We start from the raw sequence: 72,089 nt of genomic DNA on the forward strand, positions 1-72,089 counted from the left end.
TGAGGTGTTTTAGTAACACAAACTACATATTCGATCATTTTGAAGTAAATTCTTAATCCTCGAGCGATCGCGCTGTTGTATTTTGTACAACACCTTGAAAAAATCTCGCTTTTTGTACTCAGCGTTAGCGTGGTGCTGACGCAGGTAGCCAACCGCGCGAGTTACGGAAGGTTAATTGTTAATCGTGTTTTCAACGTAACGTACAATAATCCATTTATTAGTATCTATTTTCATGAGCCATACACATACAGCACCGTGCATGTCCATATTATACATTTCAGGCCAAACATTTCAATAGGTCCTATCTGCATTTGAGAGGCTCTCTTTGTTCACTTTCTCTTTTAATTATTGCAATGTAATGGTACACTTTTCAACTATTTTTGCAGTACAAATTATAGAGACGAACCAGCCAAGGGCTGAAAGTCTCTTTAATAAAGACAAATCAATCAATGCAGTACAAATTAAAAGACGATTGTTTTGACCATTGTTCAATGCCAGGAGACAATCATAATACAAATAAACAGCTGAGATATTAACGAAAGAGAGGGAAACCAAAGAGCGCCTCTCTTCTGCAGATAGGACCTTTAGACATGTTTGGCCTGATTTATCCTATTTTGGCTACCTGGACTCACAGGTATACTCATTGTGGATCAGAAACTGTGTCGGTAGGTACATTGAATGATTCTACCTATGATCCGTAGGTACGCAAATAACGCCCTCGAAAAGGGGTATAAAAGCTCGAGTAACAGTGTATCAGCTAACAGTGCTGAACTATCATCAACACAGACCGATCAAGAGTTTATCAGATAGAGCTAAAGGATGGAATACGATCAGGATTTTTACATCGAACAACTATGTATGGAACCAATCGATTATCTGCTGGAGTTAAAATATACTGAAGAGTTGGAATTTTGCAACCGCATGAGCGTTATACGCCTGAACCAGTTTCACAGAACGGAGAGGTTAAGCTTGTACGTACAATACATGGCACTGCAGAATGAGATCAAACGGCTAAGATCTCTATTAAATAATGAAGTTTAATAAATTTGTATTGTTATTATAGTAAATATTATATCTTTTTATTCCACACAAAGGGTACATACAGGGTGAATGGTAAACAGTGTTATTTATTTACACCAGAAGGATGGAGGAAGTAGAGGACATTTGCATCCAAAAATGGTATGGGAGAAAATCACCTGCAATTGTTAAATAAATACTCCACAGATCAACGTTTTTAATAATATCACAGCGAAACAAAAATTAACTATTGGTGTTTTCTCAAAGGCAAACTTATGTGTCAGATTTTGGGCCGCTGAATCCGAATCCGGGCTCAGTTTTGATCCAGCACATAACAATTTTGAGCTGTATCTCAATTTATAGGGTAAAATATGCGATTTTAGGCTTTTCTGACAGCAAACCATTTAACAGGGAAATATTTTTTAAGCAATCAATGGCAAATTGGTCAATCAACATCAAATTGTAAAACGAAATTTTTTGCATGAGTCGTTAATTTAGATGTTGATTGATCAATTAACGCATTGATTGCTTAAAAAAATATTTCCATGCTTAATGGCTTGCAATCAAAAAAGCCCAAAATCGCATATTTTGCCGTATAAATTGAGGTATAGCTCAAAATTGTGACGTATTGGAGCAAATCTGAGCCCTGATTCGGATTCAGCAGCCCAAAATCTGTCAGAGACATATAAGTTCGCCTTTGAGTAAAAAAAAAATGTATCGCTGTGTTATCCATTGACGTAGATGTCGTCGACCCAGTAAACTTTTCGTGTTTGCTGCATTATCCTGAACTAGAAGGCCAACCAAGAAGTCGGGAGGTTTCTTCATCCGCTCCATCTGGATGAGGCCCTATTCTAAATATCTCTAACGCGCCAATATTTTTTGTACACTTTCGGCAAAAACAAATGGAAGCGAACAACCCGAATGTTGTTTTTCGGATAACCAACCGAAATGGTATGTTAGACATACGTAATGCCTGAAGTTCGTAGGCACATTATGTGTTGAAAAATGGACAAATTGAGTGGAAAATTTTCAGGAATGCCTCTGGTGATACTTCTAGTGATTTTTCTTAAGACTAGTAGGTCTAACTAGTGAATTCTCTTGTGCAATCGCATAAGCAAAGCTTGGAAGAATGCTAAAAGATGTTCTTTGAATATATACCAGGAGGAATGCCTAGAGAAATCCCTGTAAGAATCTTTAGAAGTATCCTGGAGAAATCCATGAAAGAGTCGCTAGCAATCAATTCCTGGAGGTAGGCCGAAACGAGTTCTTGGAGGAATCACATGAGGAATTTCTCGAGAAATCTCAGGCCAAAATCTCTGAAGGAATTCCTGGAGGAATCGCCGGAGAAACTTCTGGAAGAATCACAGGAAGATTTCTTGAATAAACTCACCAAGAATTCCTGAAAAACAAAACAATATGAATCTTGAGAGAAATTCCTAGAAGAACTGCGGGAAGCACCATAGTAGAAATTTCTAGAATAGTCCTACGAGGGATTGCTGGAGGAATCTCTGCAAAAATGTCTGGCGAAACATCAGGGATGCCTGGAAAATCCCAAGAGAAGTTTATTGAAGAAATATCGGGAGAAATCCAATGCCTAGAGAATTCACTGGAAGAATCGATAGAGGTATTCCTTGAAAAACCCATGGAGAAGTCCTTGAAGAAATACTAGGAGGAAGTATTTTGGATAACACAAAAATAGCTCAGAATGATGTTTCTTGAAAAAACCACGAAATTTGAGGTGTCGCAACGAAACAGCATCGTTCACATTCGAAAAGTGGAACCCAGAACCGCTAGAATCAATTCCCGGTAATCAGTTTATCGGTTTTAAAATGGCCAGAAGTATTCCATGCAACGCAAAAGCAGCACATAATGGTGTACTTGCCTCACAATATACAAATTCATGCAATGGCAGACAAAGAAAACCCTTCAATTAATAACTGTGGGAATGCTCAAAGAACACTAAGTTAAAGAGGCAGGCCAAGTGCCAATATGGGAACGTAGATGAAGAAGAAGAAAAATATCTGCAAAAGCACGCTTAAAGATTTGAAATTGGTCAAGCAGTTGAAAAGTTATCATAGGGTCCGATTGAAAATTTTCAGAAAAAGATGACAAAATTGAAGAAGTCTTGAGAAAACACATATTTGGTGTAATTTTGACATTTAAAGTGAAAGCATCTTTTTAATAAGCGAAAATTAAACTTTGAGGCGTTCTTAATATCAATATTTTTGGCTCAAACTCAGAGGTTTTTCTTGCGACTTGAATCCAGAAGAGCATACGAATTCCAGATTTCAACAACTTTTGAAAAATAAGCCACACCCTAATAAGTAGCCATTTTGTTTTAAAACTACCTGTCACCCGTATACACAATTTACCTCCTGTATTTAATAATGGTTAAGGTTTATTTACCCTATAGGTATATTATAATAGGGGTACTCACTAAACAGATTAAATTGCTGCGTATGCCATGATTTTCTGCTTATTTGAAATGTTTCATGATTTTGCGAATGAAATAATCAAAGATTGCCTTGGTGATCGCGACGTTTAATCACTTTAATCAGTTTACGCAGTTAAGTGAATCCCCCTAATGACAGACTCTACCTATGTTCTCTAGGTACACGAAATATGCCTGCAGTTGGTGATATAAAAACTCGAGTAACAGTGTATCAGCTATCAGTGTTGAATTATCATCATTATAGAAAGGACCAATCAAGGATCAACCAGATAGAGCTCCAAGATGGAACATCAGCAGGATATTTTCAACCAAGAACTGTCTGTGGAACCAATTGATTATCTACTCGAGTTGAAATATTGTGAAGAGTTGAGATATTGCAACCGAATGAGCGCGATACGCTTGTACCAATATCAAAGAACGCAGAATCTACCAATTTACGTGCAGTATGTAGCACTGCAAAATGAGATGAAACGCCTAAGAACTTTACTTAATAGCATGTACTCTCCGAAGAATGGCAGTGAATGACAGAACTGGTTTCTTGATCTTGCTCCGAATTTTTGAACCCTCTTCGATTTAATCAAACGACCTTTGTTATCTTAATGTTTAAATAAAGTACCTATTATTGTAATTTTACTAATTCATCTTTTTATTCCTCACGTTGGGCACAAAAATGTCAAAGAATCCATGCCTTTATGGTATGGTTGCAAGATTTCGGTACCTTTTTTCAAGCCAAAATCTCGTCGGCCTCTGTCTACCCAACCCAACATCTAACAATTAGTTTCGCACCCCATCCCAGTAGAGGTACCCCGCTCACTTTGGTTGAAACTTTTCCGCCCCATAAAGTGGGTAACTGCATTACGCTTTCATCGGCGCTCATTTTTCGCTTTTCCTAACGACCGTCAGTCATTCAGCTGGAAAAGAAGAACATTGAATCGCTTTTGTTGACTGCATTCGTGCTTCAATCCTTTCTACTCCGAACAGCATCAGCTTCAAGCCAAAAGAGGGAAAGTGTGGCAAAATGAGTCCTATGGTGAGAACAAATGGATGGCCACTGTAGGTATCCTTCCTTTGTAATGTAAGGCAGGCTTCTTACATTAACAAAGAAATCAATGGAGTGTCTACAGGGGGAAATTCAGCCGTAGCGAAATTACGTTTAGTAGTTTTGAGTTTTCTCTCGGATATAACCAGCATCCACATACCGCAGTGCGAATATAGATTCGGATCACAACCCAGTCGCTGTATGCATGCGCTCAAAACTTACGACGGTTATTACCATGCGTCGAAGTCGAACGCCTCGGCTCAACTTCGAGCAGCTGCGTAACGCAGAAGTGACTGAAGACTACGCGCAGCAGGTAGCAGTGGCCCTATCGATGGAAAAGAAACTTGGCGCAGCTACGCTTGAAGATGGCTGGAAGGACATTTGAACCGCCATAGGGAGTACCTCGGCTGCAGAACTTAGCTCTGCGACTCCTGAAAAACGATAAGTATATAGCATTGGCGAGAATGTTGCAACATGAGGCGCGGTATAGAAAGGGACGAAACAGGAAGAACTGAGTATTGTGTAGGAAGAAGCGAGATTACAAAGCAATGGAAGAGCTGTACAGCGTTAAGAACACAAGGAAGCTCTTCGAGAAGCTGAGCCGTTTGCGTAGAGACTTCGTGCCACAAACCGGCATGTGCCGAGACAATCACGAGAATCTTCTCACGAGTGAGCGAGAGGTGATCGAGAGGTGGCGACAGCATTACGATGAGCACCTCAATGGTGGCGTTGCAAGTACCAATGCTGGCGTGGTGATTGATCTAGGAGTACGTGCGCAGGACGAAAGATTTCCAGCCCTTCAAGACCTTCAAGAGATTGAGGAGGAGTTTGACCGGTTGAAAAACAAAAAAGCCGCTGGAACAGATCAACTACTAAGCGAGCTCCTAAAATACGGTGGAGAAGCACTGGTGACAGCACTATAGACACTAGGCAGCATTACCGGAGGAATGGATGGAAGGTATCGTGTGTCCGATCTACAAAATGGGCGACAAGTTGGATTGCGGGAACTATCGCGCGATCACACTACTGAGCGCTGCTTTCAAGATACACTCTCAAATTTTATGCCGCCGTCTATCACCGGTTGCAAGAGAGTTCGTGGGGCAATATCAGGCTGGATTCATGGGTGAACGTGCTACAACGAACCAGATGTTCACCAGGTGTTGCAGAAATGCCACGAATACAACGTGCCCACGCATCACTTGTTCATCGATTTCAAATCGGCGTATGATACAATCGATCGAGAACAGCTATGGCAGATCATGCACGAATACGGATTCCCGGATAAACTGATACGATTGATCAAGGCGACGATGAATCGAATGATGTGCGTAGTTTGAGTATTAGGGATACTCTCGAGTCCATTCAAATGTCGCAGATGATTACGACAATGTGATGGTCTTTCGTGCTTGCTGTTCTACATTTCTCTAGAGGGTGTAATAAGGAGAGCGGGGATAAACATCGGATTAGTCATTAATGAGTCGAAGACAAAGTACATGATGGCAAAGGGCTCCAGGGAAGAATCCCCGCACCCGCCACCCCGAAGTTCTATGGACGGTGATGAAATCGAGGCAGTTGAAGAATTCGTGTACTTGGGCTCACTGGTGACCGCCGACAACGACACCAGCAGATAAATTCAGAGGCGCATTGTGGCAGGAAATCGTGCTTACTTTGGACTCTGCAGAATTCTACGATCGAACAAAGTTCACCGTCACACGAAGTTAACTATCTACAAATCGCTAATTAGACCGGTAGTCCTCTATGGGCATGAAGCATGGACCCCACGTGCAGAGGACCAACGCGCCCTTGAAGTTTTCGAACGAAAGGTACTGCGTATTATCTACGGAGGAGTGCAGATGAAAGAAGGAACGTGGAGAAGGAATTTACGAAAAGATCCAATTTTGGCATTATGGCATCAAGTTACTATTGCATAGCAACCCAGTGCTACAACTTCAACACATTTATTTATGTTAGAATACAGAAAGACCACTTTACGCCAACTCCCCCACAGTACATAACACATAACCTAAAATCGCGCCCGATAAAGTGAGAAAAAGACCAACACCAGTCAAAGTTTTATGTTGTGCAATGCATTGTTCTGCAAACTCCGACTTGCTCCGATCGTCCTCCGAAAGGGGTTGTCTTTCTTATTGTGTACATTTTGGGCATGGTAGTTTGGTACAATCAAACACACACTCATCCGAACGCCGTGTCAGTCGTACTTTCCATTGCTTTCATCCTTTCCCAGTTCAGGACTTCTCCCGGTTTTTGAAGAAAGGAAAACGAATCTATAAATTTTCATTATTCTCACAACGCTCTGCTGTTGTGGCGCCCGGGGGTATTGTTGCAGGCAGTTGGTCGCGACGTCGTCGTCGTCAGCGAGCGCTGCGTGGATTTCCGATGAGGTGAAGCACCCCCAGGGCGGGTGACCCAGAGGGGATGACCCCGTACTAGCAAAACTTTCCCACAGTTCCGGGCGTACTTATCGCGGTACATATCTTTGCCCTAGACTTTACTGTGTGTTCAGCCAGACAACTCCTCTGCTAGACTGCCTGGCTGGCTGGCCAGCTGCTTTAATGCCTACAACAGCAGGGACTTCCGACAGTTGTGAACTTGCGGAACTCGTTCAAGGAATTCAATAATGTTTGTGAATCGATACTGTTAGGGAAATAACACATCGTAAACAGTAACGCTGCAGCATGAGACCCGACAGAAAGTGGAACGTTTCGATCTGAAGCTGAAAAAAGTGGAGTCCAAGAATATGGAACAGCTTTACTGTTCTCCAGATCTACCAGCAGCTCATGAGATTCCGCAACTATTCGTGCCACGAGCCGAAATGTGTGGGCGTAAGAACGGGAGCCCCTTGATGGACGCACGTGAGGTGGTTGAAAGGTGGAAGTAGCACTTTAACGATCATGTGCAGACTCAAAGTAACTACCACCAATGGACGGTGGACCAAGTTTGAGACCCACTGCTCTACAAGGAACAAGGAATGGCACTTGCTCTAATGCTCACCAAAGTTCAGAGATGTCGTTTCGTTTTTTGTCACCCTCCTTCAGGGCAACTCATTGCATTATTTTCCATGAGGCCGGGTGGCCCAGCGCGCGGAGGAAACTTGGAGAGCGCAACACATCTCTAAGCTCTATACCAGCCAGCCGGTTTGAATATATTGTGGTTTCCTGTGTCGCTTATCCAGAAGGTTGTTGCCATAAACAAGTGAGTGGATGCGATATACGAATGAGCAGCAGCCCAACCAGGCAGCAGTGTGGTTGGTGAGTCGCTTCCTTCTTGTGGCCCTGCCAATTGCGGAACTATAGTCCATGGCTTTTTCTCCTTTAGTGTACGAATTGTTCCGAAGGAACATTCCGATTGTGTCCGCTCCACCTCTTTCCGTCTCTATCTGTTGGCTGCTGATGCTGGCTGCGAAATTGTGGGAAACGAGTTCATTTTCGACTCTGGTTTATACGTGCGGTGCGTTGTTTTGTGCCCAAGACTAACGACAACGAGAACGACGACAACTACAATGGTTTAATTTTCTTTGCACGGTAAATTAATTTGAATGATAACGTTCTGTCTGTCGTTTTGAAGATTCAATTATTTTTTCGGTTGAAATACTGGGTTTATCTAGCAGTGGATTGTAGACGTACCGAAAGTTCGTTAATGACAGAGGTTGGGCCTGAAGAAACCGAGTACGAAGGGACCTTTTATAAGAAGTAAGAAAGAAGAAGACTAGTAATTGGTAACGTAGGACGATTCTAATATTGCTGTGGAAAGGCTTGGTTACGCGTTTTATGTGTGAAAGCCTCTACTCGATAAATTCCTTCGTGAATTTATCAGAAGGATTGCACATGGATTGATTCAATTCATTTTTCTGAATTTATCTAAGACCGCGACATTAAACTGTAAGAATTCTATACTCTTGAGGAAATCATTTATACATATAATACCTAGAGAAACCGAGAGCACCATCGGATACGTGAAACAGAACGAATGATTCGATGAGGAGTGCTGAATGATTTTGAAGGAGTGAGAGAAGAATGCAGTGCGGGTGGTAATGCTGCAGCAAGGAACTCGGCAGAACGTTTAACGTTACCTACTGAAGCGGGCGCATAGCTTCTTTCAAGAGGAAAAACGTGGTCTGGAAGAAACGGAGTGTAAGGAAATAAGAGAAAATCGTGAGGGAATTCAGAGAAATCCTGAAATCCTAAAGAAATCGTTGAAAGATATTGCAAGAATTCTCCAAAACAATCTCGGGAGAAATTGCCGAATGAATTCTTAATTAAACGAATCTCAGGAGCAATTCCTAGAATAATGCTAGAAGGAATCCTACGAGGCATGCCTGTGTAATCCCGGGGGACTCCTTGAAAGGATCCCTGACAGAACATCAGAATGAATCGCTAAGGGAAATCTGTGAAGAATCATAAAAGGTATTCCGACAGGGCTCAATAAAGGATACCTGGAGAAAAAATTCCTAAAGGAATCCAAAAAGGAAACATGAAAGAAATTCCAGAAGGAATCCCACTTTATGAAGAGATATGGGAAAACCGCCGAAAGAATCCCTTAATTTCTTAGAGTAATCTCTGAAAAATCTTAAGAGGATTCCCTTCAAATATTCTGTACAAATCCTTCAAAAAGCCGAAGAAAAGATCTCTGAAAGAATCCTGGAGGAACCCCAAGAAAAACTACAATAGGATTCACCCGTGAGAAATTCCGGAGGGAATTCGTGGAGAAATCCTAGCAAAAATCTCGCAGGAATCTCGGCAGAAATCTCAAAGGGAATTCCGGGAGCAAATCATGGAAAAATCCTGTAGTGATTCCACAAAGAATCTCAATAGAAGTTCCCGTGAGAATCCTGGGGACATCGCTGGAGAAAGGAATTCCGAGATGAATCCATATAGGGAGCTCAAAAGGATTCCTGAAAAAAATCTCGGGAAAAATTCGTGAAGTAATACTTGAATAAATGTCAGGAGGAATACCTAAAATAATTCCAGAAGGAATCCTAGGAGGCGTGCTATAATCGCTGGGGAGCCCCTGGAAGAATCTCGGGAAGAATCAGTGAAGGTATTCCGAGAAGACTCAATGAAGGATACCTGGGAGGTAATAAAGGAATCTGCGAAACGAATGCACAATTGTGTGAAGTTTCATTAATAAACAAACAAACAGCAGGAAGAAGTCCCTAAAGGGGTTGTATATGTTGAGGTGCGTGAAAAAAAGGAAAATTTTGAACTTTTGTTAAAATATGTCTTGAAGTGTGTAACCTTTTTTTTAATTCTCGCTTTACGTCATACATAGCACAATATTTAATGTGTAAAATCAGCTTGAGAACATGAGAAAATAGTACGAATTATCAACATTTACTGTAAAACGTGTTTTCTTTAAAGAGGTTTTCCGTGACTATGATTTCAATTAAACGGCTCAACTGAAAGCACAAACCCAAGAGGACCTCGTGTTGCCCTTGAACTATCAGAATATAAAAAAAATGTTTTTAGTTTTCGAACGAGGACGATTTTTTCCAAAAAAATCACTTTTTTCATACAAAAAATGTATGAAAAAATTATAACACTGATATGATTTTTCTTTTGAAAATATTGATCGTTCATGGACAGGACACATAAATAGCGAACACTCAAAAAAAAATTGGTTGAAATCGGTTAAGAACTGATTCCACATCGACTTTTTTATGGGAAAACACGATTCCGAGATAATCGCGTTTTAAGTTTCAATATACACTACGCGCTCATAAGGGAGTGAGGGGCAAAACGTTATATCCTTGCTTCTACTGTTTCGATCTCTATGAAAACTTGACTGAGCATTCTTAGGAACCCATACTTTGATATAAAAAAAAAATAAAATCTTTTTTTTCTCGACCTCAAAATATATCTCCTTAAAATCTTGAAGTAATTCCAGAAAAAAATCTCAAGGAATCGAAGAAGAGCTATCTGAAAGAATCCTGGAGGAAGCATAAGAGAAATACCGAAACAAATCATCTAATGAATGCTAAGAGGAGCTAATGCAGGAATTCCGGGAAATATCACTGGAGGAATTCTTGGATAAAAATCGTGAGGAACCCCTGAAGAAATCTGATGAAATTCCAGGAAAACCTAATAAAAAAAAATCCTAGGAAGAATCCCCAAAGGAATCTACAAATTGGTTACACGAATCTCGGGAGGAATACCTGAAAGAATGTCGGAAGGAAACTTAAAAGAAATCGATGTAAGAATCTTTAAACTAGAGGGCATCTCTAGAGAAATTTCTAAAAAAAACTCGAGAATAATTAGGGAAAGAATCTCAGAAGAAATTCCGTGATGAAGCTCCGTAGGTATCTCGGGAGCAAAAATGAAGAAATTCCGGAGAAATCCTTGGTGAAAAACTGGAAAATATTCCTAACAGCAACTCAACAGAAATCCGGGAGCAACTCTTATAGGAATTTTGGTAGATGTTTTTAATGGAATTCCTGAAAATATGCTGCAGTAATCCTTGACAAAAAAATGCTTGATTAAATCCAAGAAGGAATTACAAAAGAAACCCTGGAAAGAAATGCCGAAAGAAATTCTTTAAAGAATCTCGGGAGAAATCTATGAGGCGATTACGGAAGGAAGCTCGGAAATCTGGGAGAAATGCGGTGCCTCTTAGCCGTGCGGCTAGGGCCACCAAGCTGCTAATCGCACCATGCTATGGGGTGAGGGTTCGATTCCCGCTCCGGGCGATGAAACTTTTCGTAAGAATAGTTTCTTCTCCGTATTCGCTGGTGCATGCTCCGTGTGTCTCTTGTCTAGTGTTAAGTTTCATTCAGTCTGTGCAGCCTCTGGCTGAAGACGGTGTCCGCGTCTTTTTTTTTTTTTTTTTAAATTTCAGAAGAAATCGTGGGAGAGATTTTTAAAGAAATCCAGAGACAAATTAATGAAGTAATGTCGTATAGAATGCCGGGAGAAATCTCTGAATGAATTCTAGAAAGAATCATGAAAAAAAAAATCCTGAATGAATCTTGCGAGATATCGCTAATGGAAGCCCGAAAAAAATCAATAAAAAAAATCTGGGAGGTATCAATAAAGAAATTTTGATAAAAAATTCTGAAGGAATCCTGGAAGGAATCACAAACGATATTCCTGATGAAATCCCGGGAGAAACCCTAACAAGGATCCTTGAGAAATTCCTGATGGGACTTCGAGAATAATCCGTGAAAACAAATGGATTCCGATGCCTAAAAACCTATTGTAATCCCGGAGCAATCAATATGGGAATCCTGAGAAAATTCTCTAATGAAATGCCGGAAAATATTCCTGAAAGAAACTCGAGAGAAATCAATAAAAGAATTCCGGGAGCAATTTTTAACCTAATTCCTTGAAAGAATCCTGGAGAAATCCCTGAAGGAATCCCAGTCGAAACCCCTAAAGGAAACCCAAGAAGGATCAATGGAGGAGTGCCGTAAAGAATCTTTCAAAAAAGCCCAAGGGGCATCTCTGGAGGAATCCATGGAAATTCAAGAGTAATCCAAAAAAACATGAGAAATCAATCGATGAATCCGATGAATCGATGAATCCCACGCTATGTCCAAAGGGAAGTATTATGAAAAGTGAATGTACCTCAAAATTTATTCGCTAGAATCATATTTTTGGACCACTAGATTCAGAAAATGTGTGGTTTAAAATAATCCATCTTGGGTTTTTTTTCCCATACATTTTTATATGGGACGAATTTGACCTTAAAATGACTTTTTTGGATATTTGTATGGGGAAATAGGAAAAAAATCAAAAATATAAAAAAAGCCCAAGATGAAATATTTTAAACCGCACAGATTCTGAAACTGGAGGTCCAAAGCTACGATCCTACGGAATAACATTTGAGGTACATTCGATTTTCATAATATTTCCCTTTGGACATAGCGTGGGTGGAATCGTGGAAAGAATCCCTAGAGGAGTTTTTGATTAATCCTAAAAAGGGATCCCAGAAAAAATCACTCAGTCTTATCAATGTGAAGATGTTTAACTATATAAATTGAATCAATGATTGATTTTGGCCAGACCCAAAGAATTGTTTTGCGTCAAGATTTATTTTCCTCTGAACATTAAATTCATTCATAACGCATGAATAATTTTCCGCCGGTCAGCATTTCCAGATTAAGGAACGACAAACTTTCAGATGGCCATCACTCTCGATCAACGTCCGTTGAAAAAAAAAAAACACATCCATTTCGTTTCCCACAATTTAGCACCTCAAGTGGTCCTTATTCATACAGCAGTAAAGTAGGTAGGTAGGAAAGGCTAGGTTGTGGCTATGTGGACCTTCATAGTTCGCACCGAAGGATGATGAGCTAAAGTTCCAATTCTCACCGGACCGAATCCAAAACCGCACAAAAGAACATGCCGGCTGCCTAAAGTTTCTCATATTTGCGTTACTAAACATAGTAGCTTTCCTTTTGGGCAACGCCGACTTTCGGAACCGAGCAGATAGAGTGCAAGAGCCGGAAGTGGATGGGAAGCGGAACGGCGCGGCGTGTCAAACAGAAGTAGATATGAGCGCCTTCAAATTTTGCAACCGGGGCGGTCCAGGGCATTGGCGTTGGGGCCGAAAGTTGGAAAAGAAAACTTTTGGCATACAATTTATTTCACCTGGCCAGCGTGGTTAACCAGCTCTGATTGAAAGTTTTGCGCGCGGTTCTGAGGGGGTTCTTCTTTGCTTTGTGGGGTCCGCTTGAGGCTTTAACTGATGATGATGTTGTTCCGCTCGACTTGCGTATCGGTCTGTTCAGTTTTGTCTGAGGGGATTAAGGGAATTCGGTCGGATGGCGTGAAAACTAAATCATTGCTGAGTAAAAGTTTTGATCCGAGTCTGATGAAGTTCCTTTACCATTTCCTACCAGATACGGCCTGCGGTTTTCGCAGTACAAACGGTTTAGGTTGACTATTGAATTCTAAATTTTGGGAAAGCAAATGTAGATCGTAATTCGTCTTGAAGGTTTAATAATAAATTTCACAACGTCGTGTTCTACTAGCATGTACTTTGTTTTGGGCGCATTCACGATCAGTACGACCTTTGTTGTTTGACGTTCGGGTGGTGTACACTAGACCGTGCCTTATTTTGCAAAAATGGAAATGTTCGTTTTTGGAACAATTTTTGACAACTTTAGACCCCTCTAGGGACCACTAAGCCTTGAGATACGAACTTCAAATTTTGACAGGATCATTTCTGAGCTAAAACGATCATTTTCCAAAAAAAAAACAAACTTATAACATTTCCAATTTGTGCAAAATAAGGGACGGCCTAGTGTACCGCTACCGTTCCAAATATCCTGGCGATAATATCCATGTCGTCCTCAAAGCAGACAATTTGACAGGATTTTGTAAAAATCGTTTTCAAGCGGTTAATCCAAGAAAACTGTTTTTTCAATAATTTTTCATAGATCTGTGCGGTCTAGGTATACTGTCGTATACCGCATTGAAGTCGATGAACAGGTGATGCGTTGGGACTCAATGTCCACGGCATTTCCAAAGAATTTGCCGTACGGTGAAGATATAACCCATTGTTGACTAGCCTTCGTTAAAGCCAGCTTAATAACTTCTCTCGAACTCATTCGTTTTTGGTAACAGACGACGAAAGATGATCTGGAATAATACTTTATAGGCGGCATTCGCAATGGCGATGGCTATGAAGTTCTCACATTCCAAATGGTCGCATTTCTTGTGTATAGAACAGATTACCCATTACTTCCACTCCTCCGCTAGTCTCTGATCCCTCCATCCTGATTACCGGTACAGGCAAGTCACCAATATTTCCGAACCCATCTTGATGAGTTCAGCTTTGATACAAACTTTATCAGCTGCTATGTTGGTTTTGAGCTTATGAATGGAATTCTTAATCTTCTGGAGGATCGACTGAGGATTTTAATCTACGATTTAAACGTCTACGCAGTCTTTTAATTTGGGAAAACGAGGTTTATATTATTTGCCCGACGTTTTGACACAAAACCCCAGTGTCGAAACGTCGGGCAAATAATAAACCTCGTTTTCCCAAATTAAAAGACTGCGTAGCCGTTTAAATCGTAAGAATTCTTATTTTCCCTCAGCGTGAGAGTCGGTTATTTCCGCCCTCTGCTTCCTCCGTTGCTTTGGACACCCGTGCCTACGTTCTCCGCGCCATTCAAGTGCTAATCCAAATGCTGCTTCCACCTTTCAATCACTTCACGTCCGTCCGTCAAAAGTATCTCGTTCTCATTCCTGCATGATTCGACACACAGTACTATTTAAGCTGAGACACGTTGAACTTCTAGTAGAATTTCCATGTTTATTGGGAACGGCAAAGCAGACCCATTTCCTCACAATCCGCTTCTTTTTTATTCTCCCGAAAGAAGCGGCTCTCTTGTTCCGCGTTTGTGACGTCACACGCTTCATCTTCTTCTTCTTATTCTTCTCCTTCTTCTTTTCTTCTTCTTCTTCTTCTTTATGACTCTACGTCCCCACTGGGACTTGGCCTGCCTCGCTTCAACTTCTTTGAGCACTTTTATTATTTGAAGGGCTTCCTTTGCCTGCCATTGCATGAATTTGTGTAATGTGAGGCAAGTACAATGATACTCTATGCCCAGGGAGTCCAGAAAGTTTTCCCGACTGGAACGGGAATCGAACCCGCCGTCTCCGGATTGGCGATCCATAGTCTTAATCACTAGGCTAACTGGAGACCCCACGCTGCAGCAATACCACCCACACTGCGTTTTTCTCCTCCGAAATTGCTCTGAATTCTTTGATGAACAATTCGATCCATCGACTGCGTTCCTATGATAATGCTTTCGGCTATGTCCGTCGTTGCCATTGGCCTCGGTTCGTATTATGCATTCTGTTCCTGATTTCTCATTGAAATTCTTTTACGGTGAATTTTAAGGCCCGGCGGGCCATCAACCCCTTTCCGGATTATTTTACACAGTGTAGCTTATAGTCTTTCAACAGCTCTCAGATGTTCATCAGCCGCCCCTAACATAAGGAACACACGAGGAGCATTTTAGAGTAGTTCAGTAGTGTTCAGTTCAGGGCGCTTAAGGGGCTCACAAGGGGATTCAGGAGGATTCAGGGTGCCTCAGAGAGTTTCATGGGCGTTTCAGAGAGTCTCGGAGGGATTCAAGAAAATTCAGGTGCGACGCTGAATGCTCTAAGATCCACCAAAAACACCCCTGGAAGCCCCTCCATTGAAACTCCGGGAAACTTCCTTGGGCCCATGTCCAGCCGGTCCAGCCCCATGATCTGGCGATGTAAATTCCCCAATTCAAAGAACTGATCTATTATGTACAATTTGAATTTATGGACTACGCATTCGAAACTCACCTTGATACTCGCCGACGCCACGGTAGTGAGGCGTTGCTGATGCGTTTTCAGCAGTTTGACGCCGCACGCTATGTCTGAACTAGCAGATTATAGAAATTGAATGTAGGGTATATGGATCATTCCTTGGCCTAATTTGCAAACCGCCTTGACAATTTTGACCTTAACTCATGAATTAATAGCACTAGAAATAATATGTTGACCCTATTACGCACTCTAGGCAATGCATGTTTCACCAATTGGAAGTATACTAACGTAAATATTCAAGAATTTACTTAACTAAGTTGAAAAGATTCGATGTGATGGTATGCAATGTTGGTCTATGGTACATAAATCGGCCTATTAGTGGATACAACGTTGGCCTATTGCTTTCCATGCACTAGAACCACTTATTATCTCATTTTTTCAATATTTCTGCTGAGGTATTAACTCTGTTTGTTCACCAATCATACTTTCAAATTACATTTTCGGAGCCAAATTTTTAAAAAACTATAAATAAATCACTTAAACTAAAGATCTTTCTTTTTTAGTAACGAAAACAATGCAACCCGATTATTATGTTATATTTTTACAGTCACCGCACACAAAATCTATCTTTCTGTTCGTTCTTTCTGGTTCTTACGCAAGCAATGTTGTTGGCGTCACTTTATCGGTGTTTTTGACGTCACTTTACTGATGGGCCAAGATTTGGGTACATAGTGAAAAAAATGTCCTCAATATTCGGCCCACATGTAATTTGTAAAATTGTTATTATTCGTTAAAAACAAACATACAAATTCAAAATAGCATCTTTGACCGTCGCATCAAATGTTCAGTTATTGAAAAAGCAATTCGAAATATTCCAGAATCATGCCATTTATGATCATGTGTATAGACTACCCACTAAGCCGAAGAATCATGGCGTCTACAAAAGCTAAACAAAGTGACATTTTCTTTTTTTTTTTATTCTTAATCACTTAACCTAATTTACAGCTCTTTTGTCCACTAGGGTACTACGTGAGCGATTCCAATTGGACGCTGCACTTCCACTTTGCACAGCGCCTAAATGTAGTCTATTCTATTCTACTGTATTGAACTGATTGCTTTTGTGCTTCTTTCATTCGTCTACCCTGTCCATGGTAGAATGATGAGCACGATGATGCTGATGTGTGGCTGCTGTTCCTTTTCCAGTCCGATTGGGGGTCCATTATGAGTTGCGGTTCGCCGATATCCAAATTCCGGGTCCGTTGGAGCTATATGCTCCGAAGAGGGTCAGGTGCCAGCTGCTCTCGGGGGGAAGAGTAGCTGACGAAAAATTGCAAGTGCCGGGGCTGGGTTCGAACCCATGACCATCCGCTTATAAAGCGAACGTGTGGACCACTGCACCACGGGCCCCGACAAAAGTGACATTTTCATACAATTTTAATACTCCAAAGTGCTAAAATTGAAACGAAATGTTACAGGTGTTTGGCGCAAAGCTTTTCCGATATCCAGTTCGGCGTGTTTGTTTGAGTTTTTGGTTAACGTTAAGATAGGCCGAACGAGGGGACTATGCCAACGAAGCATCCCGATACCCTACATCGGGTTTCTTTCCATAAAACATCAGTATTCAAGCTATATTTTCATTTGCAGAAGGTTTTAAAATATTCTATCGGTGAAATTTTTTCCATACATTTTGTATGGGAGAGAAATTGACCAAAAATGAGGATTTCAAGCAAATTTGTATGAAAAACGGTCAAAAAGATGGAAAAATCAAAATTTCCCCGATAGAATATTTTGAAACCTTCTGCAAATGAAAATATAGCTTGAATACTGATGTTTTATGGAAAGAAACCCGATGTACATACAATTTTAATAATCTGTTGGTTCAGACATCGCGTGCGCCGTCCACAAATTACGTTATGGGATCGTATGGCCGAGCTTTACGATTCATACAAAAATTTTAGGATTTTCATACAAAAAAAGAGTTACGGTGGGGAGGGGGCGGTCATAAAATGACGATTTTAGCTTTACGTTATAAATGGACGCTGCATTTCGGAGGGATGCATTTCATGGGGTTCGAAGGAGCTTTGGAGGGATTTCTGAAGCATTTAAGGAAAATTCAAAGAATTTTCGGCGAGTTTGAAAAACGTTACGTAAGAGTTTTGTAGGCTTTCGGAGGCGTTTTAGGTGCTTTCGGAGTGGCCTCATTTTCTCCAATAGCAGGGAGGAAAAAATGCCCTCGAAAACCCCAAGCAACCCCCCTTCAAAAAATCTCTTTAATGCACAGATTTCATCAATTCTCTGAAAACTCCTTGGAAACCTCTTGACACCTCTTGAAACGACCCTGAGATGCATTGAAACTCCCCTTAACCCTTTGGAGCCGGAGGGGTCATATCCCAAGTAACCAAAAGTTCAGGTAAAAGGGTACTTCATAAGCTAAGCAGCTCGTTCGAGGTTGCTCATTAGCTTTCTAAGCAGCTTCATTTTAAAGTAATTTTTCGAACTTGAAAGTTCACATAAGCATGCTGGATAGCCTTCTAAGCAGCTTCTGACAGAACTTTGACAAAATTCATGCAGAAACAAAAATGTGTTTTCCAGAATCACAACCCTGTTGGTGGGTTTGTGGTGTGGAAATTGCTTCTGATAATTATATATTTTCACACATGTCGTTGCTATGTAGATTTGAACTGGATCCTCCTGCGTGATAGCCTGCCGTCTTACCGCTGCGTTGCTGAAGACACTTGACAAAGTCAAGCTAACTTCACTAAACAAGCTGCCGACAGAAAATCGATTCAAGTCAGACTTTAGCCGCTGTTCACTCAATCGCAACAACAGTACTGTGGTAGAGCGTAGGGTTCTCACGCAGCGACTATCGGTTCGAATCCGATGGGCGGCAATTTTTTTTTTTGCTCAAGCCTGGTATTCATTGATTTGATCAGGATTTGATAAGTTCATATTTGTCTTTTATTCGTGTATGCCTAATCAGTTGTTTTCTGTAAAAGAAATAAATTTAATCTTCATTGAAACACAATGCTACTGAACTGAACTTCTATGAACTTGAAAGTTCCGACAAAGTTCCGAGTAGCATCTTAAACAGCTTTAAAGTTCAGCGTAGTTCAGATAAAGTTCCGAATGGAACTTTCTGGCTGCTTAAGAGGCTAACAATGAGCCTTGCCGGCACTTGTGACCGAAGTTCCAGCAAGGCTCATCGTTAGCCTCTTAAGCAGCCAGAAAGTTCCATTTGGAACTTTAGCTGAACTTCGCGGAACTTGAAAGTACATTTTGTCATGGGAAGCAGAACTTTTGGTTACTTGGGATATGACCACAACATAGAAACCGCTGTATAATTTCACACATTCAATAAAACAGAATGCTGTCTTCGGCAAATTTGTTGCAAATTGAGTCCTTTATTGAGGAAAAATTAGAATATTTGTATATGTCAGTGAAGACTGAAAACCTAGAACATCCTGAACACTATGAAGATTGGACATACGAAATATTTGATATACCAGTTGTTCTAAAAGCTGAATTTGGATATGGGTTACGTTCATGTGTATTCTTTAATAATCGTCAAGAATATCAACAGACGTTTTATATACTGGGATATTCTAGGTGTTCCAAACTGTCTTGCAGTAAAGTTCTTCAAATCTACATGAATAACTATGTCTTCTTGTCATAAATAATAGCGTTGAATAATCTGCTGGTATGCTCTTGAAATCTCAAATGTCATTTGAAGACACTATATGGATATTCCAGATCAGCCAAACTACCTACGAGTTCAGAACTTCAGGTCTACACTCACAGTAGCCATATCGTCTATATTGAGTAAAATTGCATATTTAACCGTGATAAATGGACCAATCTGAAGTCTACTTGATATTTTTATTAACTTTTCAGGGTTGTCAAAACTGTACTACACAGTTCGAAAAAAAAAACCTGTAAATTTATGACGGATCGAATGTAACAAAAGGACCCCGTCATATATGATGGAAATTTTTGTGCGATCTTAAAATTACATTGCAGATATCTATAGAAAATATGAAGAAAAATTGAGCTCCGAGCGAGAATTGAACTCAGATCCTTGGGGTGTGAGTAGCACGCCCGAGCTCTCTCGGCTATCTCAGCTTGTTGAAATACCATAATGCACGCATTCCCGACATGCTCCGGCTGCTGCAGAGAGTACTGAGAGAGACAACGATGAAACCGCCACAGCTGCGAGCAGCTGATCGTTTAGCTCAGTGCTTCCCAAACTGTGCGCCGCGGCGCCCTGGTGCGCCGTGAACCTTTCCCAGGTGCGCCGCAGGATTTTGGCTTTTGTGACGAAACAAAAAAAAACAAACTCTTTATTTGTATTGCGGAGCACCTTTTTATTAGTAATACTAGTGTCGCTCACATTTTTTTAAATCTTTCCTAACTCTTCGATTGTTTCATAGGTTTTCTGGTATCAAACATATCTGTTCATCAATCTCCGGGTTCGCCGGTTGGAAGATCACGGCCAGCTATACAATTATCCGATTCCACTCACTGCAACACTTTCTTCACGATTCCGAGTTTCTTCCAAACTAGGTATACAGCACACTTTTACGGTCTTTGGTACGACGAAATTGCACCGACGCACTTTATTAGAATTAACAGTCCAAAATTCACACCTCCAAAAATGTTTATTGATTGCGATCGAGTTTAAAAAGAAAAGCACCTCTTTATTGCTCAAAGCTATATTGGCTACTGACTGGGGCAAATATTTTCCTAAGCTTCTACAGCCTCCGGTTCGGCTTGAGAACTACCTACACATTTATTCGTTCGTGTTACGTCTCTGTGTTGTGTTATCATTTTGTCAATGTTATCAGTAGCTGCGTGTATATATAGTGTCCAACATATGGTAGTAAAGTGTATGACAGTTTACCAAATTTTAACCTATTTGTTCCCAGTTTAACGTTTTAGTTCATTAAGCTTTTAGTTTTAATTCATTACAATTATTTAAGTTCAAATCCATTTCAAATTATACAAACAGTCAACATTACCGGCCCCCTTGAACTAGCATCAAAATTTCATTTAAATTATTTACATTTATAATTTCTAATCCGATATCGTTGATGATGACCGTGTTGTTCGTCGACTAACTTCTTCAGTAGGCAGTGGACAGATACGGTTGACTGCCCGCTTGTATACTCCTGTCGCAGTCTTTACCGTCACGACTCGCACGACTCCGTCTAAGCCGGGATGCAAACCGATGATCCGCGCCAGTGGCCAGCAAAGCGGTGGCAGGTTGTCTTCTCGCAGTATTGCCCGTTGTGAAGATTTATAGATTCCGACGCAAATAAATGATTAGGCTCATTTTCAGCGTAGGTGCGTTATAAATGTTTGTTTACAAAGCAAAACTATCACCAAATGTGTACCTAACAACACAACCTAAAATATTCACCTTGACGCGGTCTGGTTTTATATCTGTGGGCCCACGCAAGAAAAATCCACGCAACTAATTTTCGCGCAGGAGTCTAAGCAGGTGGAATCTCCGCAATACAACGATATTTCCAACTTGGATGGGAGTCGCCGGCAGGTTGTTCGTTGTAACTTGCAGCTGTGTGAGGTATAGCTTGCTCCATCGTTGCCAAAAGCGCTGGAACATTTGCTGGGTTTGCTGGTAGTGGTCAAGACGGTTTGTGGGAATGTTTACTAGGTCGGGCTCAGGGAGGGCTTTCATGGCTGAGCCAATCAGGAAATGCGCGGGAGTGAGGGCTTCAAATTCCGTGGGGTCATCTGTTAGAGAAGACAGAGGTCTGGAGTTCAACGTAGCGGTGATCTGTACCAGAAGCGTGGTAAAATCATCGTAGCTCAGCTGTTGCAGGCCAATCTCTTTCTTCAGCGCAGTCTTTACGGAGCGTACGGCGGCCTCCCATAACCCGCCAAAGTTGGGAGCGCGTGGAGGAATGAACTGCCATTTAATACCTTGCTGAGAGAGTTCCTTCGTTATGGTGAAGTTGTTGGCCGGATCATTGAGCAAATAGTATAGCGCTTTTAGTTCGTTGCGTGCTCCAGAAAAGTTTTTAGCGTTGTCCGAATGTATTTCAGCCGGGATTCCTCGATGGCCGATGAATCTCCGCAAGACGGAGATGAAGCTTGCAGTAGACAAATCGGTGGACAACCCAAGGTGCATTGCTTTTGTCGAAAAGCAGACGAACACCGCAATATACACCTTCGGGGAAGCTACATTTCGTCGTAGAGGCTTCAAATAGAATGGCCCGCAATAATCAACACCAGTGATCAGGAATGGTCGTCCCGGGCGAACGCGACCAGCCGGTAGTTGTCCCATGGGCTGTTGGATAGGCGTAGGGTTCGTTCGGAAGCATCGAACGCATTTGCGCAACACAGCGTTGACGACACGTTTACCGTGTATGGGCCAGAATTCCTGTCGCGTTTCGGCCAATGTGAGCTGCGGACCACTGTGGAAGTTCTGAGAATGAAAGAACTGTACGACGAGATCCGTAAATGGATGATTACTTGGCAATACAGCTGGATGTTTTACTGTGTAGCTTTCGTTTGAAAAGCGTAAACGTCCTCCAACTCTGAGGACTCCATCGTTGTCCAGGAAGGGAAAAAGTCTCTTCAGGCTTGATCTGTTGTTGATTCGTTGTTGTCGTTTCAGGGCTTTCAGCTCTTCTGGAAATCGTTCGTTCTGGGCTATGCGCGTTAGTGTCATCTTCGCCGACTGTATTTCCTCTGGAGTCAAAGCAATAGAGGACCTCCTATCATTCGGGTTGCGACAGTTGTGCACAAATCGAAGACAGTTAGCGACAACGCGAAGTAAAGAATGCAATGAGGAACGTAGGCTGAACATTTCGTTGGGGGGTTCCGCAACCCTGATTGCGTGAACAGTCTTTCGAATTTCTAGTTGTTCTTCGGAGATAGTGCATTCTTCACCAGGACTGGGCCATCCATCTTCGTCGTTACGCAGCCATGGGGGTCCTTCTTTCCACAGCTGACTATTCAAAAATTCGTCGACCGACATTCCTCGCGATACTAAATCAGCAGGATTCTGTTTTCCGGCAACATGACGCCAAGAATGGGGGTACGTGGTAGTTTGAATCGTCGAGACTCTGTTTGCCACGAAGGTTTGCCAAGTATTTGGCGGAGATCGTAGCCAATGAAGTACAATCGTACTGTCGGACCAAAAGAAGGACCGTACATTTTGCATTGAGAAAGCTTTAGTCACTTTTGAGTGTAACAACGCCGCTTCCTTGCGGCGCAATTTCTTGAGTGGCGCAACGCGAGATTTCGAAGAGAGTAGTTCAATCCGCACGTTTCCCACTGCATCCGTTGTCCGCACGTATAAGCACGCACCATATGCTAGGGTAGAAGCATCAGCGAAGCAGTGAAATTGGATTTCAACCCAATTGGAAACTAACGCAAACCGGTTGACTCGCATTTCCGAAATTTTGTACAGTTGTGAGTGGAACGCCTTCCACTTCTCTTCAATGTGGGCGGGAACAGGTGCATCCCATCCTGTGTGGAGCAAAGCGAGTTCTTGCGTCAACATTTTCGCTGCCACGATCACCGGGGATATCAGTCCTAGCGAGTCGAACAGCTTGGCTATCGATGATAAGATGCTTCGTCTCGTCCAAGTTTGCTCGCTTTCTATTATGTCATAGAAAAAACGCAATTGATCTGTCCCGGGTTCCCAGGTGATTCCCAAGGTTTTCACCTGTTCGTCTGGGCTTATCTCGAAGGAAATTGATAGATTGGTTCCAAGTTGATCGGCCGGGATTCCTGCCAGAACTTCTGGCCGATTGGAACACCATTTGCGTAAAGCAAAACCACCTTTTTTCATCAGTGTATCCAGATTTTGTTGGAGCTGGATGGCTTCGTCTACGCTGGCTGCTCCACCGATGTAGTCATCAACGTAGAAGTCGTCGACTATCGCTTCAGCTGCGTCTGCGTATAAGGTTCCTTCATCTGCCGCTAGTTGATGTAAGGCGCGAATCGCCAAGAATGATGAAGGCGTCAATCCATAGGTCACCGTTGATAGTTGGTACACCTTTATGGGTTCGTCCGCAGAAAATCGGAAGAAAATGCGCTGTAAACTGATGTCTTCTTCGTGTACCTGCACTTGCCGGTACATCTTTTCAATGTCCCCAACTAGTGCCACTTCATGCTTTCGAAACCGTAAAAGCAAGCTGAGAAGTTCGTCCTGAATAACCGGACCCTTTAGAAGAGCGTCGTTCAAGGAATAACCGCTGTCCGTTCTGGCCGACCCATCGAAAACAACACGAACTTTGGTTGTGGTGCTGGATTCCTTCAAAACCGCGTAATGCGGCAAGTAGTAGGCCTTCCTGGTGTTGGAAACTGATGTCTCCTGCAAAGACTCCGCTTCGCTGATTTCCTTCATGTGTCCAAGATCTAAATATTCTTGCATGAATGCGTTGTATTGCATGCGCTTTTCTGTGTTCCATCCTAGTTGCTGCTCTAATCTCTTGAATCTTGATAGAGCCATCGTACGGGATTCACCTAGCATCTGGTCGAAATTCACGTGCTTAGGTAAACGTACGACGTACCGACCTTCCTTCGTGCGACTGAACGTCCGCTGAAAATGATCCTCGCAGTCTTGTTCCTCCCTCGACCAAGCAGGCCGATCCTCATTGCTTTCGACCTCCCAAAACCTGTGCAGCTGGGCTTCCAGATTGTCTGGAGCCGCCGCAACGCAACAGCTAACTGCTTTACTCGATGTTTCAGAAACTTTCCCTGTAACTATCCAACCGAATACCGAGTTGATCAGCGTAGGCAGTCCCGGACCCAACATGATCCGTTTTGTATCTCTCTCGAACAAGAACCGGTAGAAGTGCTCAGCTCCAATCAAAAGATCAATCCGATTACTGATGTTGAAGTTCGGATCGGCTAGTTGTATATCCTTTGGAATTTTCCAGTGCTCCACTGGTATGTGCGCTGACGGCAACTCCGACGTTACCTTCTGAAGTACCAAAAATTCCATCCCCACTGCAAAGTTCTGGACCCGTGAACTCACTGTTGTGTTTACCAGAAATCTCGCTCGCGTTTCCGCTTCTCCGACACCGCTAATTGGCACGTTTATCGTCCGTCTCTTTAGGCTCAGCATCTGACATAATCGCTCGCTCATGATGTTAGCTTGCGAACCGTTGTCTAGCAATGCTCTAGCCATCTGTTTGCCTCCGTGCTGGTCCCGAATAACCAGTACAACCGTAGATAGTAGTACGTTTGAAATTTTGCCGCCCTTGGTCCCTACGTTGTATGTCCCAACCGCTCCTTGTTCGTCTTCGTCCTCAGATTCCACCTCGTTAGTCACCACGTTGGTTGCCACAAATTTTTCGTTCCGTGTCTTCTCCGGTTTGCTCACCGGATGTTCGCTGCTTCTAACACCGCTGCTGCTCAACGGAAAGCCTGGGTGAATCAGTGAATTATGTTTCTTTCCACAATCACGACAACTGAACTTCGATGAGCAATCGCGTACCCAATGTCCTGACTTCAAGCAATTGCTACAAAGCCGCTTGCTATTGACGAACTGCAGCTTCTCCTTCAGTGCCATTTTCGAAAATTTGCCACACCGCCCCAAGAAATGCGACTCTCCACAACAACAACAGGCCGGACCATTTATATCTCCATCTGTAGCCGAATGCACAATCACCTTTTGCCGCTTGGTTTCCATCATTTGAGAACTGCCTTTCAATTCAACGTTCGATGAAACCGCTTCCAGAACCCTTGTCCGCTTCTCGAGAAAGTTTACCAAGATCGTGAATGTCGGATCCTTCGTTGATGCTGCGTGGTCTTCCCAGAGCTCAAGTGTCTGCGTATCCAGCTTGGAGCACATCCAATGAACGATCATCGCACCCCACTCGTCCGTCTTCTCTCCCAACTGCTTCAGAATCTTCAGCCGCTGTTCGAATTCATCCACCAGGGCATGAAGAGCCACAGACGACTCCTTTTCCACTTTCGGGTACTCCATCAGTCAGACTCTAGTTTAATTTAAAAACACTTCACTAATACTTTACTTTTGCAAAAGAAAATAAAAAATGAATAACTCTTTTAAAGAAAAACTAGAAAGGACGAGCAAATTCCTTTTAATTCTACTACTGTGCTTATCTTCGGACAGATAGGCCTATTTCGTCTGTGACTTACAGACTTCTTCAGTGTCAAGTGCTCGACTGAAGAAAACCTCGCATTCGTTGTGGTATTTATACTAGGAGTGTATGTGTAGGTACGTGTGTGGGTAAAAGTGTAGGTATAAAAATGTAGGTACAAAATTGTAGGTACATATTTGTAAAAAAGGGGGTGTATCTGCCTGTTAGAAAACAGGGTGTCAATAAGATACCTAAAGCTAGGAAAATTCCTACCGATTTGGTAGGTAGTCAATTGGTGTTTGTTGTGTTATTTTTTTTTTTTTTTTTTTTTTTTTTTTTCCTGCCGATTTGGTAGGTAGTCAAATTTGTGTTTTGTGTATTGTGTAATGTTTTGTGTGTGTTAGGTAAAAATTTAAACAGCCACGTGTACCCATTGCCCTGATCCTTGTTAAGTAGTTTTTTATTGTTTTGTTTGTAAATTTCTAAACTTTCTGCAACATCAAGTTTCCATGGGTTTGTAATGTGTCGTAAGAGTTTAATATTTGAAGTATTCATAAAATGTCCTTCATTGAAAATATGTTCAGCAACTTTAGATTTAAAATGATGAATGAGTCCCTTGTCTGTGTCTTTGTGTGCTTTTGATACTTCCGTTATGTGTAACGGAAGTATCAAAAGCACACAAAGACACAGACAAGGGACTCATTCATCATTTTAAATCTAAAGTTGCTGAACATATTTTCAATGAAGGACATTTTATGAATACTTCAAATATTAAACTCTTACGACACATTACAAACCCATGGAAACTTGATGTTGCAGAAAGTTTAGAAATTTACAAACAAAACAATAAAAAACTACTTAACAAGGATCAGGGCAATGGGTACACGTGGCTGTTTAAATTTTTACCTAACACACACAAAACATTACACAATACACAAAACACAAATTGACTACCTACCAAATCGGCAGGAAAAAAAAAAAAAAATAACACAACAAACACCAATTGACTACCTACCAAATCGGTAGGAATTTTCCTAGCTTTAGGTATCTTATTGACACCCTGTTTTCTAACAGGCAGATACACCCCCTTTTTTACAAATATGTACCTACAATTTTGTACCTACATTTTTATACCTACACTTTTACCCACACACGTACCTACACATACACTCCTAGTATAAATACCACAACGAATGCGAGGTTTTCTTCAGTCGAGCACTTGACACTGAAGAAGTCTGTAAGTCACAGACGAAATAGGCCTATCTGTCCGAAGATAAGCACAGTAGTAGAATTAAAAGGAATTTGCTCGTCCTTTCTAGTTTTTCTTTAAAAGAGTTATTCATTTTTTATTTTCTTTTGCAAAAGTAAAGTATTAGTGAAGTGTTTTTAAATTAAACTAGAGTCTGAAGTAACAAGTTCTACTAAAAGCTCTAAAGTAATAATAAAGTACTCCATCAGTGCCTGCAAATGCCTCTTCTTCAACAGGTACTCGTTGGAATACCGCTTCGTAATCGTGCTCCAAGCAATCGAATAGTTATCGTTGGTAAGCGTGAGCGATTCGATAAGTTTGGCTGCTTCCCCTTTAAGCGCTGACTTCAGGTAATGGAACTTCTGCACGTCGCTTAGCTCCCCAGAATCGTGAATCAGCGACACGTACGTTGACTTGAACGACAGCCATCCCTTGTAGTCGCCGTCGAACTCCGGTAGAGAAATCTGCGGCAGACGAACATCAGTGTGCGCCCCTACATGTTGACCATTCCGAGCTAACGTGTTGTTCAGCTCAACAGCAATCTCCTCCGTTGGTAGTTTTGCCAGCAAAGCCGCCCGTAAACGATAGTACAGCTTCTCGAATTCCTCGTAGGCCGTGGTGCAGTCCTCCTCATAGATCCCTTCCGCGTCCAGCTCTGCGATTTCTTCTTAAACCTCCTCAAACTCTTCAAACTTTGCCTCAATCTTGTCCAGTCTTGACTGAACTTCCCCCGTATGAATATCTGGGTTGAAACTGCCCAGAAATTGCGCATGTCGCTGTAACGATGCGACAATACGCTCCCGCTTTTTGACCTTTTCCTTAATTTTCTTTTCAGTCATTTCCCACAACCACTACCAGCACAGCAAATCGAAGTACGAACGATGACGACCGAGAATGAAAATTGAAACGAACCAAGAAGCTCTGCAAAACTCCAAGTGAGGCAGTTGGACAGGTACTCACCTGAGGCCTGTCTCAACTAGGCCTTGTATTCCAATTAATGCAGCTTTCGCCCGTTGCCTTGTAATGGTATGCCTTAGGATGATCGTCGTCGTACTTCGAATTGGTGCTTATCGAAAGATGTTGATAGTAGCAACCAGCAATGCAGACTGAGTTGCAACAAAATTCCTCGCAATGCACGTAGTTCCACGCAATTTATCAAAAATCCAAAAGAAAGGAGAGAAAATCCAAGATAGCACTGGCCATAGGATAGTAATAAGTTGGACAGGTACTCACCTTGTACCTGTCTACAACAGGCCTTGTATTTTTATAAAATCTGCCTCCAATTCATCCAGCAATCCCGTTAATAGAAATGGTTTGATTCGACTGACCTTTTTTGTATGCAGATCACCTCCGATTTTGGACCAGTCTAATCCGAATAATGTCGCTATGTTTCATCACGTAGCATACGACGTCACTCCTCCCTGTAGCTATCCGAGTTGATTTCCGTTCACCTTCCGTATGTGAGCAAAACGTCGTTGCCCAGTGTCGTCCACCAACCGAATATGCTCGCACAGTAGCCAATGATAACGTGTACCGAAAAAGGATCAATAGGGTACCATATAGCACCACCCGCAATCAATAAAGGATATGGACAGGCACTCACCTGAGGCCTGTCAACAATAGGCCTTGAATCTAGTTTTTAATCACCACAGCGATCCTCAGCTCTCTTCAATATAGATTGGTTGTTCTATCCTTGCAAAACCTCCGTTGTCGGTGCGATAGACTCAGCAATGTGCGTATCCGTTCAAAGCAGTGTATTCACCGTCCAGAAAATGTCGCATCCCCAGCTCGCAGATATGAAACAAGAAATGTCTCAGTAGCACCACAAGTGTTGCAAGATGTGATGGAATACCACTCACCTGTGGCTTAATGATATAGGCCTTGTATTATAGACAAGAACTGGTGCAACTGATACACGTCGCGCGTTTACAATTTATCACGCAATAAAATGTGCAGTATGATGTGATATCGGATGGGTGGGTCACGCTGTGTTAGAGAGAGTAACCGTCCGTTGGGAAGCGATCGATTTACGGATCCGTTACACCAAAGATGTCCTCCAAGAAGCCTTTTCTTCATCAGAACAATGCCAATCCAAGCGCTATACTGGCCTTCTCCAACCACTAATCCTGGTCACGGCACCAATAAATGTTCATCAATCTCCGGGTTCGCCGGTTGGAAGATCACGGCCAGCTATACAATTATCCGATTCCACTCACTGCAACACTTTCTTCACGATTCCGAGTTTCTTCCAAACTAGGTATACAGCACACTTTTACGGTCTTTGGTACGACGAAATTGCACCGACGCACTTTATTAGAATTAACAGTCCAAAATTCACACCTCCAAAAATGTTTATTGATTGCGATCGAGTTTAAAAAGAAAAGCACCTCTTTATTGCTCAAAGCTATATTGGCTACTGACTGGGGCAAATATTTTCCTAAGCTTCTACAGCCTCCGGTTCGGCTTGAGAACTACCTACACATTTATTCGTTCGTGTTACGTCTCTGTGTTGTGTTATCATTTTGTCAATGTTATCAGTAGCTGCGTGTATATATAGTGTCCAACATATGGTAGTAAAGTGTATGGCAGTTTACCAAATTTTAACCTATTTGTTCCCAGTTTAACGTTTTAGTTCATTAAGCTTTTAGTTTTAATTCATTACAATTATTTAAGTTCAAATCCATTTCAAATTATACAAACAGTCAACAATATCAATTGAAACCACTTTTTAAAATTTCATGTTTTTGAAATTGTTTTCGGAATTCTTAAACTTCAGCTTAGCTTTTGATTTTACTATAACTTGTCCGAAGTTTTTAATTTCAAGAACATTATTTAAGTTCTTTTCAGAATAATTACAAGGTCTTCGGAACAGATAAGCGGCATGCAGGTTTGCCGATTCACACTACCATGTGAAGAGCTAGCTTTGACCTTTTCGAACTGGACTGTTTCATCAGTACTGCCGCAACCTCGCTGAACTCGAATAAGTTTGTTATTCTCGGTTTCATCAATGGGGCTACCTGGACCACCTGGCAGGTCTTTACAGTCTCTTCATGTGTCCCAGTTTGGCAAAATTTTCCAAAATAAATAAAAGTGTTGCTTTGCCATTTCCGCAAAAAGTTGAAGCTATGGTCAAGTTCTGTGTAGTCATTTTCATTCCATAAGAATTCTTTAATTATTGCAAACGCTTTAGAATTTTTGGCTGAACTGTTTTACCTGTGCATCTGAGTTTCTTCTTATTTTTAAAACTCATATGATGAAATCAACTTAATTATCTTTGAGAAATCAATTTTAAAAAAAGTTAGTTTTCCAAATATTGAATTCTGAAAACATGATATGAAAGAAGTGATTCACGATTTTGTCTTGCACACTGTAAAGTGATAGTTGTCCAAAATTAAAAAAAAAACCCGGATTAATCCACCTAGTGGTGATAGTGCCTTTCTCGTCGTATGTACTCATGATCTTTCCGTCGACGTAAGCATCCTGAATCCTTTGAATACTTCATTTATAAAAGCAAGGATTTTATTCAAGCCATCATCGTTGGGAAACTTATTGATGGCACATATTTCCAAATTTTTCATACTGAATCCAATTCAAATTTAAACCATATCACAGAGCGCGAGGAGCAACCAGTCGGATCAAAATTTTGCGCAGTAATTTTAGACGCAAAAGGGGATTGAAAATTTTGTTCGAGGTTGATGCGATTACAACATTTCAAATTCATGTTCAAGGTGTGATTTGATGAGCCTACTTCAGTTTTGTAAAGATTTTGTTCTCTTACACAAATTTATCGCTGTTTGCACTACTTCCTATGAGATACCTGGAACCCGTTCCAAGACTGTACCTATTGTTTTAAATACTTATGGTCTGAGACTAGTTTCTTGCTAACTGTTCAACAGGTTTTCTGAAAAGCCGGAAATTGATGTGCATGCATGGATTTGATTCATTTTCCATTTTGGTCATTCTGGCGGAACATACAAAACGGGTTCTGGAACACTACCGGTAGTCTCTAATGTGATCTGAGACTATTTTCTTGTAAACCGTTCATCAGGTTTTCAAAATAGCCGCGATTAAATGTGTCGCACACATGGGGTTGGCTCTCATATGCATCTGATCACTTCCAGCGGGACAACCGGAGCCGGTTCCGGAATAATGCTGGTTGTACCAAATATGGTCTGAAACCATTTTCTTGCTATCCGTTCATCAGGTTATCTAAAGAGCCGCGATTTGATGTGTCGCATGCATGGGTTTGGTTCACTTTTATATTTGACCACTACGGAGGGACATCCGGAACCGGTTCCAAAGCACTTTCGGTAGTCTCGCTGTGATCTAAGGCTATTTTCCTGCTTACCGTTCACTAAGTTATCCAAAAATCCGTTATTTGATGTGTCGCGTGCATGGGTTTGGTCTAAGGTTTGGTTCACTTTTATATTTGGTCATTTCCGGCGTGGCACCCGGAACCGGTTTCGGAACACTACCGGTAGTCTGTGCTGTGATCTAAGGCTATTCTCATGCTTATTATTCTTAAGGTTATCGAAAAAGATGCTATTTAATGTGTTGCACGCATGGGTTTGGTTCCCATCTACATTTGACCACTTCCGGCGGGACACACGGAACCGGTTCCGGAATACTACTGGTTTTCCTAAACATAGTCTGAATTCATTTTATTGCTAACCGTTCATCAGGTTATCCAAAGAGCCGCGATTTAATGTGTCGCATGCATGGGTTTGGTTCAATTTTATATTTGGCCACTTCCGGCGAGGCACCCGGAACCGGTTCTGGAACACTACCGATAGTCTTAGCTTGATCAAAGGCTATTTTCCTACTCACTGTTCATCAGGTTATCGAAAAAGCTGCTATTTGATGTGTCGCATGCATAGATTTGGCTCACTTTTATAATTTGCCATTTCCGGCGGGACATTCGGAACCGATTCCGGAACACTTCCGGTTCAGATATAGCCTGATACTATTTTCCTGCTTACCGTCCGCCAGGTTATCGAAAAAGCCGCGGTCTGCTGTGTCGCATGCATGGTTTTGTAGCATTTTCATATCTGGTCCCTTCCTGGGGTACCGTCCCGGAACACCTAAATGGCCATAACTCCGGAACGGCTGAACCGATTCGAACCATTTTCAATAGGAAATAATGGGACCAGATTCCGCGTCGAATGAACCGTCGGTCATTAAAATCGGTTGAGGTTTACTGCCAAAAAGTGATGTGAGTTTTTTTTGTACACACACATACTCACACACACACACACACACACACACACACACATACATACACACACACAGACATCACCTCAATTCGTCGAGCTGAGTTGATTGGTATATGTGACTTGACCCTCCGGGCCTTCTATCAAAAAGTCATTTTTGGAGTGAACATATAGCCTTTCCAGTACACTTAGTGTTCGAGAAAGGCAAAAAGACAAAAAAGGCGAAACCGATCAACTTTTTGTGGATGCTGTCGTGAGTACCTGCGCGTTATCCATCACGGCCAAAGCTGCACTTGGAAGATGGCGTGATGGATTTGCTGCACCTTCTTCGTTGTGGCGATGTTGGGGTAAGCATTTTATAGATGTGTGAGTGCTTTCGGACCATGTTTATGGTTTTTATTTTGTTGAAACAAATGAAATTTTTGACATTATATGAAATGATGGTAGTCGGTTGTTTTTATCGATAAACTCTAAATGAAAACAATTAAATATAACTTTGGAATAAGTAAATTCTCAGTTTGAAAATCAACCATGCGTTTTATAGTCTATTTTACGAAACGACAACAGTGTTGATATTGATATTAACACTCACGGGCTTGGGCGCAACCTCCTGTCAAATTTTCATTCATGAAATGAGCGATCAGCTGATCCGAAACGTCTCGTAAAATGGCTCATTGTTTGAAACAAGCGCCATTTTTCTGCGTGTAGGTAGATTGCATTTACACGGAGAAATCAAACTACCTAATTTTTGGGTCGATTTTACTCAAAGCTGAGTATGTCGATTAAACTAGTTACCCAAAATTAGGTTGTTTTCCCTCTTTTCCTCACCGATGTTGTCCAAAACAAACAGAGATGCATCTACCCAACGGGGGTCCTTGAGCCCAATAAGCCAATTTTGGGTAAATGCAGGTTTACTCAAATTTGGGTTGAATGAGGGGGGGTCTTGGGTTGAATTTACCTACTCTTAAGTAAATGTTTTTGCTGGAGGTGAAGGCAATTTACCTAGTGTGAGTTTAATCTATTTACTCAAATTTGGCTTATTGGGCCGAACTATGGGATTGCGTCAAAAGAACTCAATTTTGGGTAGTTTGGCGGTTCCGTGTACCCCCAGCTAAAAAATATACTCAAGAGTAGGTAAATTCAACCTAAGACCCCCCCCCCCCCCTCATTCAACTCAATTTTGAGTAAACCAACATTTACCCAAAATTGGCTTATTGGGGTCAAGGACCCCCTTTGGGTAGATGCATCTCTGTTTTTGACAACATCGGTGAGCCAGAGAGGGAAAACAACCTAATTTTGGGTAAACGAGTTTATTCGATATACTAAATTTTGAGCGAGTAAAATCGACCCAAATATTAGGTAGTTTAGATTTTCCATGCGTCTGACCACACTGCACAAAATAAAGTTTGTAAACAAAACCGTCATCGGTTCAGTTGGCTCGATGAGCAAAACATCCGCAAAATTTTTAATAAATTTGGGTTTTAAGTGTTTTGAAGGCTATTTCGTTCAACAAAATCGAGTTTGCGCCCCAAGATAAGTCGTGAAAAGTGTAGATACCCAAAATAATTCATCTCGCAGCTTAAAAAAGGTAGGGGACATCGATTACCGTGAAATATTCACCTCTAACACTCGTTTTCCGATCCACAGATTCTGGTGTGCATCTTCCGGCAGCAGCCGCGGTACACCATCCTCACGGCGACGAGAATAAGCTACGCGTTCACCAGTTCGGTTGCGGCAGAGCCGCGGCCAAACAGTCCGGCCCCAACTGGTTAAACCGATCGGAAGACGCTACTCGGAATCATTTATCGTCCATGGTGGTCGTGATGGTGCTGCGTCGATTCGGTCCGTAGTGATCGATTGGACAATCGGTGCCTTTTTCCATTGTACATACAGCTGCACATACGGATGTTCTTTTCGAAATGGGTTTGGAAGAAAGGGTCGAATTTATTCACCACCACACCTTCGCCAGGACGGCGGTTGAATTTCACCCCTGGGACCCTGGCCGTGGTCACGGCAGCGGAGAAGGAAACCGCCCTGACACCATGGGAGCGAATCTGTCAAAAACATGGGCCGACGAAGAGGCCGGAAATGATACAGAGGTTCAATCAAAGCCTAGATGGGCTACCAAGACGATCGAGTTGACGTTGTTGTGTGTTCCTATCCTACGCACCTGCAAGCGTTTGCCACGCAGGGGAAAATGGAGAACATGCCCCAGCAGGAACAGAAAACATCGAGGAGTTTGGATATAAATATGCTCTGATGGCCGTATCATCCACAGAGCCGGAGGATGCCATTCCCTTCCCGTGAGGGCCTGGAAGCTGGCAGACGGGGTGAGTGAAGGAATTCAGTTTGTTGTATTTACCTTTGACTAATCCTTTCCTTATTTTAGGTCGATGGTATGGGTAAGTGGGATTTGGGTTTGTTTTCATGAAAATTTGCACGCCAAAATCCGAGTGGCTTTGAGTGCAACACTTCCTATTTGATTCTGTCTTCTGATCTGATTTTTCGGGATAGATTGTCCATTGGTCAGACGAAGAGACATCGTTTTTTTTTTTTGTTATCTGTATTAACGAGATTTTTAGCCCTAGGCTAGTTCATCTCGGGACCCACTCTTTACTTCCCTTCCGAAGGAAGAACTCACATTTTTTGCGAGTTTGTCGGGAGTGGGATTTGATCCCAGGTCCTCGGCGTGATAGTCAAGTGTTCTAACCATCACACCAGGTCCGCTCCAGAGACATCGTTTTCAGACAGACGTTCTCATGTTGAAAAACTGTTCAAAGGAGCAGACTTTGGCCTTACAACCCGGGTTGTGGTGCTCGGGATGCTCAGACCTCGCTGAGAGTGTGAGTAGTGTCTGAGATCCTCCCGAAGCATATTGCTTGCCATCGGCGTAAAGTTGGGACCTAGGCTGGGGGTGCACGGGATGCCCTTACCTATTTTTTAGGGCTAAATAACCTAAATTCTATAATGGCAGCAGGGCATGATGGGCCGATAGGGCAAAGTGAACACCCTGTATTTTTACTATAAATTGTCAATTATCCTGCTTAAATTGTTTGATAGTAGCGTCATTACCTTGAATCCAATTGATTTAACAATATTAGTTGGAAAAAGTTTACCATGATAAAATTAAGTAAAAAGCATGTATTGGACATGTACTGGTAAACATTGTAAAAATCAACTGATCTAAAATAACGTTTTCGGAATCCAAATAATAACCTAATTAAGTTGGTACCTGTTTCTGGACCAATGAAATTTACAACATTTGGGCACAAATATTGCACATGAACGTAACTGCTTTTTGCAGTAAAGCTTTCTTCACAGCTTTGAATCGTATTTCATTCCTCCCATACAATCCATTATCTCTATCAGAAAGAGATTGGCTTTCTCTATCTAGTAGTGGTTGCAGATTGTATGCGAGTAGGCTAGTGAACAGAAGGTGTTCTGTCAAAAAGCAGTTATTCCCTCTTGAAATGTTAGCACAGTTTTTCCGGTATAATTATTCTGTTGATAAAATTACACCCTAAAGATTTGAGAGTGCGGAAAATTGCATAACTATTAAAAAAATATGAAACTGGAAAATAACGCTATCAAACGAATTCCAATTAGGTATAAATTATTTGTTTTGACACATACAGAAAAGTTTTGAGTTTAATTTGCCATTAATTAGGTTAAACATTTCTGTACTTGTATATTATTGCCTTCTATAAACTACTTAACAGTTAGATGACTGGTTTTTGTTAAAAATCTTGCACTCTTTTAAAATAACTTAACAAATCCGTAGCATCTAATTTATGAAGAAGCATTTCAATAATGTAAAAATGATTCGACTGCCATTGATCTACTATTTTTTTGCATATCTCGATGTTTTGCTCTTTTCGTAAGTATATCTGATGCAATTAGTCTTTACTATTCAAATATTTTGCAGTTCGCAAATCTCTCGCTCATGGCGCTCGCATCGTTTTTGCTTCTGTTTGACGCCATCTACTCAACGAGTTAGCGAAACACAGCGTAATTAGCATTGGGCGATAATACTTTTGTGACGATGGTTTCAATCGTACTTTGTTCCAGGTGATACGTCTGGTTGTCTGTGCTAATACGGTTTTTTTTAATTATTTTTCATAACGTATTCTTATGGCATACAAATATAAATCACATTTTGCAAATCAATAAACAAAACAAAATATAACAATAGCCTCCGGCTCCGGCACCCCAGTCCAGTTATCGAGCGGCGCTCGCTAACTGAACTGTCGTCAAAGCCCAGTTATCGAGTGGAAGCTGTATTTTTGATTGTTACAATTGAAATCTTTGTAATACTTTTTTGCCTGTGAATTTCAAATTCAACTAGCAATTTTTGTCTTTATTATACAGACTTTCAGCCTGGGGCTGGTCGTCTCTTAAAAAAAAAGCAATTGAAATATTCACAGAATGACCAATTTTATATTAACAATTATTGTTACTACTTGATAGCAAATTGAGCTATCGATAAAATGTGCTACTCAATAGTAATGGTTATTATTTCTTTGTTATTGAATACCTACGCAATAACAAATTGAGCTATCGATAAAATGTACAATTTAATAATAAGAATTGTTATTACTTTGTTATTAAATACCTTTTGGATAACAGATGCAGCCCTTGGCAGTGTGTTTGAAATGTTAGGTATGCATTCAGTATCAAAATAACAAGGCTTGTTATTTTTGAGGTGTTATTCATACAAAATTTAGGTATTCAGTTTTGTTATTTTGCCTCTTATTACCACCTAATGAAGGGCATATCAAGGTATGATAGTATTTAGAATTAAATACCTTGATATGTTATTCAGTTGTTATTCTTTTCTGCTCGGGGTTAGCATAGCATAGCATAGCATAGCCGACCGTACACATCCTGGGGTGGCTGTCGATAGAGACGTTTAATGCGCCAGAAAAGTTGCCTGCGACTGCTGAGGAATATGGAAGGATGGTTAGTTAGACACCTAAGAAAGATGTAGAAAGTTCTACGACCTCTCAGGCCTAGGTGTCAAGGGGATATGGGTGTTGTTCTAGGTGTAGTTAGTGGAAGGGTACTCCAAAGGATGCGGTTGGGCAACGTTCAGGCACACAGGTAGACCAAGAGCAGTGGATGTCCAGAATTGGTGCAGAAGCACTCTTCATTTTGTCACGGATGGTTGAATCACTGTGAAACACTTCCCGGACGTGCGGTTGCGAAGCACACTTCCCGCAGATTTCGTTACCGGTATCCCATTTTACTTACGAATCGATCATCGTGTTATCAAAAAAAAAGGGTCTCCAGTTGGCCTAGTGGTTAAGGCTATGAATCGCCAATCCGGAAACAGCGGGTTTGATTCCCGTTCCGGTCGGGAACATTTTCTCGACTTCCTGAGCATAGTGTATCATTGAACTTGCCTCACAATATACAAATTCATGCAATGGCGGGCAAAGAAAATCCTTCAATTATTAACTGTGGAAGTGCTCTAAAGAACACTAAGTAGAAAAGAGGCAGGCCAAGTTCCAATGCGAACGTCGAGCTATAAAGAAGAAGAAGAAGTTATCAAAAAAGCTGCTAATTGATGTACTGTCAAACCCCGCGTATTCATCACTCTTTAATAAGACACTTTTTAACTTGTACCCCGCTCATTCGAAATTTGTTGAATTAAAAAAATGATCAAATGTCACAGTGTAATACACTGTAAATACGAATGATACGATATTGTGATGTTACTTACACCCGCAGCGGCTCCTCGTGCAGCTGCTACTTCTGAAAGTTCTAATTTGGTACATTCCGACACCTGATCCGTTTGGTGATCAACCGCAGTGAACCTCGGAAGCCAACAATCGTAAAATGTACAAGCTATCAATTCGTACCACCACAATATCTGTAAGATTTGTGTTCAAAAACAAATCATACAATCTAAACAAAACTAAAATTGAGTTAGTTTATCGAATTGAAAATTTACACAGGTAATTTGACAGCAATCATTGTCGAATTAGCGTGGTTTTGTGGTACGACATTTCACATTTACAACTTCCGGTTCACATTTTACCACTTACCGATTGTCCCTGATGTGGTCTTAGACTAGTTTTATGCAAATTATTAATCAGTTCTCCTAAAAAGTCGCAAATTGATGCAATGCATGTATGGGTTTGGTTCATTCGTGCATTTCGCCAGTTCCGGCGAGGCACTCGAATCTGGTTCCGGAACACTACTGACCTGAGACTATTTTCTTGCTGACCGTTCTTCGCGTTATCGAAGAAGCCGTTATTTAGTGTGCTGCGTGTATGCGTTTGGTTTTTTTTCTACATTTGACCACTTCCGTCGGGGCACCTGGAACCGGTTTCGGCACACTATTGGTTTTCCAAAGTATGGTCTATGATTTTTTTTGTTAACCGTTCATCAGCTTACCTAAAAGTCATTAAATGCGTCGAATTTATGGGTTTGGTTCTCCTTTACATTTGACCACTTCCGATGGGGCAAGTGTAATCGGTTGTGGAACACTACCGGTTGTCCCCAATATGGCCGGAAACTTTTTTTTTTGTCAAATCAAGATGCCTTAAAATCCGCGATTTGATGTGTCGCTTGCATGGGTTTGGTTCCTTTTTATATTTGGCCATTCCGGCGGGACACCCGGAACCGGTTCTGGATCACAACCGATTCAGATATGTTCTGAAAATATTTTCCTGCTTACTGTTCATCAGGATATCAAAAAAGCCACGATTTGATATGTCCCTTGCATGGGTTTAATTAACTTTTATACTTTGCCACCTCCGGCGGAACATCTGGAACCGGTTCCGATATGGTCTGAGAATGCTTTCCTGCTTACTGTTCATCAGGTTATCGAAAAAGCTGTGGTTTGATATGTCACATGTATGGTTTTATTTCAATTTTATATTTGGCCACTTCCGACGGGACACCCGGAACCGGTTCCGGGACACAACCGGTTCAGATATGGTCTGAGAATATTATCCTGCTTACTGTTCATCAGGATATCAAAAAAGCCACTATTTGATATGTCGCATGCATGGGTTTGGTTAACTTCAATACTTGGCCACTTCCGGCGGGACATTTGCAACCGGTTCCGGAACACTACCGGTTCCGATATGGTCTGAGAATGTTTTCCTGCTTACTGTTCACCACGTTATCGAAAAAGCCGTGGTTTGATATGTCGCATGTGTGGGTTTAGTTCACTTTTATGTTTGGTCACTTCCGGCGGGTCACCCGGAACCGGTTCCGGGACACTACCGGTTCAGATATGGTCTGAGACTATTTTTCTGCTTACCATTCATCAAGTTATCGAAAATGCCGTAGTTTGATGTGCCGCATGGATGGGTTTGTAGCGTTTTCATATCTGGCCCCTTCCTGGGATACCGGTCCGGAACACCTAAATGGCCATAACTCCGGAACGGCTGGACCGATCTGAACCATTTTCAATAGGAAACAATGGGACCAGATTCCGCGTCGAATGAACCGTCGGTCAATAAAATCGGTTGAGGTTTACTGCTAAAAAGTGATGTGAGTTTTTTTGTACACACACATACACACACACACACATACACACACACACACATACACACACACAGACATCACCTCAATTCGTCGAGCTGAGTCGATTGGTATATAAGACTTGACCCCTCCGGAGGCTCTATCAAATTTTCGTTTTTGGAGTGAACATATAGCCTTTCGGTACACCTTGGTGTACGAGAAAGGCAAAACGTTAAAAACTGTGGTGCATTTTTGGAAATGTCAAAGAGCGCCGCGATAGCAAAAAGTTTGGGAACCTCTGGTTTAGCTGATGACGGAGAGTGGCTGGCATGATTTATAGCAGATGCATCTAAATTTAAAGCGAATATGCTATAAAATCTGTAAACAAGCCGTCTGACCAGCAGCGGACTGCTCGGTTGACGTTCAATGTTGGTGATTTACATTTTTCTGCCGCAAATTTCAGTTGATCTTCAATTTACGTGCTGTTTAACTTTCATATTTTTTTGCTGTGTATAATGAAGTCCTTCAAATCTACAAGAACAACTTTATATGTTTTCGCCATAAATAATAGCATTGAGTAATCTGCTAGGATCCGTAAAGCTCTTATCTCAAATTTCATTTGAAGACACTATAGGGATATTCCAGGTCAGCCAAACTTCCTACGAGTTCAGAACTTAAGGTCTACACTCGTAGCAGTAGCCAAATTTGCTATACTGAGTAACGTTGCAATACAAATGGTACATGGTACACGGTACAAAACAAATCGTAGCTTTGTTCGATGAAAGAAGTACAGTAACTAACTCCCGTTCACACTCAAAACAGATTTGCAGGCTCGGCAAAAACGCGCGCAGCCGTCTGCTCAGTAAAACTATCAGCTGATATCCCAGTAAAAAGTGACATTTGTTAGCTGACTCTCAGCAAAACGATTGCCGAAGCTCAGCAATGAACTGTCAAAATTGCTGAGATCTCAGCAAAATTGTTGTTTGCTGATTACTCGGCTGTGCAAATCTCGGCAAAAGAATGGAAAAATGCTGATATCCCGGCAATCTGAATTAAGTGTGTTGGCTATAGGATCTCAACTCACGAACAGTTTGGATGCCATAGGATATTCTGACTAATCTTTTACTGTCTAATAACTTTCAGAAGACTTACTGAACATGAAAAATAAAAATCGTAGCTTTCTATAATGAAAGAAGTTGTCGTTACACCGGTAGACTTTAGAATCCAAACTCAAGAACAGTTTGGATGACCTAGGATATAATAACTTTCAGAAGACTTACTGAACATGAAAGAATAAAAATCGTAGCTTTCTATAATGAAAGAAGTTGTCGTTACACCGGTAGACTTTAGAATCCAAACTCAAGAACAGTTTGGATGACCTAGGATATCCTGAAAAAATATTCTGCATCATTTTCAACCTTATTTATGCTGTTGAGCACCAAAACCACAGAAATACGTAGAAAAAACTGTTCCTGAAACCCCTCTGAAACGACCCTGACTTGAAATGCCTAGCAACGCCCCTAAAACCTCCATAAATGTCCTTTATATGATCATTACCAAATTGAAATGCCCCTGAAACCCCTTGGAACGTCGTTAAAGACTTTAGGAACACCCTGAAACGTACCTGAAAACCTCTTGAAATGCATCTGAAATGTTATCAGATGTTTCTAAACATCTCGGAACACCTTTAAAACATTCCTGAAACCACCTGAAACCCTCTGAATCACTCTTAAAGACCCTAGACACTCCACTGGAACTCCCATAATACTATTAGAACGCCCCTGAAACCCCCGTTATCTCATGATGGAATGCCCTTAAAAAGCGCCTGAAATCCCCTGAAACAATCCCTTGGGACGCCCCTGTAACAACATTGGAATCTCCTTTTTTTGGGCTCTCTGGGAACCTTCTTGGCTCCGTCTTAAACGAGCAAGAACAAGACCTGCTCTCGCGAACTGAGTTTCCTCAATAAAGTCCTAACTTAATTTATGCACTTTTTATGATTTTTTTTTAACTTAGGCACCCCCAGCCAGCAATGGCATAAAAAAAGATTCCAGTCAAATAACGGTAACTACGGCAACGGCACGAAGGCTAGAGGGCATTTATAGGGAGAGAAAAGAGCGCGTTGCAGGGGGTCCCAGGTGCGTTTCAGGGGGTCTCGGTGGATCGCAGAGGGTTACTGAGGAGTCCCAGAAGGTATCAGAGGGGATTCCGGGACCCCAGAGGGAGTCAAGGGGTTTCATGGGTCCCAGGGTTTCTCAAGGACACTTTAAGGGGTCTCAAAAGTGTTCTATGTGGTCCCAGGGGCGTTTCAAAAGGGTTTTAGGGGCGTTTAGGGGAAGTCTCTGGGAGTTTCAGAGCTGTTTTAAGGGGCTTGGAGGCGTTCCAGGGACTCTCGGTTTAGGACGTCTCAGTATCGTTTAGGGAGCCGCAGTGGCACTTGATGGAGTCTCAGGGGGTTTCAGAGAGACTTCTGTGGCTTTCAGGATGGTTCCGTGGAGTCTCAGGTGCATTTTAGGAGATCTCAGGAGTGTTCCAGGGGGACTCCGGGGCGCTTTAGGGGGTCTCAGAATGGCTTCAGTGGATCCCATTCCGGGTCAGGGCATCCCACGGGATTTTAGGAGGATGTCGATTTTAAACCCGCCGCTAGATCATCTCGAAATCCAGAAACCCACTTCCCATCGGAAGTGCGAACTTACATTTTGTGAGTACAGTCAGGATTCGTTATACACGGTGGGTGGTACTTTACGCACACCGCAATTTTTCGGCTGCCTTACATCCGATTGAGCATATTTTTTTTCGTAGTTGTAAACGAACTGAATTGATCGAAAGACAACAGAGATATTGCGGTGGGCATAAAGTGGGTGGCACCGTGTATAACGAATCCTGACTGTAAGTGCTTCAGAAGTACTTCAAGGGGTCTCAGGGGCGTTTTAGTGGTCTTAGTCTCTCCAAAGGGTCTCAAGGGAACTTCAGAGCGTTGAATATTTTGTCAGGGGCGTTTTTAGGGAGCCTCTGGGGGTTTGAAGGGGTTTCGGGGACCTCGAGGGGTGGTTTCAGAGGATCTTAAGGGCGCTTCAGGTTGTTTTTTCGGGAGATTTCAGGTATGGCCCAGCAGTTTTCTGAAACCCTCTGAAACTCCCCTTAAACGTCTAGAAACGCCCTGAGAGAGATATAAGCCCCCTCAAATACCCTCAGAAAACACCTTGAAATCATCTTAAACTCTCCTGAAGCCAGCCCCTCCCCCCTAAAACGCCATTGAAATTCTCAATAACCTATTTTTTTAGATACCCTATAACCCTATGAAACCTCATTGGCCTCATCTCAAACCCCCAGGTGTTGATCCAGCGATTTCCAAAATGTGAAATGTAATTTTGGGGCAGAAATACTGAAAAGGAGATCGGTATTTTTATGATTTTTATGAAAAAAAAACTAGTACTGGGTAATGGCAGTAATCTCTAGATATTTTTAGGATTTACGAGATGTTCTTAGTTTATAACATCCTCAAAAATCGAAAGAATTGGAAATTCCTAAATTGGTGTGCGGAACCCCAATTTTTGTTGGTTTCATGAGACTTTTTGATTTTTTTTTGTTTGATGCTAAGGAGTTTCCGCTGGAATTGTAAAAAAAAACATGTTGGGAACTCCTCATGGATAAGAGAATTATAAACAAGTTTACTGGTGAACATTTCTGGATGGTTCACGTCGAAATTTTGCATGAAAGAGATTTTTTCTAACGTCATGAGAGTAATCTGTTTTTAATTTATGGTCGGATTTCTTCATAGTTTCATTAACACATTTCTGGTAGTGAACTGAACCATCATGCTAACATGTGGTATGGTATTCACCAACTTAAAAAAATGCCAATGGCAAAAATAGAGGTTCCTGTGCAATACTTTTTAGAAAAAAAAATGTATCTCTTTCGCATGTCACAATCATTATCTATAGCACGTCCATATCAGAACCAGTTGATTGGAAAATTATCAGTGATTCATACCATGTACCATCCAAACGGCACGGTTTTTGATCAAAAGAAACCAATTGTCCGGTTCATAAAAAAAGAAAACTTCCATCTGCTCGTTATTGGTGACTTCCGATTGGCACCACCGACTAATCCAAGCCGGTTGATTCACAACAAAAGGGACAATATCAACCTCGCACACACCGCACCGGGACCGTACCGGATCGAACGGATACGTGTGGAATACGTTTGAAGTGACCCTGTCCGGTTGCCATTATCGGTTCGTTTCCGGGTGGGGATTCTTTTTGTTGGTTGACTTTGATTTCGGTACAGAATAGAATAGCCCATGCCTAATCGGAGCAGTATGACAACTCGTCCTAAAAAACTGAACAAAATCATCACTGGGATACTCTTCCAGAAGGTTTCCTGGAAAGGGCTATTTCTGTTGGATATAAAGAGGAATGGAATTGTAGGAAGATATAAGTATGATTCGACACTTGTTCCACTGGAGTTTTACGTATGTTATCTGTTTATTGCTATCATCTTACTGAGATACTAACTTGACAAAACATTAAAAACATTAAATAGCTTAGTACTTAAAGAATGACTCCGTTCTAGAATGTAGCATCACCACCATTGTTCATCCTAATGGATATTTTACCCCATTCTATATGTGCTCTATAAGTATAAGGTATGCGCACAGCAAAATCTAGCCAAAGAAAATCAAGCAGTAATAATGCATTCTAACTTATTCCCAAACCAGAAGCATTTCATCATAAAAAGCATTAATTTACTTTAAATCAATATCAAGACATTGTTGATTGGACTTATTATATCCGTCATCTCAAGCTTTGCGCTTGAGTCCTTGCGTAAAGTTTTGCACAGTACCTTCGATCGCTTGCCAAGAAATTTTTACCACCTTTGTGTCAAAATCAATCTTATTTTTCGATTAAAGCTGTCTTTCTTGACATTTTTGGAAGGTTCCAATTCATGGTTACTCAATATTGTTTAATTGGGTTGAATTGTGAGGTGTATGAAATTTTACGATTTTAGAAAAAATGCGGTACAATTTCCACATAGTTTTCCGCATACAAACGCAAGGATTTCCCGCCATAAGCAGGGCACAAAAATCAATCCAAATCAATACACAATATCTAAGCTTTTAAAAAAGGGATGCCAGCCATTTTTACCGACATTTCCCGTAGTGAAAAAATTGATTTGTTGTACATGTATTTTTGATAGTTCGGTTTTTCAAACCACAAATTCATATTGTTGACCAAACTATGCATTTCTTGCTAAACTTTGATTATTTCTTGGCCTTAGGTTAATCTGCAACCTTTCCACGTTGTAATGATGTGTAGAACCGAATACTTGAAAGCTAACTTAAGTCTGCGGGGACGGTCGTTTTAATGTACATTGTCAGATTTTCAGCACGTTTGTGCAAAAACTTTTCGAGGACTTGTGGTTCCCTTGACTCTATTTTAAACACAATGTGTAAATATCTTCCGAAGTAAATATTTTTCGATTCCTTACACAATAAGCTTTCATTTGCGCCATAGGTTGCCACGATTCGTTGAAAATTGTAAAAATTCTATCCAAAATGCGGTGGCTAGATTTTGCTGTGTGCATACCTTATGAATAGATGTAGCACTGCACCTTACTCCATTTTTTCTCGCTCTCCTGTTCATAGCTATGCACACTGACCAACGATATTCCTCCCAAAGGGGGAAGGGTTAGCCATTAGACGAGTGCTGCTGCAGGACCAGCAATATAGCTGATGACAAATCGAAACAAAATCGACACAATGCAGTAAACCAGCAATGACAATGAAGCCCGAAGGAACTCCAACCCCGGACGGACCCCAGTGGGGGATCAAATTTTCCACCCAGAAGCATCCCAGTCCGGTAGGTAACGGTAGCGATCAGATAGCAGCAGCAGCAGCCGCCTCACCCAAAAGGGATGGGGGGGGGGAATAATAACAAACTACAAATTGACAATGCAGCTTGCTGTCCGTCGTTTGGAATAATGCAGATAAACTCTGCAGGCAAGCATGATGAAAAATCTGAAAAACCCCCTCGAGTCGTCTTCCGAGATCGAACCTGCTGTGAATCGATGCATATGCATAGGAAGTAGCGCCACCGTTTCGCTGACTGCAGGATTGAGTTCAGAAGAAGTTGCTAATAATGGTGAATTGAAATTTCCACACGACATGTTGCGAATAGTAGAACTCGAAGTCGGAAGGTATCGCAGAAGGGCGCCTTTCTATTGGTTTGCGAAATGTCATCTCATCATGCTTCGAATCAGCTCTGATAAACACGTCTCTAATTGAGTCTTTTCGTGATACGGCTTCTTTAATCGAATGGAAGTAATCGAGGCATTCAAAGAGTGTCCCTGCTCAACTCGGTCGCAAAAAACTTAACTAGGACAAAAGCCCCCTACTACGGCCTAGTACCCATATTAATCTAATTTAGTCTCCGAAACTGACAGATATGTGCTGCCAAGATTTATTAATTCACACCGCCGGATTTTCTGATTTTTCAGGTATATACATACATACATTTATTTGTTCAACATCACATTTAAGACAAGACATAATCAACAATAGTACGCAGCAATACTCGGTTTGTGGCTGCCGCTCTCCATCCTCGGTCGCGCCCAATGCTCGCCAAGTCACGCTCCACCTGGTCCGCCCATCGTGCTCTCTGCGCTCCACGCCTTCTTGTGCCAACCGGATCCGTTGCAAACACCAGCTTTGCAGGGTTGTTGTCCGGCATTCTTGTAACATGCCCTGCCCACGCGTATCCTTCCAGCTTTGGTCACCTTCTGGATGCTGACTTCGCCGTAGAGTGCAGCGAGCTCGTGATTCATCCTTCTCCGCCACACAACGTTCTCCTGCACACTACCAAAAATCGTCCTAAGCACGCGTCGCTCGAAAACTCCGAGTGCTTGCAGGTCCTCCTCGAGCATGGTCCATGTCTCGTGTCCGTAGAGAACCACCGCTCTTATTAGCGTTTTGTACGTGGTGCATTTGGTGCGTGGGTGAATCTTTTTCGACCACAGTTTCTTCTGGAGCCCGTAGGGCATGGTACACTAATTACGTAACGCAAAGTTGACCATTCCAGACCCCTCCCTCCCCCCATGTAACGCTTTTTGTATGAAAAGTCATTTTTTTGTATGGGTCGTAACGCTGAGCTAGACTCCCCCTCCCTCTATAGCGTTACGTAATTTGTGTACGATGCCCGACTTCCGCTGATGATGCGGCTTCGAATTTCACGACTCACTTTATTGTCAGCCGTCAGTAAGATAGACTCAGTAGGCCATCCGAGGTAGACGAATTCCTCCTCGAAGGTATCCCCGCCTATCGTAACATTACCACCCAGACGGATCCGGTCGTTTTCGGTTCCGCCTACCAACATGTACTTTATTTTTGAGGCATTCACCGACCTTTGCTGCTTCGCGTTTCAGGCGGGTGTACACTGTACAGCTCTGTAACCGTTCCAAATGTTCTGGCAATAATGTCCATGTCGTCCGCAAAGCACACAAATTGACCGTATTTTGTGAAAATCGTTCCCCGGCTGTTGAGCCCGGCTCGTCGCATCACCTTTTCCAGAGTGATGTTGAAGAGTAGGCATGAGAGTCCATCACCTTGTCGCAGTCCCCGGCGAGATTCGAATGAGCTGGATAGTTCACCCGAAACCCTTACGCAGTTTTGCACACCGTCCATCGTTGCTTTAATCAGTCTAATCAGCTTACCATGGAAGCCGTTTTCGTCCATGATTCTCCATAGCTCTGCGCGGTCGATACTGTCGTATGCCGCTTTGAAGTCGATGAACAAGTGATGCGTTGGGACCTGGTATTCACGGCATTTCTGGAGGATTTGCCGTACGGTAAAGATCTGGTCCGTTGTCGACCGGCCGTCGATGAAGCCGGCCTGATAACTTCCCACGAACTCATTCGTTTTAGGTGACAGACGACGGAAGATGATCTGGTATAGCACTTTGTAGGCAGCATTCAAAATAGTGATCGCCCTGAAGTTCTCACATTCCAAATGGTCGCCTTTCTTGTGAATGGGGCAGATTACCCCTTCCTTCCACTCCTCCGGTAGCTGTTCGATTTCCCAGATCCTGACTATCAGCCGATGCAGACAGGTGGTCAACTTTTCTGGGCCCATATTGATGAATTCAGCTGCGATACCATCCTTACCAGCTGCTTTGTTGGTTTTGAGCTGGTGAATGGCAGCCTTAACTTCCCTCAGCGTGGGAGTTGGTTCATTTCCGTCCTCCGCTGCACTGGCGTCGTCGTTTCCTCCGTTGCCGCGGTCTCCCATGCCTACGTTCTCCACGCCATTCAGGTGCTGATCGAAGTGCTGCTTCCACTTTCGATCACCTCACGTCCGTTCGTCAAGAGGCCTCCGTCTTTATCCCTGCATATTTCGGCTCGCGGCACGAAGCCGTTGCAGGATGCGTTGAGCTTCTGATAGAACTTCCGTGTTTCTTGGGACCGACACAGCAGTTCCATTTCTTCACACTCCGCTTCTTTCAGGCGGCGCTTTTTCTCCCGAAAGAGGCGGGTCTACTGTTTCCGCTTCTGTTTATAACGTTCCACGTTCTGTCGAGTCCCTTGCTGCAGCATTACCGCCCTCGCTGCGTTCTTCTCCTCCAAAACCGTTCTGCACTCTTCGTCGAACCATTCGTTCCGTCGATTCCGTTCCACGTACCCGATGGTGCTCTCGGCTGCGTCGTTGATGGCTGCTTTCACTGTACTCCAGCAGTCCTCTAGAGGGGCCTCATCGAGCTCGCCCTCGTCTGGCAACGCGTCTTCGAGATTCTGCGCGTATGCTGAGGCGACATCCGGTTGTTTCAGTCGCTCTAGGTTGTACCGTGGCGGTCGCCGGTACCGTACATTGTTGATGACGGAGAGTTTTGGGCGCAGTTTGACCATCACCAGATAGTGGTCGGAGTCGATGTTGGCGCCACGATAGGTCCTGACGTCGATAATGTTGGAGAAGTGCCGTCCGTCAATCAGAACGTGGTTGATTTGAGATTACGTCTGCTGTGGTGATCTCCAGGTGTAACGATAAGGGAGGCTGTGTTGGAAAAATGTGCTACGTATGGCCATATTTTTGGAGGCAGCGAAATCAATGAGTCGTAGGCCGTTTTCGTTCGTTTGCTGGTGGGCGCTGAACTTACCAATCGTCCTCTTCCTGGCCTACCTGAGCGTTCAAATCTCCTATGATGATCTTGACGTCGTGGCTTGAGCAGCGATCGTACTCGCGTTCGAGCTGCGCGTAAAATGCGTCCTTGTCATCATCAGTACTTCCAGAGTGTGGGCTGTGCACGTTTATTATGCTGAAGTTGAAGAATCGGCCCTTGATCCTCAACCGGCACATTCTTTCGTCGATCGGCCACTAACGGATCACGCGCCTCTGCATATCACCCATCACGATGAAAGCTGTTCCCAGCTCGCGTGTGCTGTCGCAGCTCTGGTAGATGGTATGATTACCTCTAAACGTTCGCACCATGGATCCTGTCCAACACACCTCGTGCAGCGCTACGATGCCGAACCCGCGGTCCTTCAGTAGATCGGCGAGTATTCGGGTGCTCCCAATGAAGTTGAGAGATCGGCAGTTCCACGTACCGAGTTTCCAATCGCAAGTCATTTTTGTTCGCTGGGGTCGTTGCCGTTGGTTTCGGTTCGTATTATTCTGTTGCTGATTTTCCGTTACAATGGTTTTTTTACGGCTGGCTCGTAGGGCCTGACACCAACCCCCTACTTTCCGGAGGACCATAGTACACAGTTTAGCTTAGAGTCCTTCCCTGGCACTCGGACGTAGATCAGCCGCCCCTAGCATGGGGATCAGACGCTGTTGTGAGCCGCTCCTCCTGGAGAACAGGCGCTCAGGTTTGCCGAAGCAAACCCCCCCTTCCCTGTCAGCCTACGACCAAATTTCCCACCGGGGTTGGTTACCCGATCTTCCCTAAGGTTGCTTATAGTTTCCGGCCTGTTTTGCGTGGAGGTAGGGATAGGAGGTGCTGGGCAGAGGCTAGTGGATCACAATGGGATCTGAATTGCGCAGTATACCCAGCCTTTACCGTGCCAATCATATAACCGGGACTTTCAAAAATATTAAACACATGGTTTAAAAATATTTTACACTTTCAAAAAAAATTAAATTGCAAAAAATGTTAGATGATGTTTGAAAATTAATAAACACGGTAAGTATCGATAGGCAAAAAAGAGATATATTACAAGATTGATGCCAGATAGAAAGGTACGAGCCTAGCTTCAAAGATCGAGGATCAAGGATAATTTCAGGAAGATTTTGAGAGTATTCCCAGGAATATGTACAGAAAATTTCTGTCAAAAATACTCTCCGCGAATGTCTAAGGGACTGTTCATAAACCATGTAGACCAAAATTTGGCCATCTCAGACCCCCCTCCCCCCTCGTATACTTCTGTCCATACAAAATTTTTAAATTTGTATGGAGCGTAGAAAGCGCTAGAGAGGATGGGTGCATGAAGGAAAACACAAAGGGGCTTCCAGAGAAATTCCAGAATCTCTATCAAATACTCCCTGTAGAAAGTCCAAAAGGTATGCCTGGATGAATTTGTGAAGAAATCCCTGGAAAAACTCTTGAATCCCTGGAAAGAATCCCAAATCACCAGAGAAATACCCGGAAGAAATCTTGGAAATAGTCCAGAATGGATCGCTAAAAGAATGCCCCAAAAAAAATCACTAGAGGAATTCCCGATAGAATCCCTGGAAGAATTTGGCACAGAAATCACTGCAAACATTTCCGAAGCAAACCCTGATAAAAAACATGGAGGAATTTTGAAGAAATTTCCGAATATCTGGAAAAATCTGTATGCATTCTTTAACTTTTTCCTGAAACATCTCTGGAAGAATGTTCTACAAGAAATCCCTAGTGGAATTTCAACGGGATCCCTAAATGAATTCTAGAAGAATATTCACAAGAGTCCTTGGAAGAGGAATTTCCTAAGCAATATCTCTTCTGGAGGATCGACTGAGGATTTTAATCTACGATTTAAACGGCTACGCAGTCTTTTAATTTGGGAAACCTCGTTTTCCCAAATTAAAAGACTGCGTAGCCGTTTAAATCGTAGCCTAAGCAATATTTTGAGGAATTCCTGGAGGAATCCATTGAAAAATTTCCAGAGAAATTCCACTCAGAGGAATCTTCTGAGCGAGTCAAAGAAGTCCCTATCTGGTCTGAATTTTGCACATCTCTTCAAAAAGGTGCCTGAAGTTACTTTGGAGAAGGTGGGGTAATATGCACCCCCTAAGCAAACGTGGCCCTATAGCTAAGATTAAGATGTTTTTATGGGTGTCTTGCGTTTGGAAAGTTAGTTTAATTATTTTACTAAGGGACGCCAACTTTTGGTCCACGTAATATCAATTTTACCGAATCAAATTAACAATTTAAAAAAGTGTTACGTTTCGGGTGCTGAAAAACTGTTGGGGGCAAAACGCACCTTGAGGTGGGCCAATACAACCTCTGGCATTTTCCGCTTTGAATTCCAATGAAATACCAGGCGGCTCCATCTTACAATTTACGACAGCAAATGGAAGGAGTAATAGGAATAGGAGTAGGGGTAGGAATGGTAGGTCATAGGTTGATTCCATATAATCAGCGCGCAATTGCTTAAATTGCGTGCGCTTCAAATTAGACATTTTTTCCAAATGTGGAAAATCATCGTTTTCCACGCTTTTCATTCGAATATTATTTGCATTCTTGGGCTTATCCGGCTCGATTTTACGTCTAGTTTGCTTGCATCGAATGGAACTTCACTTATATATGGAAATAGCATGTGGGCGTTTTGACCCGGGGATGCGTATTACCCCAGGTGTTACCGTGACGGTGAAGTCGTTCGGACGTCTCAAAGGCAAACTCGTCTATTTGTTCAGAGTAAGCTTTAAGCTGAAATATTTATTGTTTGTTTGGTTATTAGTTTTAAAGTTCAATAGTTTGTTTTACTTACATTATCTAGTCTTCTTCGTTTACAACCCGTCTTCGTGTAACAAGTAGTTTGTATAATATCAGTGTCCTTGTAAACTATTTATTTAATTAGTATTTGTGCTCAATTTCAATATTTATTTAATACTTACAAGAAAATTAGCAAATAATAAAGAAATTCAATTTTAACGTGTTTCACTGTTCTTCGTTTTTGATTAGACTTTTTCGTTAATAATGAACATCTATCAAAGTGATAATGACAGCTTACATGACATCATTCTTGTCTGATTCATGATCACGGTCGACCGAGAGCTGCGTGTGATAACCGGTGACGAGGGGTCTTCTACTGTCGCTCACATACCCCACCCCGTATTGCTGGTAGTTTCTTCAGCTATACCACCTTTATCCAGCACATCCAAGACCGCTAGCTGAGTCACAGGCCGTAGAAATACACCGGCTGCCGTTCTCACGTCTGTCCGTCTGATCCTTCCATCTTTCCCTGGATATACGTTGATAACTACTCCTCGGTCCCAGCTGTTCCTCACGTTCTCATTCACGGAAACCACCAGGTCGCCGACCTTTAGTGGCTTCACTTCGCCGAACCACTTGGACTGCTTCGCTATTACCGGGATGTATTCTCTAATCCACCTCTTCCAGAACCTGTCCAACATGACCCGAACGTGGTTCCAGTTAGACCGTAGCGCTGACCTTTCGTCCTGAGGGGCGGCCGCCGGCTGACAAACACCGTTGGAACTGAGAAGAAGGAAGTGGTTCGGTGTGAGCGCCTCATCCTCTGCTGCATCTAACGGTAAATAGGTCAGGGGACGCGTATTCACCATAGACTCCACTTCAGCAAGCGCTGTAAGAAGCGTTTCCTCATCCGCATTCCTTGAAATCTCCATGGCTGCTAGTCCACACTTCACCGATCGGACCAATCTTTCCCATATGCCCCCCATATGAGGGGCGTACGGGGGGTTCAACTTCCACTTAGTTATTGCATTGGTGAACGTTGAAGACAACTCGCAATTTATCCGTCGAACTTGTTCATTCAGCTCTTTTCGGGCTCCCTGGAAGTTTGTACCTTGATCAGAGTATATCTCCATTGGAGCTCCACGGCGAGCCACGAATCGCCGTACAGCCATCTTGCATGATTCCGTGGATAGAGTGTACGCTAACTCTAAATGAACGGCTCTTGTTGTAAGGCATGTGAACAATGCCACCCATCGCTTTGCATGACTTCGTCCTATCCTCACCGAAAGTGGACCAAAATAGTCAAGACCGGTGTAGGTAAACGGCTTGACGTAAGGAGTTAGACGCACCTCTGGTAAAGAACTCATTCGGGGTGGTAGAGGGGTTGCTTTCCGCATCTTACATCGTTGACAGCGCTGGGCTACTCTTCTTACGACAGCTCTGAGTTCGGACACATGATACCTTTGTCTGATCTCATTGACGACGGTCTCGTTGTTAGAATGTCCGAATTTTCGGTGGATCTCGTCGACAACTAATTCCGTTACGTAGTGAGCTTTCGGAAGGATGGCTGGAAATTTAGCCTCAATAGTAAGCCATGGAGCGGCACCGATGCGCCCGTCCTTCCGTAGTACGCCGTCAACTCCGACGAAAGGGCACAACTTGTAGATTTTACTGGTCTTCTTTACCGTCTTGGGCTCATCATTCTCAGACTGTTGTTTTGAATCCAGTATGGCATATTCCTCGGAAAATACTTCTCGTTGGAGAGAGCGGATTATCATCCTTTCTGCTTCCAACAACTCCTCGCTACTTAGACTGATGGTGCCGGGTAACTGCTGCTTACGTAATCTTTTCTGGAGATTGCTGCGGAATCGCAGAACGTACCCTACTGCACGTACCAACCTTTCCCATTTAGAGAAACGATCAAACTCTATAATTCGTTCTGGTTCAGCCTGACGATGGATGGTCACGGTTGCTCGCAATTGCTCATCGGTGATCCAGTCACTTTTTTGTTCTGGCCATTCTGATTCGTCCTTGTGGAGAAACTCTGGTCCTTGCACCCATCTGCTGCTGTTCAAAGCTTTCGGACCATTGCCCCACTTCGTGGCATCATCTGCTACGTTCCATCCTGACGGCACCTTTCTCCACTCTGAAACGTCCGTTTCCTCCTGAATCTCGCCAATCCTGAACGCCACGAATTGGTGAAATCTACGCTGATCTGAACGGAGCCAAGCTAGGACGGTATTGGAATCACTCCAAAATACCTTTCTGTTGATCGAAAGCGTGTGACTACTGATGATGGACTTCATTAACCTCGTTCCTAGAACTGCAGCCTGCAGTTCCAGTCTAGGCACGGAGAGTTGTTTGATCGGCGCTACTTTGGTCTTCGACGACACGAGGCTACACCTGACCGTCCCACGATCCACTATGCGGAAGTAGGCCACCGCAGCATACGCTGATACGCTTGCGTCGACGAACACATGTAGTTCCAAAGTTTCCAGTGCCTTAGGAGTGTATCCCGGAAAGTAGCAGCGGTCAATGCGAAACTGTGTCAGCTCACGGAGCGACTGGACCCATCGTTGCCACGTCGGGAAGATTTCATCCGGTATCTTCTCATCCCATGCTGTATTCGTGCGCCACACGTCTTGCACCAACATCTTGCCATGAATGATATAGTTTGCCGCAAGCCCAAGAGGATCGAATATACTCATCACAAGGCTTAACAGTTCTCTTTTGGTGGGGTAGATGTCGCTGCCTAGAAGCCGATCCAGATCTTTCCGGAAATCGATAGCGAAGGAGAAGACGTCCTCCTGCGGTAGCCAAATCATGCCCAAAACACGCTCTGACGTACAGCCTTTACCCATCACGAAGTTCTTCGACGCATCTGGTGATTCCTCGCCTAGCTTCTCCAATACTTCCTTGCGGTTAGACAGCCAGTTCCGAGGTTCGAAGCCTCCTCGCTGATGTATCCATTTTACCTCTGTTGCCAACTGTATTGCCTGGTTGACGGTATCCGTACTATCTAAGTAGTCGTCAACATAATGATTTTCGACTACTGCAGTTGCAGCCCTTGGAAATTCCGTCGCATGCTCGCTAGCGTTGAGATTCTTTGCAAACTGCGCAGAACACGGTGAACACGTTGCGCCAAATATAGCAACATCCATAACGAATACTTCCATCGGTTCCGTCGAATTGTTTCGCCAAAGGAATCGTTGGGCTTGGCGGTCCTCCGGTCGAATGTACACCTGATGAAACATCTCTCTGATATCCGCGTTGATGGCAACCTCCCGTTGTCGGAATCGGCATAAAACTGTCGGTAGAGACTGCAGAAGATCCGGTCCTTTGAGGAGAACCGAGTTCAATGAAACTCCCTTAACTGAAGCTGCAGCGTCCCACACAATACGAACTTTCTCCGGCTTTTTTGGGTTGCTTACCACGCCCAGTGGTAAATACCATGCTTGACATGATTTAGTTGTCTCCAGCTCTTCTTTGGTAGCTTTATGAGCATAACCTTTGTTGACGTAGTCGACCATTTGTTTCCGCACGTTTTCGTAGAGTGCTGGCTTCTTCGACAGTCGAGTCTCGAGACACCGCAGCCTTCTCTCAGCCATTGGTCTGCTATCGGGAAATGCTATCTTGTCGAACCTCCAGAGAAGTCCTGTTTCGAATTTTCCCGAATTCGTACGTACTGTAGTGGCCTCCATAATCTCCCGAGCTCGTCTCTCCATTTTCGATTCGACCACTGTGTTCGCCTCAGCTCCGGTTCCTTCGATCGCGAAGAAGCTTTTCACCAACTCGTGAAGATCTGTATCCGTTGATTGCTGGCAGATGTGCAAAACTCGGTGAGATGACGACGCTTCCGATTTTCCAGTTTTACCGAATAACGTCCAGCCAAGCCGCGTTTTCGCTGCTACGGGTTCATCGCTGCTACTTTCGCGGAGTTTCAGAGTTGTCTTCAGCTGGGTGTTGTCCAAACCGATGAGTATCCCCGGCACTGCTGCCTCGTAGCTCGTGATGGGCAACCCCTTCAAGTGCGGAAACTTCGTTTGGAGTTGCTCGAAGTCCATAGTCTGCCGCGGCAGATCCAGACTCGACACCGTGTGAACGTCACTCAAATTGTAGCGCTTTCGACCATTTCCAGATATCTCTAACTGAACCCGCTCGGAATCCTCTTCAGTTCGCCGCACTCCATTCGTCCACTGCATACAAAGTGGAGCTGCTGGCCCAGATAGACCCAGCTGCTTGGCAATTGAACTCTCCAGCAAAGTCGAATCACCTAATGCACGTAATCTTGAATATTTTTACCTTTCTATCAGGCTTGAAATAGGCGTTCAATATGTTACCAAGTTCGTACCGGAAGTTGGTATGTACACACAAGCGCCACGTGATGGAGACGGTCGGAACTGGAAGTACGTGTAGTCCTTGTCGAAGATCGTACATTTTTATCTTGCTTCAATTTCGTGCCATATCTCACCAAAGTCGTACCGGAAATAGCAGTGTACACTAGTGCCACGTGGTAGTGAAATTGGGAACTATGTTCTCCATCCCCTGAAAGTACTCAAAGTCCTGAACAACTTTGCCGAAGATCGTACCTTCTGATCTGACTTCAAACTCGTGCTATATCACACCAAAGTCGTACCGGAAGTCACTATGTACCCTAGCGCCACGTGGTGGGGAAATTCGAAACTATGAAATCCATCACCAGGAAGTGGTTGTAGTTCTGAACAATATTGCCGAAAACAGAATGTTGCTGTCTTGTCAATCTGGGAACAAAACGGAACCGGAAGAAGTTAATAATGTGTAACTAATGTATTCGCCTGGTTCTCACCGGAAGCTGCATGAAATTCAAATCGGCTTTCACTACACCTTTCTAGGTTAGTGTAGGATTCCGATAACGCGGAAAGATTGAAATTTGGTTCACTAACTACTGAGATATGGATGTGCTTAATAATGTTAATAATTAATAAATAAATAAGATTAAATTAATTATTCGAAAATTCGGCGGAACGTTCAACGCATACTAAGCTTGCATATCAACATTCTAAAAACAATACGCTCCCACTTGTTGTTCGGTGGCCGCGAGAGTGCGGGAGATTGGCATCTAAGAACCGAAAGAGAGATTAAGTTTTGAGAGACGGACCCGGTTACGGTGTTGCTTTGAATCCAATTTGACTATCTATTCCGCAGAATCCTAACTTGTTCTGTGACTTAGATGGTTAAAGCGCCGGACTAGTGATATGGAGTCGTGGGTTCGAGTCCCACCAAAACAAGCGGTATTTTTTTTCACACTTTGCCTTAGTCAAATGCTTTAAGTTTTTACGTCTATTTCAGGCATACTGGTCGACTGGTCTAGCTGGAAAAGGACAAAAAACAAAGTAATTGGTAGCCGGAGGTGGCAAGATACTCTCAAGGAGGTTACAGAGAAGTCATTTAAAGGGTTTTGAAACAGGTTTTCGATCACTTCAAGGCATTTTTAGGAATATCTAGAAGATTCAGAGCGGTTTGAAAGTAGGTTCCGAATGTGTAGATATTGTAGTTATGATTTTTATCACAGATTATTCCTTTTTTTTTGAACACAGGCTGTTCTTCCATACTGTGTTTGGATGTTATAGCCAAGGTTTTTCCCTCAGAGATTTTTGCGGCTTTCGGGCCTCAAACATCTGAATCAAATTACCCCAAGATTATGAAAATCTATGAAACATTGGCAGAGAACTAACTATTTCCGTTTAGCGAGTACCAGGGGACCAAGCTGGCAGTGTCTGCACCCATATGTCCATTCGATTGCCATATCTTTCCTCTGGCACAAAATGGGTTACGACTAAACTGCCCATAACTGCATATTTGTAACATTTGCATATTTTGCAGATATTGAGTTAATATCGAGAATCACCATCAAATCACAAGTACTTTTGAATACCTCAATAAAAATTTCAGGTTTGTTCTAGGATTTATGAAAACATACCAAGTCATTTTGTCTCATTGAGCAATGTAACCGCATAACAGTCACACTGGAAAAATAGACTGGCTTTAAAGCGTGTCATCAATCATAATCAGGTCTGATTTATTTTCTGACAATTCGTCTAGCATATAAGATGTGCTGTAGAAAATTTTATTGCTAAACGATTGAATACGAATTTATAAGAAATTTTTAAAATTTAGGTTCATTTCCATACTATTAAAAGTTGAATCTTTGGGTTCAATTTTCTCCAATGCCTACTTTTGTCGAATGTTACTCTTATGCGATTATGGGCAGTAAATGTTCATTCGACAAAATGTCAAAATGTCGGCAAAATTCTTCGAGCACTTTGAAAGCCACGCCCATTCTGAGAATGATACAGAGTGAGCTACAGTGTTGACACACGTAATGCGTCGAATCCTTGGAGGATCATGCGGAGATGGGTGACAAAATATCGAACGCCAAAACGTTATATTACTCGTTTTCGACCTTTCATTCGAAGTTTTGGGACTCGACATCTTGACATTCGACGTTTTGTCTTCCGATGTTTTGTCCCTAAGCTTGAGCCATAATTTGTATGATGGCTTCACAATGCGGAGCTCCATCGTCGATGTCTCGACTTTTGAAAACAACAGAAACTAGGGAACGGAAATTGCAAGCAAGCGTTAGGGGGTCTACCCACTAGTCAAACGGCTGGTTGAACCTGGCCGCAGGGCCGATCTACTCGTTTACCTGGTGAGTAGGCCCCCTTATACATAGGAAAATGGAACCATCTCGGCAGGGCTTCTATTTTGGGTACTTTTTACCCCAGGTTACCCTAAGTTCTCCAAGTGCTACATTTTCCACATTTTACTGCCGAACTCCACAATCGCAATTCGTTTTGGCCCGGCAGAAGCATTCAACTGCGGCAGCTAGGATTAATTCACTTTACGATTTGAGAAAACGCCCGCACAACGCGCCACCGACCAACGACACCAGCAACAATTCAGCACTAATGACATTATAATAACCTCACCCAGCGTACACCGGCATCATACACATAAATTGAACTGTTAAGGGCTATTCACACCAACGGGCCGGGACCGGGGCCGGGTCGCCGCCGGGGCCGGGGCTCGACGGGACTGTTTTCGCTTCGTTCTCACTGCAGACCGTGCTCACCGGGCTAGCGCATGCGCACCAGCAATTTATCTTGCGCGAACTCACGCACACTATGAAGCGGTTGTCATTTTTTTGTTTTTGCTTCTGTGCAGTGTCTCCCGATGTGTTTTGATGTGCAGTTACAATGATGCAGAAAGGGAAATCAAGTGAATTACTGACAGAACGTTTGTGCGATTTCAGGCAAATTCATGTTTGGATTCTACTGGAAGTTTTTTGCAATTCCTCCAGCGTTTGCTTGTGGGTTTCATCCAGGACTTTCTTTTGTTATTCCTACAGGAGTCTGGCATTCCTCCAGCTCTTTTTGTGATTTCCCTGAAATTTCCCTGGGATTTTTTCAGGTTTTTCCGGAAATTACTAAAGGACTCAAGGGAATTTCTCCAAAAATACCTCTATAGAGAATAGTAAATATATTTACACCTTCCAGGAATACCTGCAGGGATTCATTTAGAAAAAAAAAATCTCCACGGTGTCCACTCTCAAATTCCGAGAATTCCTGCAACAATTTCCCCAAGAACTCCTCCAGGAATTCCACCGAGAATTCGTTCAGGAGTTTCTCTGGGATTTCCTCTATGAATTTCTCCAGGAATCTATTCCTACAAAAAAAATCCTGGGATTCCTCCAAAAATTTTTCTGGGGTTTCCTCAACAAATTATTCCAAGAATTCCTCCAGGAATTCTTTCAATGATTTCAGCCATTTCTCCAGAAAGTTCTCCTGGGATTCCTCCGGGAATTCCCCTAAGAATATTCCGGAATTTTGTCAGGGATTCTTTCATAAATACCACCAGGATCCTCCATTAAATTCTCCAGGAAATCCTCCCGAAATAACTCCTGAGATTACTCCAGAAATTCCTCCAGGAGTTCTTCGAGAATTCCATCATAAATTTCTCTAGGAATTTCATCAGGAAATCCTCAACAAATTTATTCCAACATGAATCTCTCAAAAATTCCACCAGGGATTCTTTCAGAAATTCCTCCAGGAAATCTTTCAGGAATTCCTCCAGGAAATTTCTGCAGGGATTCCTCTAAAAATTCCTCCAAGAATTCCATTACGGATGTCTGTAGGGATTCACAGAGAGATTTCTCCAGAAATTCCATCTGGGATTTCTCCAGAAATTCGTTTAGAGTTTTCTCCAAAGATTTCTCCAAGAATTCTTCTAAGGATTCCTCTAGGAATACCTCCAGGAATACCTCCGATTTCTCCAGGATTTTTTCTTGGGCTTTCACCATGAATTTCAGCAGTGATGAAAAAAATCTCCACCGATTCATTCAGAAATTCCTTCAGGAATACGTAGAGAAAGTTCTGAAGGATTTCCTGGAAAAAACTTCGCCAAGAATTCCTCCAAAAATTACTTAAGAAATTCCTGTAGGAATAACTCTTGGGAATCCTATCAGAGTTCCTGCAGGAATTACCCTACGAATTCCTCCAGGAGTTGTTTCGAGAAATACTCCAGGAATTCTTCATTTCCTGGAATATTCCAGGAATAACACATTGAATTCCTCCTGCAATTATTTCAAGAATTCCTGCAGGAATTACTCCAGGAAACTCTCCAAGCAATCTTCCAAGAATTACTTCAGGAATTCATCCAGAAATTCCTCCAAAAATCCTTTGGGGAGTCACTTCACGAAAATTCTTGGTAGAAGTTTTGGAGGAATTTCAGGAGAAATTCTTTTTAAAAATCCTTAATGAATTTTTGAAGGAATTATTGAAGATATTCCTGGAAGTATTCTAGTATGAGTTCTTGACAGGAATTCTTGGAGGAACTGTTCGAGGTATTCTTGGAGAAATTACTGAAGGGATTCTTTGTGGAATTCTTGAAAGAAGTCTTGGAGGTATTCTTGAAGAATTTCTTCGAGGAATTCCAGCAGGATTTTATGAAGGATTTCCAAATACCTAGAGATTTTTTTTGGAAAAAATCCCGGAGGAATTCTTGTAGAAATCCTTGGCAGAAGTATTGGAGGAATTCCTGGAAGAATCTCTCGAGAACTTCCTGGAGAAACTCCTGATGTGTTTTTTGAGGAATTTTTGGAGTAATTTATGGAGAAATTCTTGGAGGAATTCTTGGAAGAATTATTGGAAGAAGTCTCGGAGCAGTTGCTGGAGAAATCCTTGAAGGAATTCTCTACAAAATCCTAAGAGTTACCGCATGAGTATTTTCATGAGGAGGGATTCTTGGAGAAATTCTAGGCATATATCTTGGACGAATTCCTGGATGAATTCTTGGAGAAATTCCTTGAGGAATTCTTGATTCAATTCCTGGAGGAGTTATTGGGGGAATTTAATAAGATATTAATAAAGGGAGTTCCAGAAATCCCTCCATTTATTCTTCCAGCAATTTCTCAAGAATGCCTACAAATAAATCCTCGAGAAATTTCTCCTGGGATTACTCATGGGACTGCTCCGAGAACTTTCAGGGAGACCTGCAGGAATCACTCCACAAAATCCTCCATAAAATTCTCTTGGAATTTCACCAGGAATTTCTCCAGTAATTTCTCCTTGGATTTATCCAGGAGTTTTACCAAGAATTTATCCAGATTTTTTTTCCCAAAAAATCTTTTAGATTGTTTTAAGAATTTATCCCGGATTTTGTCCATAAATTCTTTTGCAATTTCCCCGAGAATTCTTCCAGGAATGTCACCGACAGTTTCCCCAGCAATTGTTTCAAGAAATCCTTCCGAAACTCCTCCAGAAATTTCTCCAAAAGTTCCAAGAAGCATTTGTCCAATTTTTTAGAGTTTCTTCAAAGTTTTGTCCAAGTATGTCTCCATGAATTCTTCAATTTCGATGTATTTCCTACGAAAAATCCTTCAGAAATTTCGGCAGAAAATTTTTCAGCAATTTATGTAAGAACTTCCCGAGGAATTCTTTAAAACATTCCTCCAATAATTCTTCATTAAATTCTTAATGAGTTTCTTCAAGAATTCCTAGAAGAATTCCTTCAGAAATGACTGAAAAAATATTCCAGAAACCATGCAAGCAAATTCTCCAGAAATTCTTTCAAGAACTTCTCCTGAAATTCTTCTAAGAATTCTTCCTGCATTTCTTCAGGATTTTCTCCTAAAATCTCCCTGAATTTCGTCCAAGGGGAACTTGAGAAATTTCTGAAAGAGTTCCTTAAAAAAATCTCCAAAAATTTCTTCATAAAAAATTCCAAATTACTCTGGTTATTTTTCTTTAGAACTTCTTGAAAAAAAAAGCTGTAGAAATTCTTGGGGAAATTCTTGAAGAAATACATGGAGAACTTTTTGGAAAAATTCTGAAAGAATTCTCGGAGCAATTTCAGGAAGAAATCTTGGAGGGATTCTTGGAGGAATTTTTGGAGGAATGCCTGGTTAAATTTCTGAAGTAAACTTCAGAGAAATTCATGTAGGAATCTCTGAAGCAATTTCTTGAGGATTATCGTGGGGAATTCATGGAAGAATTCCTGAAGGAATTCTTGGAAGAGTTCCAGCAAGAATGCCAGACGGAAAGAGTTCCAGGAGGGATTTCCGAAAAAAATCCTGGTGAAATTGCTGGAGGAATTCCGGGAGAAATTCTTGGAGAAACTCCAGGAGGAAAACTTTGAGGAATTCTTGGAGAAATTCCTGGGTTTTTTTTAGAGGTTTTCTTAGGTAAATTATTTGGTTTTAAAGAAATTCTTTGAAGAACTCCTGAAAAAATTCCTGAAAGAGTTTCTTGAGTTATTTTAGACGGAAATTCTGGAAAACTTCTTTATTCTCCTAGAAATTCTTGGAGGAATTCTTGCAGGAATTTCTATTAGAATTTCTGCAGGAATTCCTGGAGAAATTACTGAATTCCATAGAGAAATTGCTGAAGAAATTCTTAGAAAAATTCCTGCGGAAATTCTTCGACAACATCATGGAGAAATTCATCGAAAAATTCTGGAGGAATTCTTGGAGAAAATCCCATAATCAATTGTTGGAAAAATCTTTGAAGGAATCCTTTAAGGAATTCCTGGAGGAATCCCTGGTGGAATTTCTGGATGAACTCCTGGAGGAATCCTTAGAGGACGTTTTGGAAGAATCCCTGGAGAAATTTTTGGAGGAATCTTTGGAGAAATTTCTTGGTGAATCTTTGGTGGAACCCTTGAAGAATTCCTCGGAGAATCTCTGGAGGAGCCCTAGAGGAATTCCTGGTGGGCCTGGATAAATCACTGGGTACAACCTCTGGAAAAATTCCTGGATGAATTTCTACCAAAACACCTCGAGAAATAAATGAAGGAATTTTTGAAGGTGAAATTATAGGAGGAATACATGCAGAAATTTCTGAAAGAGATTTTGGAGTAACTTCTGGAATAATTCCTCGAAAAATGTTGAATAAATTCCTGGAGAACGTCACGCAAAGAATCTGAAGAAATTCTTGGAATAGATCGTGCGAAAATATTTCGATAAATTCCTGGAGAAATTCTCGGAAAAATTCTTAAGAAATTCATTAGGAAATTTTTGGAGGAACTCCTGAAAGAATTCTTGCAGGAATTCCTGCAAAAATCACTGAAAGATTTAATAGAAGAATCCATGAATGAATTGCTGCAGAAATGCTGGAAGAATCGTTAAAGGCTTTCTGAAAGAATCCTTGGTGATATCTCCCAAGGAACCTTCGGAGAAATTTTTGGGTGAATCTCTGGGGGAATTCTTGGAGGAATTTCTGGTGTTATATCTGGAGGAGTTTCTGGAGGATTTCTCTGAGCATTCCCTCAAAATACTTCTGTAGGAATTATTGTAGGAATTTTTGGAGCAATTCCCGGATTAATTTCCTTTTTTTCTGGAAAATCCCTGAAGGAATTGCTGGAATAATACTGAACTGCTGATGAATTTCTCTAAGGAATTCTTCAAGAAACTGCAGTAAAAGTTTCGTAAAGAAATAATGGAGAACTTCCTAGAGAAATTACTATCAGATTCCCTTCAATTAACATTCGGAGGATTTCATGATCAATTTGTCGGATTTCTAAAAGTTATATAATAATTGAAAAAACTGTGGGAGAATATGTGCTTTACTTCCCGAGAATCCATGAATATTGTATGTACTTTTTTGAAGATTGTAACAGTAATAGGCAAATACACATAAACCTTAAAAGCGCACTTGACGCTCTTCTATAAATGTTATGTACACATCCCAAACACAATTTGTAATGGCGCAAACGAAAAAAAAATGCAATTGTTGCGGATTCTGGTCAACCTGTTTTTTTATTAACTAAAAGTTCTTATCGAACTTCTTCGAAACATTGCTTTGAGAAATTGCTGCAGAAAAAACTCAATTTACATTAAAAAAAACCCAGATTAATCCACCTAGTGGTGCTAGTGCCTTTCTCGTCGAATATGTACTCATGATCTTTACGTCGACATAAGCCGATCCTGAGAACACTTATACGCTTAATACGATTCATGTAAAACTTGACCTCCTTATGAACCAAATTGTGCACAGTAATTTTAGACGCAAAAGAATATTGGAAAAACTTTATTCAGTGTTGATGCGATCACATTATAATTTTCCCATCCTACTTTATATTAACACCACAGGAGTGGTTTGATGATATTACTTTGGTTACGATTTTATTCTCTTGTACATATATGAAGACTTTGACTATTTCTTCACATTTAATCTTACCCAACGTTTACCAGGCTATCAAAAAAGCCATGATTTGATTTATTGATAACATTGGTTTTGTTCACTTTCATAACACCGCTAGCCATGATGGTCTCCCATAGCGGAAGGTCCGAAAGAGCTTGAAACTATTGAGAAATCATCATGTCTACAGTTCGTAAGCCCTGATAAATTGTGGAACGTTTTGATGGCTGTGATCCCTGACCGTCATGTCAAAACCCAGGGATACCCAAGTGACCATACTGTTAGGGTGTAGGGGTTGCATGTGTGAGGCGCATATATTGACAGGCATTGCTATGGACCGTTAGGGCTGAGTAGGGTCGAGGAATGGATCTACGATTGCTGAATTATACTGAAGAAGTCGTGATTCAGCAGTGATGGCACCGCTTTCCGCTTTTGTTCGGCCTTGGTGGTTTGTGTGGGGTGGTGCTTGTCGGTGTGTGTGTGTGTGTGCAGGGTGGTTACTTGGGTAGTGTGCGATAATTGGGTTTGGGACTGAGGGGGTCGTCGTTGATAAGGCCGACATCATTGAGTGCTCAGTGTTGGCGGTTGTAGTGGTGACGATTTCTTCAGCCTTAAGATCTCATTTATACCACGCACAGACTTTTGGGAAGAGGGAGTACTTTGTAATGCAAGAGAGGGATTTTAACTCTGTGTTACGGGTTGAGCGAGGTCATGCAGATAGATTCAACCCAGGTGACCGTGCGGCTCGGACAGTGATGCATGAATGAGTGCGGTGTGGGTCAGGTGCGCTGCCCTGTGGGTGCAGTTGAGTCCGGGTTGGAGTGGAAAGAGACCCTTCTCTACTCTAAGTTGGTTTCGATTGTACGGGCGGGGTAGTGTTTGTCTTATTTGTGCCGTGTTGTGCGTGATTTGCGGCTCGAGCTACGTGGTTACTTGGGAAGTATTGTGCTCTGTAATCTAGATTTTGGTTTTAAGGTGAAGCTAAGGCTGGGCTGTGCCTCGGATTTGTTGGGCGCAGGTCGGAAGAGCTGGTGGCAGTTTGTGCTGGGGGGTTTGCTTGATTGGTTATTCACTGATGGTGGCCAGTCGATCGACTTATTGGCGCTGCCTGTCATTTAGTTCTTGGAGTTTGTGCTCTCGAGGTTCGGGGCGTTGCTTCGTTGTATCTTCGCTTTAATACTAATATTCCTTGTTTGATTTAACTGACTGTTTGTTACAGGCGTTTAACTCATTATATTTCATAGATTGCCAAATTTAAGGGTAATGGTTCAATAGGGTGTTAGCAATCAGAGTGGATTAGAGCGAGTTGGCGTCTACAATACACCAACACTAAGGGAGCGTCCATAAATTACGTCACGCAAAAATTGCTCATTTTCAACCCCCCCTCCCCCCTGTGTCACACTTTTTGTATGAGACCTCTAAATTTTTTGTATGGGTTGTCACACTTTACTGAACCCCCCCTCCCCCCTAAAAGCGTGACGTAATTTATGGACGTTCCCTAACACACACACACTCCAATACTTACACGCACACATGTACCTACAACTAGCTGTAAAAGACCAGTGGGCGGGACAATGGTGCCTACCCAACAGTTGTAGGTGGGGTGTTTGGCTTAGCTACATGACTTGGTCCGGCAAGCCCATAAACATCAATTGGTAGACGTATTGCCCAGTGAAAAGACATCACAGATGGGCGAAAGCCAGGGGATGCGTTGATAATAGCAGAATAGAATAGCAGAACATTGGTTTTGTTCACTTTCATAATTTTACTATTTTAAGTGCCGCATGCTTGGGTTTGGTTCAATTTTACGTTTGACCATTTCCGGCGGACACCTGGAACCGATTCCATGGCACCACTGGTTGTCCCAAATATTGTATATGGCTATTTTATTGTCAGTTAGGCAAAGCCGCGAATTGATGTGTTCCATGGGGAGCATCCATTAAGTACGTCACGCTGAAATTGGGAATTTTCGAAGCTCCCCCTCCCCTCTTGGTACGGGTTTTTCCTATACTTAACCCGGGAGCGGTCGCGTCGTGTACTGAGTACACGCACAATGAAAAAAGCTCACTTGTAGTACAAAGCGTGTGCGTAGTGTCGCTGAGGGTGGCTAAAGACGCGACTGCTCGAGGGTTAAAATAGCTTGTCACACTTTTACAACCCCCTCTCCCCCTAGGATCGTGACGTACTTAATGGATGGCCTCATGCATGATTTTGGTTTACTTCTATATTTTACCATTTCCGGCGGGCACTCGTTACCTGTTCTTCAACACTACCGGTTCTCCCAAATGTGCGTCTGAGACATTTTGCTGACAAACTGGTTATTGAAAAATCCGCGATTTGGTGTGTCGCATGCATAGGTTCGGTTCACTTTTATTTTTGGACACTTCCGGTGGGACATCCGGAACCGGTTCCGGAACACTACCGGTTCAGATATGCTCGGAGACTAGTTTCTTGCTAACCTTTCATTAAGTTATCAAACAATCCCCGCTCTGATGTGTCGTATGCATGGGTTTGTTTCACTTTTATATAAGGCGATTTCCGACGAGACACCCGGAACTGGTTCCGCAATACAACTGGCAGTCTCCAATGTGGTCTGAGCCTACTTCCTTAATAACCGGCCATCAGGGTATTCTAAATGCCGTGATTTGATGTGTCGCATGCATGGGTTTGGTTCACTTTTATATCTGGCCACTTCCGGAGGGACCCCCGGAACCGGCTCCGGAGCACTACCGGTTCAGATATGGTCTGATACTGTTTTCCTGCTAACCTGTCATTAGATTATCGGAAATGCCGCTGTTTGATGTGCCGCATGCATGGGTTTGGTTCACTTGTATATTTGGCCACTTCCAGCGGGACGAATAGAACCGGTTCCGGAACACTACCGGTTTAGATATGGTCTGAGATGGTTTTCCTGCTCATTGTCCATCAGGTCATCGAAAATGCCGTGGTTTGATGTGTCGCATGCATGGGTTTGGTTCAATTGTATTTTTGACCACTTCCAGCGGGACGCCCAGAACCGGTTCGGGAACACTACCGGTTCAGATATGGTCTTAGACTATTTTTCTGCTTACCGCTCATCAGGTTATCGAAAATGCCGTGGTTTGATGTGTCGCATGCATAGGTTTGATGCATTTTCATATCTGGTCCCTTCCTGGGGTACCGTTCCGGAACACCTAAATGGCCATATCTCCGGAACGGCTGAACCGATCCGAACCATTTTGAATAGGAAACAATGGGACCAGATTCCGCGTCGAATGAACCGTCGGTCATTGAAATCGGATGAGGTTTACTGCCAAAAAGTGATGTGAGTTTTTTTGTACACACACATACAGACACACACACACACGCACACACATACACACACACATACACACACACAGACATCACCTCAATTCGTCGAGCTGAGTCGATTGGTATATGTGATTTGACCCTCCGGGCCTTCTATCAAAAAGTCATTTTTGGAGTGAACATATAGCCTTTCCAGTACACTTAGTGTACGAGAAAGGCAAAAACAATGTAAATCCCAACCAGGAGAAGCCAGAGGAACCAAAACATTTTGTTTTATTTTCCTCTTGCTTTCTTCAACACACGACCGACGACAGACGACCAGACGTCCAAAACAGAAACGAAAAACATTCGTCTTTATCAGCCACTCTCGTTAGAGCTCACAACTACCAACACACGACGCAAAATATGCTGCCCACCGTGCAGCTACCGGGCGTTCCAAATATCGTTGACAACGATATTTGCTGTCCGCCCGGTCGCATCCCGGTTTCACCCCGGGCACTGCCCGGTTGCTGTAGTGTGAACGCTTCCATACATTGTGTATGAAAGAAATTCGAAACATAGCCCGGCCGGGCCCCGGCGGCGGCCCGGCCCCGGTCCCGGCCCGTTGGTGTGAATAGCCCTTCCAAGCAACGGAGGAGAGGAGGAGGACCCGCCAAACGACACCACCAACTTAAATACCAAGGCATTGCGAAACATCGTCGTCCTCTTGCGGTGGCAGCCAATCTGCATTTCGCCAATAGGACTCATTGCCACCGCCGCCATGCGCTTTGCAGAGAGACGCACCAGCTAATAGAGGTAATAAACTATAGAGGGAGAATGTCGCTGGCGTCGCCGCCGCAACATCTCTTGCTGGCGAAGATACACGCTAACCCTCAGTTACCCAGATTGGTGTCAAAGCGACCCAGATTGAGCAAAACTGCAGTTACTCTAATCTGAGTAAAGGCACCTTTACTCAAATCTGGGTTACTGATGTTGGTGGCAAAATCTGGGTAACCGGTACCCAGCTCCTCCTGGGTCTCGATTTTGTTAATTTAATTTCAATTTAGTTTTTTAATAAAAAGCTCCCAATTCCCATGTGCTGTTTACTTACCTGATGCAGTAAAACAGTTCTCCGGAAGAATTTCATTGTTTTCCCGTCATTTATCTTCATATTTTCTGTGGAAACATCCATAATTTCCAGCGTTCTCCCGACCGCTGCCATATTTGCAATCTGGAAAATGACAAAGTGCCGATTACCCAGATCTTTACCCAGATTCAACGAATCTGGGTTTTCGGGTTACCCGGATTTTGACAACTGCTAACAACATGAAAATCCGGGTAGAATCGACCCAGGCGATGGGTAGTTTCAGGTTAGCGTGTAGGGAGGGATATAAGTGTCAAAGCGAAAAAGTATGCAGTTTGACAGATAGATACCCGGGATGTTTGCGAACGAGAACAAAGGGAACAGCAGCGACATTCGTCCTCTATAGTTTATTAACTCTATTCACCAGCTCTACCAAAGGCTGCGATATCGAATTAATTCCCACAATAAATCATCTCGAGGAAGGAATAACTTTTCGACAGGACAAGTTTGGTGTCCCGATTTAATGGAGTGGGAGCGGGAGCTGTGTACATGCTAACAACGCGGCGGTGCTATTTTTTTTTTTGACCGGCTCGAATCGTAAAACCATGCACCACATATGTTACTAGAAGAGATCGATGAATCCTCTGCATCTCCACAGTTGTTCTGGGCGCCAACTTGCGGTGTAGAAATGAGATGACAATATTCAACTTTTTCAGTACAATGCACTATAGTTTTCACGTAAAAATGTCTAAACTAGATAAAGTTCGTCGATATTTTTCAAATTTCATTGATTTTTAGAGGCTTCGAAGCCCCCCATCATCTCAAAAAATTTTTTTGGCAATCGTACCAGTCTACGCTCCATAACAACACTATCCATTGGTTGAAATGTGTAGTCCTCGCTGTCTCGATCTGGCCGGGGAGCGTAAATTTGATGTCACGTAAATCACGCTTCTTCCTTTTCGGAGAAGATGGCACTAGCAAATCTCTTTGTCCTCACCGTCTCTCAGATACCGCTCCGCCACCCCATGGGTCCCCTTCACAGTCGCTTAACCGAACCGGATGGTATAGCAGCGAGCGACGACGACGACGACTACGATGTGAAACGTGACTAGGCCAACTAATAGGATGCACCTGAGACGAGACTCGCGAAGACGGTCTTCTTTTTCTCCACTTTGTTATTTTTTTCTTCTTCCTATCTGTGTTGACATTATGTTTGGGCTGGTGGTTCAAACACGTACGTGACCGATTTACCTCACATGCAATGTGACTGAATCCCATTCATGCACAAAATCATGTTGAGGTGAAATTTTGCACCGCCAACAATCGCCAAGCAAAGTAATTATTGGAATATTTTGTTTTCAATTTAGTTTTGACAGTACAGTAGAAGAAAATGCTGCTCGGAGTGAATTTTGGCTTCAGAATTTATCTCGGAAAGCAATACTTTCCTCGTTTTAGGTAACGTAATCAAACGGGCTACAACTGACAGCTCAGTTGGGCTGCACTTGACGTTGCTTTTTTTCCTCTTCGCGAGTCTCGTCTCAGGGATGCACAACAACACACTATGAGCCAGCCAGCCCAACCTGCATTCCAATATTTGTGACTTGCGGTGTGGGTACCGTGTCTTCCGGCGCCGGCCGTCGAACGGATCCCCCGTAGCAGAAGGAGGCCCCCTACGAGGAATTATCAACAATCATAAATAATAAATTGAATTATCCTTATTAATGTTCGGCGTGGTACGAATCGTGCTCGGTTCCGTTTGACGACGGCAGCCTGTGGTTGGAGAAACAATAGGAACTACATACATATGGTATCACAGTGCTCAAGTGTCGGTGATAAACCACGTAGACTTTCAGAAGTAGTCCAAATTCTACGCTCTATACAAGTCTGAGATACCAGATCGGAATTTATAAGCCTTGAAAAGTCTCAAACATTATGATTTGATGTATTGTAAAGCTGAGAGTATGTAGAAGTCCAATGGTGATCTAGAAGATCCGAAAAATATTGTAATGCCTCCAATTAAAATCCAGTGTGTGCAAAAAATACTGTTTGACGAACTGTACCACCTTATGGAAATATCATATATCATTTTGTTTTTATTTGTTGCATACGGTGTATTGTGTAGGCTGAAATTTGACGTTGACTTTTGGTCTTGCAACATCATCCCTAAAACTTCGAAAGCTCCTCAATGCCATCAACATTACAGCCGTTCACATGCATGATTCCGTGGATGTTACTCTGCGCTTATCAGTAAAGAGTGTATAGATTTGTAGGTTTATTACAGTGAGCATCGAAGCCAATAACAGTACGCAAGATAAGAAGCTCGCAAAACTGTGTGATGTAAAAAAAATCTCGCAGCCGGTAGGATTCGAACCTACGCTCCCAGAGGGAATCTGATTTCGAGTCAGACGCCTTAACCACTCGGCCACGACTGCTTACGGTCAAACTGGATTTTCAAAGAAATCCCGCTTATTTTCTTACAAAGTTTTGCCTCAACTCACCGCGGTGTCTCTGACAAGCAAGGAAGAGCTCCAATTTATGATCACGATTATTTTATTAGCTTTGTCATTGCTGACCTTGTTGCGGACACAGCTACCTACAAGGCTATTAACAATGTCTTGCTGTGGTACGTACACACGTAGGTAGGAGAGGTCATGTTTTTGCACAATCTAGGCATACACGCAATGAACCATCAACAGCATCCGGGTTGAAACTTTTCATCCAGAAAATAATCATAAAGTAAAAACATTGCGCGGAGTGTTGGTGACAGGTAACATAAAGATAGTTGCTAGTACGGCTTTATACAGGGTGTTAGGTTCCAGAGTGCAAACTTTTTAAAGAGTGACAGAGGACATAAATGGTAAAAAAATGTTCTACGCATGTGGTCCAATCTTAACCGTTACGTAGTTATTGAACTTCACATGTTTTTGACTCTTATTGTCTTAACTGGCTGTAACTTGAAAATGGTCAAATTTAACGCAGTTATTTGACCCTTATTCGAAACATTATTGAATTTTCTGTCAAATGACATCTTTGAATCGATTAGTTTAGTTAAATAATTAAGTTTTCTAGAGCAAATAGCTCAAAAGTAGTGTGTTTTAGTTTTTTTTGTCAATTATCTTTGAAAAATGTGTAATAATTTAAAATTTGTTCTTAGGCAAAGTTATGGCCCCTGTTTCACTCTACAATTCGTTCTTTGACATCAAACTTCTATGTATCTCTTATCGTTTTCTTGCGATTTCGATTTGAACATCGCATTTGCAACTGTCAGGGTATGCACTTTTTTGCGCACTGTGCCGCACATTTAAATCAAAATTGCAAGAAAACGATAAGAGCTAGAGGTTTAGTGTCAAAGACATTGTAGAGTGGAAC

At 42.4% G+C, this 72,089-nt stretch overlaps 2 protein-coding genes and 1 non-coding gene across 3 annotated transcripts; all 3 read right to left on the reverse strand.

Annotated features, from left to right (window-relative positions):
- Positions 1-20,564: 20,564 nt before the first annotated feature.
- On the reverse strand, positions 20,565-25,742 carry LOC134290954 (uncharacterized). Its single transcript, XM_062858187.1, has 2 exons — positions 21,309-25,742; positions 20,565-20,585 (listed from the first exon to the last, which is right to left on the reverse strand). Exons 1-2 carry the CDS (start codon positions 25,740-25,742, stop codon positions 20,565-20,567), a joined length of 4,455 nt encoding a protein of 1,484 aa, XP_062714171.1.
- A 3-nt stretch (positions 25,743-25,745) lies between these two features.
- Positions 25,746-56,132, reverse strand: LOC134290955 (uncharacterized). The gene is made up of 4 exons (XM_062858188.1): positions 56,036-56,132; positions 52,087-55,968; positions 27,308-27,761; positions 25,746-25,752 (listed from the first exon to the last, which is right to left on the reverse strand). The coding sequence occupies exons 1-4, from the start codon at positions 56,130-56,132 to the stop codon at positions 25,746-25,748; spliced, it is 4,440 nt and encodes a 1,479-aa protein (XP_062714172.1).
- Positions 56,133-71,070: 14,938 nt separating this feature from the next.
- On the reverse strand, positions 71,071-71,152 carry Trnas-cga (transfer RNA serine (anticodon CGA)). The gene has a single exon. It is a non-coding gene; the product is annotated as a tRNA-Ser (tRNA).
- Positions 71,153-72,089: the final 937 nt, after the last annotated feature.

Source organism: Aedes albopictus, chromosome 3 (genome assembly GCF_035046485.1).
Source record: "Aedes albopictus strain Foshan chromosome 3, AalbF5, whole genome shotgun sequence".
NCBI lineage: Eukaryota > Metazoa > Arthropoda > Insecta > Diptera > Culicidae > Aedes > Aedes albopictus.

Coding starts and splice junctions, on each gene's coding strand:
- LOC134290954 (XM_062858187.1), bottom strand. CDS start 25,742: ATGGAGTACCCGAAAGTGGAAAAGGAGTCGTCTGTGGCTCTTCATGCC. Junction 20,586..21,308: donor TGCCGGCGACTCCCATCCAA/GTTGGAAATATC, acceptor AACACAACACAG/AGACGTAACACGAACGAATA.
- LOC134290955 (XM_062858188.1), bottom strand. CDS start 56,132: ATGTACGATCTTCGACAAGGACTACACGTACTTCCAGTTCCGACCGTC. Junction 55,969..56,035: donor CAACTTCCGGTACGAACTTG/GTAACATATTGA, acceptor TACGTGCATTAG/GTGATTCGACTTTGCTGGAG. Junction 27,762..52,086: donor TACCAGCAATACGGGGTGGG/GTATGTGAGCGA, acceptor AAGAAATCGCAG/AGCTGGACGCGGAAGGGATC.